Source organism: Pelobates fuscus, unplaced genomic scaffold (assembly GCF_036172605.1).
Source record: "Pelobates fuscus isolate aPelFus1 unplaced genomic scaffold, aPelFus1.pri scaffold_53, whole genome shotgun sequence".
NCBI lineage: Eukaryota > Metazoa > Chordata > Amphibia > Anura > Pelobatidae > Pelobates > Pelobates fuscus.
In genome coordinates, this window is record NW_026961871.1 from 63,470 (window position 1) to 135,558 (window position 72,089).

Sequence of the window (72,089 nt, forward strand, 5' to 3'; positions counted from 1 at the left end):
TTGGTGAACCCCTGTAGCCTCGGCCTAGATCTCCCGGCCCCGTGGAAAAACCTTGGGGCTGAATACCCGTTTTAGGTTGGCCTGCGCCTTATCTAAAGTTGTGAAGGTTTTTACATACGCTCCAATGTCCTTGACAAAGGAGTCCCCAAAAAGCATCCCTTTTGCTGTGGGCCCGGGTTCTCTACTTGCCAAAGTAATCAGCTTTGGCTCAATCTTTAGTAGAATAGATTTGCGGCGTTCCGCCGAAATGGCCGTGTTGGCATTACCCAACATGCAGATAATTCGCTGGACCCAGCCAATGGCTTCATCGAAGTCCATGGCGGTCTCTCCCGCTTTTGCGGACTCAAGCAATTCATATAGTTTTGTGGTTGGCCCCAGGGTGTCTAATATTTTGTCCTGGCAGCTGTGGAGCGAGAACTCCAGTCCCCTCTTCGGCTTCCAGCCCGATTTCGACAGGAATTGGGTAATATGGGGATCCACCATAGGGGTCTTGCATGCCAGGTCTGGCACTGACGGTCTAGGACACTCCGCTCGGAGTTTGTTCCTACTCTCGTTAGAGAGAGGAGTACGCATGCGTAGTGCCAAGTACTGCGCAATATGCGTCGGTGGATCCCATTCCGCCGATCGAGGGTGGCGGAGGTCGTCCGGGTCGAACAGGGGATATCCCTGTGGGTCCCGAATACCATCCTCCATCCCAGTCGGCTCCTCCAGAGGGCTAGACTCCTTCTCCGAGTCGGAACCCATCTCCTGATAAATATAATCTGGGTCATCCGACCCCAACTCCTCACTCTGGTCAGAATCTGACCCTTCGTATTGGGCCCGCGCCCGTTTCCAATTTCTGGCCGCTTGTGCCCGGCCAGTGGCTCTTGTGCGTGGCAACACGCCATCTGGGACCGCCATAGGCGGGTCAGTCAGGGCAGGTAGTGTTATGGGCAAATGCAAATATTACAAGTTTTAGAATGAAATGTATTTCTTAAACTGTGTACTTTGTCTTTAAGAGATATTGCAAATTGACAAGGTGTTAGAAATGGAACATATTGTTTTTCATAGATGTTTCTTTAAGCAATAACCTCAGTGCATAATATGTTTGCGCCATTTTGTCCCAGAGGAATTACAATAACAATAATGCATAAACAAGCTTCAAGGCTATCCTACGACTCTTTCAGTACACAATATACTGTGGTAACCCCAAGTTAATGGAACTTCCCCAAATCCGGGAATCTCCCACGACTGTGCACTTACGTCTTAGTATAAACAACAGATAAGCTATTCAGACTTTAAGATGCCATCTTGAACTAAGTCAGGAAAATTTCCATGACGTATACACCCTTTAGTTATGGCCTTGTATCTTTGCCAAATTAAGGGAGGTCCTAAATTGATTTAAAGTAGACAAGTTACTTTTTCATATATGAACGACACTTTTTCATAAAATGACGACACTTAAGGTATAAATAGGTGTACTTTTAAAATGTTAAGACACAGAGGAGAGACTTGGAGACAGACGCTGCTCCATCTTAAAATGACTGAGAGGCTAACATGATGACATGTTCAGAAGGGTATGTTAACCTATTAAAGGGACACTCCAGGCACCCAGACCACTTCGGCTCATTGGAGTGGTCTGGGTGCCAACTCCCACTACCCTTAACCCTGCAAGTGTAATTATTTCAGTTTTTTTTTAAACTGCAATAATTACCTTGCAGGGTTAAGTCCTCCCCTAGTGGCTGTCTAATAGACAGCCACTAGAGGACACTTCCTGCTTCATAGCACAGGTTTTCTGTGCTAGAGCGTCGCTGGACGTCCTCACGCTGTGTGAGGACCTCCAGCGTCGCTCTATTCCCCATAGGGAAGCATTGAAATTCATTTTCAATGCTTTCCTATGGGGTGCGCTAATGCGCATGCGCGGCATTGCCGCGCATGCGCATTAGGTCTCCTCGGCCGGCGGGCAGGATCAGTCTCGCCCACCGGCCGACGTATGCAGAAGGAGGAGCGGCGGGGGAGGAGGAAGCAGCGACGTGGGACCTGTCGCTGCCCCTGGTAAGTCACTGAAGGGGTTTTCACCCCTTCAGCAACTGGGGATTGGGGGGTGGGAGGGAGAGGGACCCTCCAGTGCCAGGAAAACGGATCGTTTTCCTGGCACTGGAGTTTCCCTTTAATGATATTTGCAAGCATTTAATTTCACCTTATAAACTCTGCTATAATGGATTTTATATGTCTATATTTATATTTTTATATAATAAATATCTAAAAGACAAAATCTATTGCTTCCAAGACAATCCTTATTTTATATTGTATTCTCAATTATTTATATATGTTAAATAGAGGATCTCTTACTAACTATATAAAATTATGGCTAAGATATCTGTATGGTTAGCCCTACTAAGTTCTATGCTTTAAGACATTATAGAGGTAAGTAAGGGAACCGCCAGCGGTTACAGTAGTACCTGCATCAGTGGGAGTGGAGAGGTATGTTTTGTCTTTGTTTTTGCCTTGCGGGCCGCAGGGACTGATGTATCAGTTTGGGCCGGTAGAGGTGGTTGTAATTCTGGGTGTTGTAGGAGTGCTTGTGCCAAGGAATGTGAAATCGAGGAGGACATTGTCCCCATGGCCGATGCCAGGGCTCGCTGGACCGAGCCGGCCATTGAAGACAGAGAGCCTGGAATTCCTGAGAGGGCAGTATACCCAGGTCAAGGCCAGGGGAAGTCAAAATAGCCTCGGTGTCAGGGCAACCAGGGCCCTCAGTTCTCTCCCCGTGATTCTGCATCCTATAGATTACATATAGCAGAATTCAAATATCTGGGTACTTTCACCAGTGTATGCAGACACTGATCAGGTGAGTTCCCACTTATGATAATGGCTTTAATCCTTATTTGGTGAGGTGCCTTTAATTAGCACCTACCTAAATTCTACCACACCGTTCTGCTTTGTACTGTGGTGGTTTGGAGTGACAGGAGAAAAAAGGGGGGGGGAGAACCCTCAACTGAATCAAACCTAGTAGGAAAGCGAGAGAGAGAGACCAAGACCAAGAGACCTAAATAACAATAGTAATATAAACACACTAATTGCAACTTGCGTTATGGAGACAGCAGGATTCGAGCTAGGAGCCGTTCAGCCTTCCCGCGCTTCAGAAGGAAGAAGCGCGCCAAAGATGAGTAGCTCCGCCCCCTCTGCAATGGCCGCGAGTGTATGGAGGAGTACTCGCGGTTTCAAACCGCCGGGCAGGGTAAACCCGGGGAGAGGACAATGTGGCTCGGCACCCGCGGAGTGTCTAAGCGGGTGCCGGCATGTTACAGTGGGGGAAAACTAGTGAGACCGCCAGGCGCACGGCCGGTGCGGTCTCACAGCCTGTCAGACCCCTCTCACTCCTGTGCAGACGGAGAGCACAGGGAGAGAGGGAAAAAGGCGTCTGACACAAGTGCAGTGTGGGAGACACTGCTTCACGGTGGTCCCGTAAAAGGGGTACAAACATTAATCGGCAAAACTATTTTCAGTGGAAAATCAAGCAATCATAAATAAAGACATTAATACAATCTGTGGAGTACAATAAAATCTACTTAGCTGGTCTGAGGAGCAGCAAAGAAAGAGGAAATTAGAGGATTGGTCAAGACACTTAATGTATAGAAACGTATATGATTGGCTGCCCTGTTGTTAGGCAGATTACCTATGTTATTTACAGCAGTAATGGGTAATGCCACGTCCATAAAACCTGGCCATAAGGCCACCCCTGATTACTTAAAATGACCTCCGGCCACAAATTCCGCTTGGTGTCCCTAAACGCCCCACAAAAATGCAGGATGGCGCTCTCCCAATTGCGCACCCTACAGGCCTCCGTAGCCTGCATACAGGAAACCCATTTTTCTATTTTTTTGAAAACCCGCCAAAATTATCATCCACATCTTATCCACAAACCTACCATGCCACAGCACCAAACAAGACGCGAGGTGTCAGCATCCTCTTTTCAAATGTGACTTAGAATACAAAAGCCCTGATGGCTAATACTAGTAGGATTGCTAAATGACGTCCAAGTGACCCCCAACACCAACCAATATGACTTTATTAGGAAAGCTTTACGACAAGTAGACCAGAAAAAAAAAGGGCAGACGCTTATATGTGGGGACTTTAATTGTGTACTGGATCCCGATCTAGATAGGACTGGAACACCTGGCTCCCACCTGCGATCCACACAATTGGGGACAAAGGTAGCAGCACTGATGAATTCACACGGCCTCCACGACACATGGCGGGCACTATACCCAGCAGGGCCGGCCTTAGGCATTTAGACGCCCTGTGCGAAAAATCTTCACAGCGCCCCCCCCCCCCCGTCATCCATGTATGCTGTAATGTTTGTGTTGTCTGTGTATGTGATAGTAGGTGTGATGACTGTGTGTGATATGTTTGCTATGTGTGATATTTGTAATGGGTGTATTAACAGTGTGTGATATGCGTGTATTGGTTGTATGTGACACACACAGAGTCAGACGGCCATACACACACACACAGGCAGACAGTCATACACACACACACACACACACACACAAAGGCAGACAGTCTCACACACACACACACAGACACACACAGGCAGACAGTCAGTCATACACACAGACACAGACAGTAATACACACAGACACACACAGAGGCAGTCAGTCATACAGACAGTAATACACACAGACACACACAGAGGCAGACAGTAATACACACAGACACACACACAGTCATACACACAGACACACACAGAGGCAGACAGTCATACACACAGACACACACAGGCAGACATAGGCGTGCGCAGCCTATTGCATTAGGGTGTGCACCCTAAAGCACAAACACGCGCCGCGTGTATATGTATGTGTGTATATATATATATATATAGAAGGCGTATGCCTGAAGTTGTGGGAGGGATTTTAAGCCTATTTAAACCCAGCAAACCCCTTACTCACCTGTCTTCGACGATTTCGGAAATTTCGGAAATTCCCGCCTTCATTTCCGCTTCACAGACCTCTGACGTCAATCTGCCGCGACGCTCGTACACAGCCCGCCAGTTTTTCGTGAGTATTTTCCATACGCATGGAAGCCTTTCGTCGGTTCATCCAAACCGTAAGTCCATTCAAGTAATCTTCCTTCTAAATTACGTTCCGTACGCATATTTCTTTCGACGGTATGCAATTGTCTGTACAGCCAGTTCGTCTCAATTCACTGTTCGGCAATGTTATTAATCAGTTCGCAAAGGGGAAATTCTTCTCGCACGCGTGTAACCTTGTAACTGGCAAATAATATATGGATATAAGTGCAATATGTTAGTGTATAATGGTGCCATCACATAATTGTCCTTTTGTTGAAAGAAAATATGAAATTGGCCAGTCATTTAAGGAGCTCGACTCCTTGTTCTTTTAACTCTGACTACACTTGGGCTTCTTCAATTTCGGTGTTACCTTTATCTGTCTTGTTTTCTGAGTACCTGCATATCGTTATTTAAATATACCCCACTCATTAGGGTTGCAATTTGAGGCAGCGTATTCAATTCATGACCAATCAATAAAGTACATTTTACACCTCCTCTACATTTACGTCAGCCGAATACATTCAATATTTACAAAATCCTTCGGAACATTCCGCAACCCTATACTTATCGCATTGTACATTGCTTGATATTATGTAGGTACTGTAAAAGTTCATCCCAATCCGATACAATACCATGTCATGGCACGCAGGCACATTACTAGATGTGTTATTTTGTTATATCTATACATCCATTCACATATATGCACTTCATATGAATATACAACAATGCACACGTGTGTATATCAAACATGGGGTTGGGAAGGTTCAGAAGCCAGTAGGGGAAGCAAAGCAACGTTTCATTCACTGTATTTTCCCTACATGCACTATGCGTTCAGGAGAGATTGGCAGTGGGGTTTGTGATGTGACATATAATTGCAGCGGTTACTTACAACCTTGTCAATACTTTTACAGGTTATCCTGTGTAACCGAGTGGATAGCGGGTTCTGCAAATTAATGTGACTTTCACTTGAACCAATCTCATGTTCTATAATACAGAGCAGAGAGTGGCATTCATGCCCAAGGCATGAAGGGGTTAATGTGCCCCCCTTTGCTTGCTGTATTCCAATATTAACAGTCATGTCTGCGTAGATGACATGGATCTGCACACCTGTTAGATTGCATACTCTCCAGCCTTAGAATACTATTAGACTCATTCTGTGCTACCTGCAAAGTGCAGACTGAGCCGCTAACACGCTGCATACAGATAATCTTTGTATACTGTGTCTTATCTACATTACACTGTCTGTATACTGGGTAGGAAGGTGTTCCCCCTCTTCTCCCCACAGCCCCCCTCTCCCATTGTCTGTGCACAGTTGCAGATTCATGGTAATCAAATTTTAATAGAGGATTTCAGTACACGGAGTAACTGCTTCCCTCGGCTGAGTTAGATCCTTCATACAATAAACGTAAACCCCACAGGGGGCTTGATTAACAAGCTGGTGGCATTACGGGAAGCCATACCGGCATCTGATTTGGAGTGCAGATCATATGTAGACTTGAGGGAACGCCGCACTGACTTTCTTTAACCTGCTCATCATTGTGGGGGTCATTGAAACAATGTATTTACACTGCAAACAAAGCATTGTCTGAACCAGTCCTAATTCATCTTCAGTCAGTGCAGCAATATGCGTTAGATAAAAGTACTCCTACGCAGTCAAGCACGTATGTTACTGGACAAGTGCATTTAAGTTCACGCTGCAGTTCTGGCGAACGAGCCTCAGCAGAGGCAAGTTCGTGTTTTTACCAGTACTATGAACGAGATCAGCATATATTAAAAAAAAAAAAAAAAAAAAAAAATATAATTAAAAAAAATAACTAAATAAATGAAAATAACATAAAAATAAAATATGTTTATTCGTGTTGCATTTCGAATCAAGGCCATGATCTGGCACCACGAACCCCGAGGGCCATGCATACAATCGCACACGCATTCTAGTTTATACGTCCCGACCATCCGGACCCCTACATGCTCACGGGGCACTCCAGTTTCGGCCAAACCGTACGATCCTATCTCATTGCCACCCACGTTTCGTTCAGTAGTATATCGTCTTTCACTGACTAACCTTCCATCTTAGTTAGCAACTGCTGGCTGTTAGGTTCCTAGGTGTCCACTAGTCGTTATTCCCCCTGGCTTCTTCGCCATAGGTTAGTGGTCCTGCGAGGCCGACACCCATCCTCATACTTGGAGGTACTACGCCCCTCGGGCCAAATCATAGCTAGTCGCCTCGCATTGTGGCATAGAGAGGGCCTCACCAGTCACTCCCATTCTGTCTTATGTTTAACTTTCACCGAGAGGCCGACACCCCGCCACAACGTTCAGTGGCCACGCTACCCCCTCGAGCCAACGCATAGATAGAGCCTCTCACGCCGCTTGGCAAATAGCAGGGCCTCACCTGTCACCAACCTAGAGTAATCGTTTCACCGCATTGCGGCACTAGCTAGTCAGCCAGCACGCAAACGCACATGCACACGCACACACTCTTGCACTCCTAGTAAGCTGGGGGGGTCGGCACGCTGCAGACCCGTCACGCATAATCACTATGTTTTCGATCCTATATCCGAATCAGGTATCCTAGCGCTTTTTCCCGCTTTAGCTTCGATGGTTAGTTAAATACTCTTACAGTAATACAAACAGTACGTCAGAACTATCATACTAGGCTAACCCTGTGCTTTCAATACATTATCACTTATGGGCTAAGGGTCTGCTAGATACTTGGATATAGCAGTACAAGGATACCTGTGTACATATTACCCTAACCTGTCACTCACTGGTGATCCTATCATACCACATACGCAAAGTCCCCAGGCCAAGCTAGTAGAGACCAAGACCAGCGGTTCCTCCAACAACTTGTTTCAAGCATTTCTTACATATATTCAGTTGAATGCGTATGTAGGGTCTCACGTTGCCTTTCACGTTGCATGTTGTACAGGTCAGGCCTCGTATTGGACAATCGTCAGGTCCTCATGCCGCGGACGTACATACAGTGACTGCTTCCAGACTCATGTAGTACAGATATACTTTTATTACTTTGCAACCCATTGAGGGCATTCGGTACATTGAGTTCTAAGTTAACATATATTGACTCATACTATCACTTAATTTATCACGTCCACGTCAGTTATACAAGCAATGCAGGATAAGCATTGGCAATCCAATTAATCTGGGTGAACAGGATTCCCACTTGTTTCATATCAAACATCGGGGCATCACTCTGCCTCCATGACGACCATACGAATACCGTTCAAATCCTTAAACTACTAATTGGGGACTTGTCTGCACGCTTGACATTCACAGGGTCCTCCATCCGCATTCAATTCGTTCGTCATGCATTTAACGTTGTACACGTTTCACTTTATTTAAGTTCAAGAAGTCCATCAGGAGTTACTTTCGGTCATGCTAGACGTTTCGGTTTAAGACGCAACACCTTAGGCATCCTACAATACAAACATTTACGATCCCAAGCCTGCCAGGTAACTGTTATAGGGTTCTTATTATACAAACACATGTCGTCTTTTGAGTTTAAACTACTTTCAAAGCTCCTCTTCGGGCTCCTCTTGTGCTAACATTTCCCTACGATGAGTCACGGCTTTGCATTCTAGTCTTCGGTTCGCACCTCAATAGTTAGTTTCATCAGGTGTCTGTTACAGTCCTTTTCGCTGTGGTTCAATGCAGTTAATCACACGTGTAAGGTCAGGTTAACGCTTGTCCACACGAGGTTAACACCCTGCTGCGCGTAGTTAGTACTAGCCCATGTGGCCCAAATCATAGGTAGGGCCTCTCTCAAACACAGGGCTAATGGCACGACCTCAATTCTTATGGGATAGTCCTTATCTTCGCCTATTAGTACCCATTAGCTAGCAGCTCTACTACACGAGAGGTTCAATGGGCATTTGAGTTTTGCATAATTTAAACATATTATGTTTCCTACCTCCTCACAGCATGCTACGAGAAATAGCTCCAGGTAACGTATTATCTTTTATATCGCTAACCCTCTCGTCTCAAGTCCCCTGCAGTATCCTCCGCCTTAGCCACTTCTGAATTCCTGAAGTCGGACCTTGCTCAAACGTAACGGTTATGATAATAGAACGCACAGCCCAGAATTCCTCTGCAGGCCATAAAAGGTCTACATCATGCCTGAAGTTAGAGTCTCCGCAGGTAAGATTTGTCTACTAATGCTAAGCATACGTACTCTACAGCCTACGTCATGTGTAAGTATTGTATGTGGTTCGAGGTAATAAGTGCGTTTCGATTTTAATGGTTTGCTTATACAATTGTTGCCACATCTCTCAAACAGTTCATGCGATACATTCGCTCCTGGTTAATTAGTTTTGGCCTCAATCCAAATTCCTTCTCGGGACTTACATTCCGTATTAGGGCCGCCACCGCAGCCTCAAATTTCAAGTTCCCAACTCATATTGTAGAAGAAGATGGGACGCCGGAAGTCCTCGGCATACAACCGGTACATTCTAAATCCAGAGTAGTAATCAGGCTCGCTTTCTATAATATGTCTAAATGATGTTGTTATGATAAATAAATGTTACATACTTTTTGGCCCTCTTTTTACAGGCCTAACCTCGCGTCGGTTTCGGCACACCTCAACCGACTTTTATATATAAAAACTACACACACTTAAATGTGCGCCCCTTCCATAATCCCGTACACAAATAGAAGGCGTATGCCTGAAGTTGTGGGAGGGATTTTAAGCCTATTTAAACCCAGCAAACCCCTTACTCACCTGTCTTCGACGATTTCGGAAATTCCCTCCCACCACACCCTCTTTATATATCATTATATCTGGGTGGGCCCTCTTTTTGCAGGCCTAACCTCGCGTCGGTTTCGGCACACCTCAACCGACTTTTATATATAAAAACTACACACACTTAAATGTGCGCCCCTTCCATAATCCCGTACACAAATATATATATATATATATATTTATTGATACACACACACACACTGCTGTGTGTGTGTGTGTGTGTGTGTGCGTGTAAGGGCGCTATGTGTGTGGGTGCTGTATGTGGGTGTGGGTGCTGTGTGTGTGCTGTATGTGTGCTGTGTGTGTGGGGGTGCTATATGTGTGTGTAGGTGCTGTGTGTGTGTGTGCTGTATGTGTGTAGGTGCTGTATGTGTGTGTGTGCGCTGTGTGAGGGTGCTGTATGTGTGTAGGTGCTGTGTGTGTGGGTGCTGTATGTGTGTGTTTGCGCTGTGTGAGGGTGCTGTATGTGTGTGGGTGCTGTATGTGTGTGGGTGCTGTATGTGTGTGTGGGTGCTGTATGTGTGTGTGGGTGCTGTATGTGTGTGTGCTGTATGTGTGTAGGTCCTGTGTGTGTGTGTGTGCTGTGTATGTGTGTGCTGTATGTGTGAAGGTGCTGTATGTATGTGTGAAGGTGCTGTATGTGTGTGTGTGCTGTGTGAGGGTGCTGTATGTGTGTAGGTGCTGTGTGTGTGGGTGTGTGTGCTGTATGTGTGTGGGTGATTGTGGGGGGTGGAGGTGGGGGTACATGACTCAATATCCCCCCTCCCTTCTTACCTTATGTAGGGAGGGGGGATTCTTGCTCCTGCTGCCTTCCCTGGTGGTCCAGTGGAGGTGAGGTGAGGTGACGTTTAGTTAATATCCCCCCCTCCCTTGTTACCTTATGTAGGGAGGGGGGACCATGCTACCGCCATCCCTGGTGGTCCAGTGGAGAGTGAACTCTACCCTGCGGGGCTAGAGTTCACTCTCGCGAGATTTGAGCGTTGCTGCGGCAACGCTCAAATCTCGCGAGAGGAACCCGGCGGAGCTGCTGGCAAGAGCTCCGCCGGTCCTCTCCTGCCTCCCTCCCTGCCTGTGGGTCGGTGGGGAGGAAGGCTGAGAGCAGAGCCGGCGCTCGGATAGCGCCGGCTCTGCATGAGCCGACAGCGGAGATCCTGAGATCTCCCCTGCGGTCTCAATACATAGGCGTGCTGCGGGGATTAGGGTGTGCCCAGGCACACCCCGTGCGCACGCCTATGCAGGCAGACAGTCATACACACAGACACACACAGGCAGACAGTCATACACAGACACACAGAGGCAGACAGTCATACACACACACACAGACACACAGAGGCAGACAGTCATACACACACACACACAGACAGTAATACACACACAGAGGCAGACAGTCATACACACACACATAGACACACAGAGGCAGACAGTCATACACACACACACACAGACAGTAATACACACACAGAGGCAGACAGTCATACACACACACACACAGACAGTAATACACACACAGAGGCAGACAGTCATACACACACACACAGACACACAGAGGCAGACAGTCATACACACACACACACAGACAGTAATACACACACAGAGGCAGACAGTCATACACACACACATAGACACACAGAGGCAGACAGTCATACACACACACACACAGACAGTAATACACACACAGAGGCAGACAGTCATACACACACACACACAGACAGTAATACACACACAGAGGCAGACAGTCATACACACACACATAGACACACAGAGGCAGACAGTCATACACACACACACACAGACAGTAATACACACACAGAGGCAGACAGTCATACACACACACACACAGACAGTAATACACACAGGCAGAGAGTCACACTCACCTGACAATCACAGTTACCTGTGGAGGCAGTGCAGCTCCTGGTGACTGGTGGGGAAGCAGGGACTCCTTCCTGCTTCCCCTGCAGCAGTTTTCCGGCGCTTTTAGCTCCGCCCCCGCCGCACGGTAAGCTCCGCCCCCGCTGCAAATTTAAAAAAAAAAAAAAATAAATGTTTTTTTTTTTTAAACCCGTCCCGCTGTGCGGCTGCACGGCGCCCCCTGCTCCATGGCGCCCTGTGCGGCCGCACAGCTCGCACACCCCTAAGGCCGGCCCTGTCTGCGCCCAACCTACAGGGAGTACGGACAGTCGGTCCTGCTCCCCAGTGGCAGAGTCTTCAACTGGGAGGGGAGAACTGCGTTCCCCCTCCCCAGCTGCAGCCTAGCCCACCAAGGAGAGATGATAAGCCCCACACCGGTGCAGATGGGACCGTAGTCTTCATGCCCAAACCACAGGGGATAGGGACGGTCGGTTCTGTCCCCCAGCAACAGGGCTGTTTAGCCAAAGGGGAGACAGTCGGTCTCCCCACACAGCAGCATGGTGCTTTGTCCAAAGGGAAGACGATAGGTCTCCCCCTCCAGCAGCACAGCTATGTATCCAAAAGGGAGACAGTCGGTCTCCCCCCACAGCAGCATGGTGCTTTGTCCAAAGACGATAGGTCTCCCCCTCCAGCAGCACAGCTATGTATCCAAAAGGGAGACAGTCGGTCTCTCCTCCAGCAACCAGGCTCCCACCAGGCTACTTCCGTGGTAGTGCTGGCTCTAAAAAACGTGAGTAGGACCACATACTTTTTATACTGCACTCTACCTCTTACTGCACAATTAGTTGTTATTTTTCATATGAACCACTAAGATACACCTATATAATTTTGAGGAATACATCTACTATCAAAAACTGTATCCTCCTCCACAAAGAACCCCTCGGTGTTGAATTTATCCACCATAAAGACATTCTTACCCTGGACTTCTGATTCTAAATGTATACTCTTTTTCTATTTGTTATTTATTTTTATCCCTTAGCTTGGTGTATTGCTGTATATTGATTCATTATTATCCCTTTTGTTTTTAGTGGCGCTACCTTCCTTCTATCTGTTTTTACTATTTAGGTTATAGGGCCTAGGAGGGAGCCCTATTATTTAGGTGTGCTGCCACCTCCATATCTATCTTCTACTGTGTGCTGTTTAGAGAGAGAGCACTGATCCTTCCTTTTGTATTTTGATTTCCTAATAAACCCCTTCTTTAAATTCTCCTTGATATATTCTATACACTAAATTCTCCCTGGGTGAAAGAGGATATACATTACCTCTAGGGGTCATGGTTCCGGATAACAGGTCTATAGGACAGTCATATGATCGATGAGGAGGAAGTGACTCGGCTCTACTCTTGTTGAATACCTCTTTGACACTCTGATAGGGTTCAGGTATCATAGTAGACAACGGAGCTGTAACAGGGACGTTAAGAAGGACAATATTACCCTTAGTAGCCATACAATTTTGATTACAATATTCGCTCCATGAATCAATCTCCCCGTTAGCCCAATCGATCGATGGGTTATGTAACCATAACCAAGAGAATCCTAGTACTACGGAGAACATGAGGGATGAAATATACAATAAAACAATGGATTCGTTATGAAATAAACTGACTTGCATCTGCAGGGGATCTGTTTCATGAGTAACCATGGGCTTACACAGTGGTCTACCATCTATGGCCTCAACGGCCAAGGGTGTGGCTCTTGACTGGATAGGAAAGGAGTGTTTGTTGGCAAAGGTTACATCAATAAAGCTCTTTACTGCCCCAGAGTCTAATAATGCCATAGCTTGTATGTCCCTTCCTTGCCAGGTCAAAGTGATGGGTACTAGAAGCCAATGTTGCATTACATGCATTCAGCAGCCTGCTCTCTCAGAGCCAGAAACGGATTTATAAAAAAATAAAAATAAAAACTAGGTTTTAAAAAGTCAACCACACATAATGGGTGAAATAATTGCTTCTTTAAAAGCTATATGCTGCCGCAATTATGTATATAAATACAGATTAGGGCACAGAGTAGAAATAAAAATACAGTTTCAAATCTCATATGTGGGGATTCAGTTCCACCACATATTGGTGTATCTTACACTAATTCCAGTGGTAGATAGTGAAAGAGGCTAACTTTAATAATAATAATAATAATAATAATAATAATAATAATAATAATAATAATAAGTTGTAAGAGCATTGTGAATATACATAATTCAAAATGTATTTGATATTGCAAAGCCTGCCATATTTTAAACAGACATTAAAATTTAAAAAAAATTAATAATGCATAAAGAATAATGCATTAAAAAAATGCAGTGTCAATTAAATTTATAATGATCTGATATAGTAAATCCCATTGCATATCATATATCTGCTATATGAAAAGTATAATTAAGGTAACTTTACTGTCCAAAGACCCCTCACATCTATTTTATAGAATCTATACTTTTCTGTGGTCACCTCCAAAGGGACCTCTGAAACTGGGGGGCTGAGAGGGGTGCTCATCCTAAAAGGAATCAGATTTCACACTTAAAAAATAAATAAAAAATAAAAAAAATTATGATAATAGAAGAGGTATTGTGGGAACATCCAGAACATGCATTTTTGTATATAATCTTAATTTGCAGATATTTTATACCTAAAATAAATAATAATAATAAAAATTATATATATATTTTTACCACAATATAAACAGCTTTGTTAAACAGATTTAAGTACAAGTACCTATGTCAAGAAATATACCGAATCCGTTTACAACAGGCAGGTTTAGCATAAATGAAAAGTAGGGGATTTATTATTGCCCGAGAAATCTCTGAACATATTCAGAATTTTTGAGAGCAGCAATTAAGACAGCAGATTGCAATGGACACCAATACAATATTGCTTTGCCGATTGAGGTCAGAGCTTTAAAGAATAAATAAATAAATGTTCTATAGCTCGCTAGACCACTGGCTTTTAATGAACAGTTTGCACAACACTTATAAATAGTTTGTTATACTGCACATTATAGCTGTGACAACATGATATACAGGGTAAAAATTCTATCTCACTGTTTAATAGACTTACCCAGTATTTAAGGACGACATGTTACTTGCAAAGTCATCGGGACTTTGAGGGAGGCTCTAACTATGTTTAATTAATTAATTAATTCATTAAAGAAAAGAAAAAAGGTTTTGTTTTTCCCCTGCAAGTGAATTTTCAGCGCAAGGTCATTTTGTGTTCACAGACTATTCGTTTAAAAAAAAAAAAGCTGTTCTTTATCTCACACTACGAACGGCCTTGTAATTCCTATGCACACTAAAAGTTGGCTTTTAAAATGTTATTGTTTTAACTTTAATATTTCATAGTTATACAGAGGATAAAGTAATTTAAAGAAAGTATATTGAAAGTATATTAATTGATAAGATTTCATTTATCTATTTTGGTCCACTGTAAACTGATCTCGAGTCTCAGTCTGGTGTTCAAACTGTTTTTTTTACGATACGTCGTGTGTTTATATCCACAACTGTAGCCCCATGTAGCCAAAGCGCAGCTTAAGCGGAACAGGGCCTTGACAGGGGTTAGGAGGCGGGCCCAGGAGGAACAGACAGGACAGGTGGGTTATGGGATATGTGGGTTTGGCTATTTAAGGGAGGAGCCATTTTGTAAGGTTCACTTCTAATTTCCTACCCGGTTCAGTTTGTGTGCATCTCGGTGCTCTCTATACTTTCTGGGTAGGGTTTCTCTTTTGTCTCCTCTGCAGGGCCATGGATATCGTGGAGAAGCTTCTGGAGGGGATCAGGACAGCGGCGCGGCAACAAGGAGCGGATTGGGTGCAGGCCCAGCTGGGCCCGGTCCTTGCTGCGGCGGCAGGACAGGAGGCCGGAGACTCACGCCCGGCGAGGGCCAGGAGGCCCCCGAGGCGTTTGAGCCCGGGAGGAGAACCGGAGGTCGGTGGCACGGGAGTGCAGGAGACAGCCAGTGGAAGTCGTAGCAGGCCCAGGAGCTGCCTGGTGAGGCTCTGCCTCCCAGTGTGCGGCCGGGGCTTCGGCGTGGTGAGTCGAGACGGGCGGCTGCCCTGGACATCGCTGCACCAACCCCTAACACGGATGGGGCCGTGCGCGGAGCAGGATCCAAGATGGCGGCCGGACGGCCTGGTGCGGGGCCTGGCGGGGCGGGGTCTCGGCCCAGGAGGGCACCCCCATCGGTCTTGGCGGTGGACTGCAGCACGCGGACTGGGACGGTCCACGACGGGCCCAACGTACAGCAGGCAAGTGCAGGGGCCCCTTCCGGGGGTCCCCTTGGCGTGGTGGGCAGGCGGGGAGTGAGGCCCGATTCCAGGGAGCGGGCGGACGGGGGGGCGGGTAGGCGAGCGGCCCAAGGGGAGCAGGGGTCGGGCGGAGGGCCCCTGGGGGGGGTGCGGGATGCTGCGAAGGGGTCCCGCGGAGTGCAGACTGGGCGGGCTTCCGTGGGGGAGGATGGGGGGTCCCTCGGTAGTTCTCTTGCGGGGCGGAAGGTAGTGCCTGCGGGTTCGATGGATGTTAGGAGGGTGGTAGAGGGTAAGGGGAAAGGAAAGGCTCCGAGGTCCGGTCGGTCGGGGATAACTGTCTCGGGGAGCGGGGTGTCACCATCCGCGTCCGTGGAGGGCCCCGGGGGAGGTGCCCCTGGTCCGGGTTCCGTAGGTGTAGTGGTAGGTCGGGCTGCAGCGGGGTTGGGGCGCGGGGCGGGAAGCGGGGAGGGTGGGTCTAGTTCGGAGTCGGGTAGTGCTAGCCCCTCGCGGGTTAGGGCCCCCAGGACACGCAGACGGAGGCCCCGGCGCAGGCGCGCAATGTCAGGGAGTTCGGCAGGGTCCGGGTCCCCCAGGTTGCCTCAACGGGGGTTGGCATCCAAAGGCGATGGTAGGAGTCGTAGTCCACGTGGCAGGGCTCTCAGGGCCTTTGGGGCGCGACGGCGGGAGGATACCCGGCGGGAGGCTTTGGCGGTTAGCAGGCGCTCCCCGGTTTGGGACGGGAAGGTGGTGGGGGAACAGTACGCCTTGCCCAGGACTTCTTCTCCTCTTTCCAGGTCCCGGAGTCGCTCCTCATCTGATTTTTCCAGGCACCGGGTGGGATCCCTGGTTGGCGGGACATCGGCGGATGGCGTTCATCCTGGACGAGCAGTGACGGACTGCGCAGCCCCGGGTGTCATCGGCCCCAGGGGCTTGGCCGGTGAGTCTATTGAATCGCTACAGTCCAGTGCACTAGTACAAACACTGCAGTCACTACTCCACTCACTGGGGGCGGGGGGTGGCACACAAGGTAGCGTAGGGCAGGTGTGGACGCAAGGGGGAGGCGAGGCGGGGCCCGGTCTAGGGACCCCGGCGGCAGTTGCGGGCGGGGAAGCTGTGTCGGCTTCCAGCGTGGGTGAGGCGGGAAGCGAACGGGCGGAGTTGACCGGGGGGGTGACGGAAGCAGCGAGGCAACATGCGTATGTGTCCTTCGCGGGCCCGCTGGGGGTGCACCTCAAGCAGGAGGTGAAAGATAAAATCTGGAAGGGGGAATTTTGCGAGATCTTCTCGCTTCTTCCCTTGGAGGACTTTCTTGACCTCAAGGAGGAGGACAAGAAGGACGAAAAGAAAGAGGAGGAGGAGAAACGGCGGAGGTATCGCAAGATACCGAAGTCTTTTGGTAACTGGCTAAGGGCATTCTGTATCCTGGCCAGCGTGATCGGGGAAAAATCGCCGGGCTCCTGCTCGTCCCTGTTTTGCTACTTGGACGGCATATGGGAGGCATACCGCACCTATGGCGGATTGGCATGGTGGCGGTATGATGAGCAGTTCCGGCAGCGGCTGGCGGCGAATCCGGGCATGCGGTGGGACCAGATGGACCTGCCTCTCTGGATGAAGCTCATGATGGCGCAGAAGGCGCAGCCCTTTCAGCACGCGGCTGGCGCTAAGGGTCAGTCCTCCTCGTCGGCCGCCTCGCAGAAGGGCTTATGCTGGCTCTTTAATGAGGGCCAGTGCAAGTGGGGCGCAGCCTGCCGCTTCAAGCACGAGTGCTCGGGCTGCGGTGGGGCTCATGGGCTCCAACGTTGTTTCAAGAAAGGGAAGTCCGGGGGGACGGGAGCCTCTGCCGCGGTTGGCGGCGGAGGATCTCCCACTACCCCGGGCTAACCCCAGTGAAATTAGACGCGATGGAGCCCTGGCTAAACCGCTACGGTAACAGGGCAGACGCGGAGCTGCTTAGGGCGGGGTTTGGGCAAGGGTTTGTCATTCCGTTTCGGGAGAGGGGTGGCACTGCGTGCCCTCATAATCTCAAGTCCGTGGTGGAGTTTCCAGAGGTGGTTCGGGAGAAGTTGGACAAGGAGGTGCCTTTTGTGGCCCCGCCACTGGAGGGCCTTCGGGTCTCTCCCCTCGGGGTGGTCCCCAAGAAAGAAACAGGGAAGTTTCGGCTCATTCACCATCTTTCCTATCCTAAAGGGGAGTCGGTGAACGACGACATTGACAGGGACCTATGCTCGGTCTCTTACGCATCATTTGACCAGGCGGTCGAGCTGGTGAAGAGAGCCGGGCGTGGTGCGTTGATGGCCAAGGTGGACATCGAGGCTGCTTTTAGGTTGCTTCCGGTGCACCCGGCGTGTCACCACCTGTTAGGGTGCTTCTTTGAGGGGGGCTACTTTGTGGATTTGTGCCTTCCCATGGGGTGTTCCATTTCGTGCTCTTACTTTGAGAAGTTTAGTTCATTTCTCGAGTGGGTGGTGCGGACGGAAGCGGGAGATAAAGCGGTGGTGCACTATCTGGATGATTTCCTGTGTGTGGGGCCGGCCGGATCTCCCGCGTGCCAGCACTTGTTAGGTACCATTCAATGGGTGGCGGGCTGCTTTGGGGTGCCGCTGGCGGCGGATAAAACTGAGGGCCCGACTGAGTGCCTTAGTTTCCTGGGTCTGGAGATAGATTCAGTGCGGGGGGAATGTCGGCTGCCGCTGGCAAAGCTGGAAGGTTTGCGCGGCGTGGTGGCAGAGGTGCGTCGGGCACGGAAAGTGACCCTGCGCCGACTGCAGTCATTGGTCGGCATGCTCAATTTCGCCTGTAGGGTGATACCCATGGGTAGGGTGTTTAGCCGCAGCTTATCGGCGGCTACCGCGGGGATTAGGTCCCCTCACCATTTCATCCGGGTATCCTCGTCCATGCGGGCGGACTTGGGGGTGTGGGATACCTTCCTCAGGGACTTTAACGGGACGGTGTTCTTTCGGCAAAGGGGCGTGTCGACAGCTGAGCTGGAGCTGTACACCGACGCGTCGGGTAGCGTGGGTTTTGGGGCCTACTTCAGCGGGAGCTGGTGTGCAGAAAAATGGCCGGAGGCATGGGGGCAGAGCCCCCTCATGCGTAACCTGGCGTTTCTGGAGCTGTTCCCACTGGTGGTGGCGTTGGCGCTGTGGGGGGACCGGTTGAGGGACAGGAAAGTGGTTTTCTTCTCGGACAACATGTCCGTGGTGCACGCGGTTAATAATCAGTCTGCAGCATCGAGGCCGGTGGTGACTCTGCTGCGGCGCTTTGTTTTGTTGTGCATGTCCCTGAATGTGGTTTTTCGCGCGCGCCATGTGCCTGGGTACTTGAACGAGGTGGCTGACGCTCTGTCTCGTTTTCAGTGGTCCCGGTTTCGAACGATGGCCCCGGAGGCCCAGGACAGGGGTCAGCCGTGCCCGATCGAGATGTGGCAGCTAGGAGCGTCCTGCTTGGCGGACTCGTGAAGGCTTCGCTGGCACCGGCCACATGGGCCGCATACAGTAAGGTCTGGAGTTCATGGGAACGTTCCTGGGGTGGACTGGGCCGAGGGGTACGAGGGGAGCCGCCTCTGGATGCCTTCTTGTGGTTTACCTTTCAATTACTGGCGGGGGGCGCCTCCCCGGCGGTGATTGACAGGAACATGGCTGCAATGGCGTTCTGGTTCAAGCTCCATGGGGGAGCGGACCTTACCAAGGCGTTTATCGTCCGGCAAGCACTCAAAGGGTACCGGAGGGCTCGGAGGGCCCCCGACGCTAGGCGCCCGGTGTCGGTGCATGTGCTGGAAGGGCTTGTTCAGGCGCTGCCCACCATTTGTTTCAATGCATTTGAGGTGTCGTTATTCCGTGTGGCATTTCTTTTGGCTTTCTTTGGGGCGTTCCGCGTCGGGGAGTTGGTGAGCAACACCCGGGCGGCCACGGGGGGCATACAGGTGTCTGGGGTACGGATACTGGATGGGAAGCTGGTAGTGCACTTGGCTAGGTCCAAGACGGATGTGGAAGGTAAGGGCCGGGACGTTACGCTGGGGGCCCTGCCGGGCTCGGCACTGTGCCCGGTAGCTGCGGTATCGGAGTATCTGGATCAGAGGCCCGCGGTTGGCGGGTCCCTGTTGGTCCACGCGGATGGCTCGTCGCTCTCTCGCTTCCAATTTCGGAAAGTTTTCAGCCTGGGTCTGGGTCGGATGGGATTGGATGCCGGCACATACGGTACCCACTCCTTTCGTATTGGGGCGGCCACGGAGGCCACACGTCTAGGTTTGGGGGATGAGGTAGTCAAGCGGATTGGGAGATGGGAATCTGTTAGGTTCCGCTCATATGTACGCTTGGGTTTGTTGGAACACTAAGGGGCATTGGGGCGGCCTGGGGGGTACGGGTGGTTTTATCCTGTGTTTTTTTTTTTTTCTTTCTTCCCCAGGCCGGGTCGCTTGGATCGTGGGGCATTCCTTCATTTTCTGGGCCGGACGGAGGGCTGCAGCTCGAGCTCAAGGCCAGCAGCTGGGCTTTCCGGAGGACCAGCTCGTAGTGCGCTGGTGGGGGTATCGGGGCTTCTGCTGGGGGGACGTCTGCAGGGCAATATTTGGTATGGTCGCAGGCGGGGCGCGGCCGGATATGCTAGTTTTACATGCAGGCGGTAATGACCTGGGCCTCACCCCGCAGCGGAGGCTGGTAAAATGGATGAAGCAGGATCTTAACCGGTTGGTTGATCTGCTTCCCGGGGTGATGCTGGTATGGTCTGAGATTGTTCCGAGGCAGCGGTGGCGTTACGCCCGGGACCCGGTAGCCATTGATAGATGCAGGGGTAAGGTGAACAGCCTGATGGCGAGTTTTGTCTGGAAACTGGGGGGAGTGGTGGTAAGGCACCAGGAACTGGAGGAGGGGTTGGATGGGTATTACCGCTCGGACGGTGTACACCTTTCGGCAGTGGGTTACGACCTGCTGAACTTGGGTCTGCAGGAAGGGATGCGGAGGGCGTTCCTTCTTCGGGGTGGCGGAGCTCAGACAGCTTAAGGGGTCAAGGTCTGAGCTTGTGGCGGGATAGGGAGCTGAGAGAGAGGACATAGGCTCCCTATGAGGAACGTGAGGAACATGGAAAAAATTGGAATTATGGTCAATGGTGGTTTCGAGTCCTGGAGGTGGCTCAGAACCTGGTGGGGCAGGGGTATCCGGGTATACCCCTGCCATGGTTACTTATGGTTGGCACTTGTTCGGTTCAAGTTGGCGAGGTTGGAAAATGTCGTTACATATTTGTATTTGTTATGTTGGGGGTCATTGCCCTCTATTAAAAAGAAGGATACGGATGAGAGGGGCGGAAGGTGGGGGCAATGACCCATGTTTATATGTTAACTTATTTAAAGCAATATTATCGTTATATATATTATAAATTATTTAATAAAGCTGTGGACAAATTTTCCCATATACCAGGTGTCAGTGTGTTATTGGGTTAGGTATGTGGGGGGTTTTTTGTCCAAGGTTCCGCCAGCCCATATGGCGACTATACACCGGTCATGTAGCCCCATGTAGCCAAAGCGCAGCTTAAGCGGAACAGGGCCTTGACAGGGGTTAGGAGGCGGGCCCAGGAGGAACAGACAGGACAGGTGGGTTATGGGATATGTGGGTTTGGCTATTTAAGGGAGGAGCCATTTTGTAAGGTTCACTTCTAATTTCCTACCCGGTTCAGTTTGTCCCGCCCACCCTCCCTATATATTTATGTTTAGATAAGGGTTTCCCGTTTTTTCACAGCGGCGGGATAGGGAGCTGAGAGAGAGGACATAGGCTCCCTATGAGGAACGTGAGGAACATGGAAAAAATTGGAATTATGGTCAATGGTGGTTTCGAGTCCTGGAGGTGGCTCAGAACCTGGTGGGGCAGGGGTATCCGGGTATACCCCTGCCATGGTTACTTATGGTTGGCACTTGTTCGGTTCAAGTTGGCGAGGTTGGAAAATGTCGTTACATATTTGTATTTGTTATGTTGGGGGTCATTGCCCTCTATTAAAAAGAAGGATACGGATGAGAGGGGCGGAAGGTGGGGGCAATGACCCATGTTTATATGTTAACTTATTTAAAGCAATATTATCGTTATATATATTATAAATTATTTAATAAAGCTGTGGACAAATTTTCCCATATACCAGGTGTCAGTGTGTTATTGGGTTAGGTATGTGGGGGGTTTTTTGTCCAAGGTTCCGCCAGCCCATATGGCGACTATACACCGGTCATGCATTTTGCTTTGTGGAAACAAATTGAAAGCCTGGCATTGTAATACGTGTACGGACATGCTTATAACAAAGCACGGTCCCTCTCCTCATATAGTTGGTCATTAACAGGCACTTTGATGCAATGTGTCAACCAACGCTTTTCTGTGGTCACTGGATCACATCGCATACCCTATCTCTCAGTCATGATGCAGAGTTTATGCTTGCAAGGATATCCAGAAATAATCCACCTGGTATCCGCATAATTACTCCTATTGTTTAGAGGGGTTAATTACATAATAACCATTGAAGGTAATATGTTGTTTTTTCTTCCTATAGAGGAAAGATAGACTTACCCAAAAGCTTTTTCATGGCTAGGACAAGCTCCTATAGAGAGAGAGGTAATGTACTACTAACTCCTGAAAAGGAATATTGATGGTCCAATATGGGAAATACTGTAATTCATGTGTTTAGCAATCATAAGCATTTGCTCATTGCCACATTACTGATGTACTGTTTATTGAAATATTAATATCTAACGTACTTTTTGAATTACTATATATTGGAAGTTTGCCAACATCTCATGGTTATGAATATGCTTTTGTATGTGTTGATGCATGTACCAGGTTTACTTGGATATATCCTGTGCGAAGTGCAACCTCTGATGCCACGTTTTCTAGTCTCACTTCCTTAGTATGCATTTGATAATCCCAGGACCATCCATTTGGATGGTGGTCCTGCAGTTACTGCAAAGGAAACCTAAAACTGGGCAACCCCATTTGGGTTACTTTGGGATTTCAGTGCCCCAACCACCCCCAAAGTAGTGGGGTTGTGGTCTGGGAAAATGCTGAGGTTAAATGATTATTAACCAAGTTACTAGTTGCTTGCCCCACACAGTGGTATCTATTTATTCCTATGGTACAGATGAGCATTCACAACATACCTGATGATACAAATGGTGAGACACCATATGAAATGTTAAGTTGTTCACTGACAATTATATTTCTGCACCAGGGAGACCTTAGAACCATTGGTTCTATAAGAGAAATTTAGGGAATTTTTTTTTCAGCCCACCTCACCTTGCACCACCAACTTTTTCTTACTGTTGGCCAGTTTGTCCTGGAGAGGGTGACTCCGAGGACCTTTACTACAGAGAACAATCAGAGCCAACAGAGAACAGTAAGTTTTGATATTTTACTAACAGGACATTCACAGAACCACTGACTGACACAGTGAATGCTGTTAAAGATGACAAGATAAAACAAATAGAGGACGACAGAAATGCCACCAGAACACAGCAACCAGAATCATAGCCACATAACAGACTGAATCATGATCTGACATCTGAACCTGCAAATGTGAAGGAGAAGGATGAACAGACAGGCGTGATACATTCACAGTTAACATGGAATGTATGAAAAATAAATCATCAACATCATTATCGGAAAGACTCTGGAGAAAACAGACTGAACCTGAATTATCTTATACAGTAAGAAAGAAATGCAAAGATGGAAGCAAAAGGATGCTAGAAAATTGGTTATGGTGTCTCCTTCTTACAATCTGCTGCATTATCATAACATCAACCCTAGCGGTCGTTTTAAAACTGCATTGGGATTATGTTAACAAGCAGGAAGCACCTGAACTGAATTGGACTGCACACTATACAAGTTCTGTGATTGTGAGGACTGCCTCCAAGAACAGCTCACAGTGCAATGATTGCTAATGTGACCTACACTGGTATTTCACAAGGAACCTATTGAGATCATTCCAAAAAACCGATTATACATGAGAGAGATGTGATTGGACTATTACACATCCTAATAATGGACTCAACGATCATGGCAAAGCATGCTGAAAACAGAAAAAGACGGGACAGGTGCTTGTGAAAGACTTTGAATGCACCTATGAAGGTGATGCAAGAAAAGACTTTGCCATATAGTTTATCATTGAATGACTACCGCAAACAGCCTTCTTATGCTGAAAAGAAGTGCTATGTTAATTCTGGACATTGCTATTATCCAGACAGAAGATGACCGGAAAAAGAAATAAAGGCTGATAACTGTCAACACCCAGCTGTTTCTCAAGATGGAACATGGTACTGAGAAAACCTGATTGACTATCAAAGCGCCTCACAGTACAAGACACAGATTGTTACCTACAACTCAGAAAACGTGGTTAATAGGAAGGAGCAGAAGAAGAGGAATATAGATTTCCTACTGGAGTGAAAAACCATGCTGGAACAATATTCTGTAACAATGAACTTTACAATGACATTTGGTGGCATATGAATTTGAATTCGGCAGAAACATATCAATTAACGAAAGAAACCTCGATGCAATTAATAAATAATAACAGGACCGGCCTACTAAGAGCAGATGCCCTGCCAAGAGAATGGAATATAAAAGGCCAGCAAAATCTTTCAGAAACCTGACATCACGGGACACTTGTACTAAAGCACGATTTGCAGCTTTTCTTAAACTCTACATATTATCTACATACCTGCAAAGCAAAGAACTCCTGTAAACATAAACACAGAGACATTGATACAACAAGGAATCTGTCATGGTTCTGTTGTAGATGTGATCTACCGATGTACTCCTTGCTCTTTTGGTATAACTATACCCATCAAAACGTTAAATGGCTCCATAGAATCAAACGACAAAGGATTCTTGCTATATTCTGGACTTCCAGGAATGTGGTGCATGGACAGAAAAATTATAATTACTAAAGCAATCATGCTATTTTTTTCCCTGTATCAGAAATGTGTCTGTGACGATGTGTAATATAATACAGATACTATAATTAATGGTATAAAATAAACACATAATGTGTTAATTACAAAGGTGGATAGACTTTGTGAATATCTGAAACGCAATTGAAGATTATTGCTAAAATGCCAAATGCAGCTGCAGTCTGGCCTACAAACAAATATATTAGACATAAAGTATAAGAGCATAACAGCTAATTGCCCAGATGCATAATTGAATCATGATAGTTAAAGAACATACGATTACATTAACAACTGCAATAATGAATACTGTTTAAACTTTAGAAGAAAATGTGAACTGTTTTTATTAAATCAGAAACTACTCGATATTCGTTTAAGTTTACAGAGTGGTATAATTAATATAATCTAATTAATATAAGTGAAGTACTTCAACAGTTAATATTTAACTGAAAGACAGGCAGAAACTTTACTTCACCTATCATAAAGTTTATTTATAATGATAAAGATATTCAGTCTGCCAGAGCCAAGGCCAGCCAATGGAAAGTCAGAGTATTATGGATTAACCCGTCCAGGTGAGATACATGATGATTTTGGAAATTGATCATTTAGGTCGCCTATTGCAAACTGGTGAAAAGATGTCAAAGATATAAATTCAACATCCATACCACTCTATGTATATATATTAAAATACACGTAATCAAATATTTTATCGGTTTTTCAAATACCAAGAAAATGTTATTCGGTTTGTGATGGGTAAAGGTACATAAAGCCACCTATACAAAGGTAGAGTTACAATATAAATACCTTCAATATTGTATCTGAGTGCTTTCTTAACTCACTTTTAGCAATAATAAACATTCAAATCATCTTAAGTTACACCCAACAGCCGCTGGTAAATATACTTAAACAATTAAGATTCTCATTGTTAAGCATCCAATGTCACGAACGTAACTTTCCACAATGGCTGTCAGATCTTGGTAAAAAAATGTTTTTAAGATAATTTGTGGGTGTTTCTGGTATTTTAAGCCACTAATAACTGTAGTTATTATATTTACTAATTGTAACTTAGGGAATAAATTGTCTTCTACCTAACAGGACAAAGAAGGATAATTAACGTCATATTTCCAATTAGCAACTATTCTAAATAGATTGAGAGATTTTGAATAAAGGAGTATTTTTAACATTTAAAGAGAATGTAATTTTACATACCATTGTGAACAAAGGCGGTAAATACTTTGCTGCTTCAAATTATCCTTATATCTCTAAATCATATACAAGGGTGTTTATCTTTAAAACAAAACACTAGAAAGATTAACTATGTTACTATTCCATCTATCATTATTATACAAACTATAACAAATGTAAAGATTTTTCCACAGATTTTACCTGTTAACTTTTTTAGCACAACAGCACCTGATGTCATTGAGATGTCTATCACTGAGATGTTACAAAGATTCCAATCCAGCAAAAAGAGGCGTTCTTGAGAATCCACTTCGATTATCAACATAACATTTACTATAATGGGATCCATGTCACTTAAGACAATGTCTTGGAAATGCTGTCAATTAATTTATTCCGTAAAAGAATATCGGAGAGTATCCAATCTATACACATCTTAACCCCTTGAGGACGCAGGACGGTTCAGGACCGTCATCGGCATTTTTGCGTTGCCGACCGACGACGGTCCTGAACCGTCCTAAATTTAAAATGTACTTACCCGATCGCCGTCGTTCCCCCGGCGGCGATCGGCGGTGCTCCCGGTGTGGGGAGACTGCCTGCAGCCCAGACAGTCTCCCCATGGCGGTTTAGGACCCCTGGGGCCATGTGATCGCCCAACAGGGCGACCACATGGTCACAATAGGTGTCCTAGACTCTGCCTGCAGGGGGACTGTCTGTGCTGACAGGCAGTCTCCCTGCCAGTGTAAAATCAAAAAAAAATTTAAAGTTATAGTTAATAAAAAAAATAAATATTATTATATATGTGTATATATATGATATATAGACATATATTATACCTATATAATATATGTCTATATATCATATATATAATGTCATGCTAAGTGTATTTTTATATTAATATGTACATATATTAATATAAAAATACTCTTATAATTAATTTGCACACGTATATATATAATATATATAATAACTATATATATTGTATATATATATTATTATAAAATACGAATAATAAATAATTTAAATTAAATTAAAAAAATTAAAAATAATAATAAAAAATTGAAAAAAAATTATATATCTATACGAAATTTTATTCTAACTGTATTTTGATATTAATATATATATATTTATATCAAAATACACTTAGAATGAAATTGTATATATATCTATGTATATTTAAATAAATAAAAAGAATGCAAACTATTCATATGTCGATATACAAAATTACATAAATAATTATATAAATATACACGTAGACTTCAAATATATAAATATGCATATATATTTAAATTCTACGTGCGTATTTAGGTAATATTTTTACATAATTAAGTTATTTTATTGATTGCAATTTAAGGGACCTGCCTGCCAACCCAGGCCGAAAGACCAGAGAATTTAATTTGCTATCACTGTATTTTACCCTGTAACGTTCTACGACACCCTAAAACATGTACATGGGGGGTACTGTTTTACTCGGGAGACTTCGCTGAACACAAATATTAGTGATTCAAAACAGTAAAACATATCACAGCGATGATATTGTCAGTGAAAGTGACTTTTTTTTGCATTTTTCACACACAAACAGCACTTTTACTGATGATATAATTGTTGTGATACATTTTCCAGTTTTGAAACACTAATATTTGTGTTCAGCAAAGTCTCCTGAGTAGAACAGGACCCCCCATGTACAGGTTTTATAGCGTTTTTGAAAGTTACAGGGTCAAATATATAGGTCAAATATTTTTACATTGAAAATGGCCAGGTTGGTTACGTTGCCTTTGAGAGCATATGGTAGCCCAGGAATGAGAATTACCCCCATGATGGCATACCATTTGCAAAAGAAGACAACCCAAGGTATTGCAAATGGGGTAAGTCCAGTCGTTTTTAGTAACCACTTAGTCACAAACACTGGCCAAAATTAGCGTTCAATTTAGTTTTTTACTTTTTTCACACACAAACAAATATGAACGCTAACTTTGGCCAGTGTTTGCGACTAAGTGGCTACTAAAAAAGTCTGGACATACCCCATATTGAATACCCTGGGTTGTCTACTTTTAAAAAAACATGTACATGTGGGGTGTTATTTAGCAATTTATGACAGATAACAGTGTTACAATGTCACTATTGATACATTTTAAAAATGTATGTTTTGAAACCGCAATATCCTACTTGTACTTATAGCCCTATAACATGCAAAAAAAAAGCAAAAAGCATGTAAACACTGGGTATTTTTGAACTCAGGACAACATTTTGAATCTATTTAGCAGTTTTTTTCATTCGCTTTTGTAGATGAGTAAAAGATTTTTCACATAAAATTCAAAAAACGTGTATTTTTTTCAATTTTTCATCATATTTTTTCATTTTTTTTAAATTAAATTAGATGAGATTAGATAAATAATGGTATGTAAAGAAAGCCCCTTTTGTCCTGAAAAAAACAATATATAATTTGTATGGGAACAGTAAATGAGAGAACGGAAAATTACAGCTAAACACAAACACCACAAAAGTGTCAAAAAGATGCCTGGTCGCAAATGTACAACATCGCAAAAAAAGTCCAGTCCTTAAGGGGTTAAACGGTGTAAAAATGTTTCATGGAAAAAAACAAAATAAAAAAAGCAAAGACAAAGTTAAATACCAACACCATCACCACAGTGATAACAGATTATGCCGATTCAATATCTGCAACCAATTCTAGCCAAATATTTGGAAAGCTGGACTCTACAATCTATACTCTACAACAAATACCCGGGTATTCTACAAACACAACCTCCAGCAATGTATCTAAGGAATGTAAACTTCTACAGGCCTTTACAGACTTTGGATTACAAATACAATTACTACTTTTAACTTTGGATTACAATTCGTATCCGGATCCATCCGAGAATATCTTACTCTGGAACTTGGTGTTCTTTTCAATTCTTTCCCAGACAAAAGCTTTGCTCATTTTAATCAACCACCTTTATAGGAAAAGATCACACTACGGATGTTTTACTGTTACAACAATGATCAAAGATGCTGGGAGCACAAAAAACCTAGGCTGTTGGAGAACTTTGGTTCACTAATTTAAGGAAGAAATGGACTACAATGTCCACAATTTAATGGAGAGGGTGTTATGGGCAAATGCAAATATTAAAAGTTTTAGAATGAAATGTTGTATTTCTTAAACTGTGTACTTTGTCTTTAAGAGATATTGCAAGTTGACAAGGTGTTAGAAATGGAACATGTTTTTCATAGATGTTTCTTTAAGCAATAATATGTTTGCGCCATTTTGTCCCAGACGAATAACAATAATGCATAAAAAAGTTTCAAGGCTATACTACGACTCTTTCAGTACACAATATACTGTGGTAACCCCAAGTTAATGGAACTTCCCCAAATCCGGGAATCTCCCACGACTGTGCACTTACGTCTTAGTATAAACAACAGATAAGCTATTCAGACTTTAAGATGCCACCACTTCACTGGGAGACAGAAAATGCTCCGTCCACAAGAAGGTCCTGGAGTATTACTGCTCTGAGGATGCTGCCTGTATCTGTGTGTACTGCTCAGTTGGAGAGCACAGGGGACACGCGATGGAGACTCTGAATGAGGCCTCTGAGAAGAAGAAGGAGAAACTGAGAAATATTCTGCAGAAACTGACCTTAAAGAGAGAGGAGGCTGAGAAAAGAGTCCAGAGCCTGCAGGAGCTCAGGAGAGAAGTGTCAGATAAAGCAGCTGGGGTAACAGAGGAAGTAACTGCCCTGATTAGGGGCATCAGGGAACAGCTGGAAGCTCTAGAGCAGCGAGTCCTGAGTGAGATCTCCAGGCAGGAAGAGCAGGTCTCACTCCGAGTCTCAGATCTAATCCGGCAGCTGGAAATAAAGAAGGAGGATCTGTCCAGGAAGATGGGTCACATTGAGGAGCTGTGTAACATGACGGACCCATTAACTGTCTTACAAGGACGGGAATCAGACAGCGCTGACTATTGTGATACTGAGGAGGGAGATAATGAGGACAGAGAGAGAGATGATAACAAGGTCCGTGCTGTAGGGGATCTGGATGTGGGTCTGATCTCAGTGACCTTACACTCAGGATTAGCTGGGATTGTAACCCAATCAATAAAGAGACAGAACCATGTACCGGCTAATATATTACTGGGGGTAAACACGGCTTCATACATGTTACTTGGGGTAAACACGGCTTCAGACATGTTACTGGGTGTAAACACAACTTCAGACATGTTACTGGGTGTAAACACGGCTTCAGACATGTTACTGGATGTAAACACGGCTTCGGACATGTTACTGGGGGTAAACACGGCTTCAGACATGTTACTGGGGGTAAACACGGCTTCAGACATGTTACTGGGTGTAAACACAACTTCAGACATGTTACTGGGTGTAAACACGGCTTCAGACATGTTACTGGGGGTAAACACGGCTTCAGACATGTTACTGGGTGTAAACACAACTTCAGACATGTTACTGGGTGTAAACACGGCTTCAGACATGTTACTGGGTGTAAACACGGCTTCAGACATGTTACTGGGGGTAAACACGGCTTCAGACATGTTACTGGGGGTAAACACGGCTTCAGACATGTTACTGGGTGTAAACACAACTTCAGACATGTTACTGGGGGTAAACACGGCTTCAGACATGTTACTGGGGGTAAACACGGCTTCAGACATGTTACTGGGGGTAAACACGGCTTCAGACATGTTACTGGGTGTAAACACGGCTTCAGACATGTTACTGGGGGTAAACACGGCTTCAGACATGTTACTGGGGGTAAACACGGCTTCAGACATGTTACTGGGTGTAAACACGGCTTCAGACATGTTACTGGGTGTAAACACGGCTTCAGACATGTTACTGGGGGTAAACACGGCTTCAGACATGTTACTGGATGTAAACACGGCTGCTAATAATGTAACTGTATCGGGTGATATGAAAACTGTATCCAGGTCACGTATAAAGCAGAGACGCCCAGAAACACCAGAGAGATTTCAGTATTCTCAGGTTTTAAGCTCCAGGAGTTTCTCCTCAGGGCGACATTACTGGGAAGTGGAGGGCAGTGAATCAGGGGGATGGAGGGTAGGGATGGCCTATCGCAGTATAGCCAGGAAAGGAGGTCAGTCATGGATTGGATATAATAACAAGTCCTGGGGTTTGCGGAGGTGGATTAATAATCAGTATTATGTGATACATGACAGTAAAGTAATCCAGTTACCTCCCCCCCCCCCCTTCCAGCCGGAGATTGCGCATATTCCTGGACTACGAGGCCGGGCGGCTGTCCTTTTATGATCTGTGTGACCCCATCAGACACTTACACACCTTCACTGCCACCTTCACTGAGCCGCTTCATGCTGTATTCGGGGTATATGGGGGCAATACCTGGCTGAGAATGTATTGAATGATTTATTAATCTAATTAAAGAGATTTAATCCCGGAGTGGGAATCACGAGACGGTAATACTGATCTGGGTGTGGGCGGAGCAAAACAGCAGGGTTAGCTCCGCCCACATGAACTGGTTGTGGGCGGAGCCTGTTACTAAGCAACAGCTGCTCTGTGTGTCACTGTGTGTGATTGTGGGTGAATGTTACTGTTAAGACACCTTTTTGTCTTAAGTAAGTCACCATTTAGTCCACCTTCCCCTCTCACCGTATCAAGTCCTTGTTCGTATACTGTATAATCCACGAACCATAACCAGGGGAAGTAGTGATCTCTCAAATAACGATATCCACCAAACGGCATATATTCCCAATAATAGTCCTTAAGCGTAAATAAGAATCCCCCCAATAACGAGACTGAAGCTCCGTGTTGAGGGTCAAAACAAGATCTGAGGACTGGAACATCCAGCCTGCTTTTTATTAGGAAAAGGCACACACAGGACACTCCCAGGGGGAGGATGAAAATAACCAATTATACACAGGGTAACACCCCCACCTCTCCTCCCCTCAGATAATCACATAACACAATTATACTGTACAATAATTTACCCCAGTTATGGATGTACCCCAAAACTAGGGGGTACACCTTTAAGTCCAGCACCGCTTGAAAGGTCTTGGTTAGGGGAACACTCTGTCCAAATCTCAGCCCATTCGGTTAAGGCGTTAGGGAGTTATGGATGATTGAAGTTTTGACCGACTGCACGGATCTTCTAGCCGAAAAGAGTTCCATAAGTTTTGGCCCTGCAGTCGGTCTCCGTTCGCCTGTTAAAATCATACGAAATCCTCATCATCCACAACTATCTCCGAGTTCGCTGGATTCCCCATAGCCGATTACAAGTAACTACCGAATGGCTCGTCGTTCGGTAGTTCCAACACGAACTTCTGGGTGTATGGAGGTCTCAGCGGTGTTCGCCTGTTTGGGTATCCGGTTTTAGTTCCACGCGTTCACAGGCAAACACCGCTGTTCGCACGCAAGATGGCCGCGAACACGTGCAAAAGTCCCAAAATGGCGGCCACCCATATGTTCGACATGGAGTTCGTGCGAAATGAGGTGAACGGCTGGAAAACAGGCTGGAACGGTAAAACATGCTTTATAACATCACAAATCAGTCCTTTAGACGGATGGCCTAAAATAGTCGAATCCACTAAAGTACCAGACAGACGGATGGTTCCGTCACAGTTACTGACATTAAAGCAGAATTACTCAATACAGACAGACATCTCTATAATTAAACTATAGTCACAGCGTGTATCCTGCATGTTAGAGATTGTGTTTTAATTCAAATCCGTGTGTGTGTGTGTGAGTTTGTGTTGTCTGATTGTGATGAGAGTTAGAGTTTTTTGTATCTGAAATGTCAGATACACTGGGCTGTCGTTCCTTTGTTTCCTTGTCTCAGGTCGCTGGCTCCATCCCTCCAATCACTTATCACTCTCTGTATACCTAATAATGTAAATCCCGGATTGCTGTCATGTTTAATATTAAAGTGTTGAGACACACTGTGTCCCTTAAATCCCGTGTTTATATAACGTATATGCTCTTCCACTCGAACGTGTGGTTGTCTCTTGGTACGTCCTACGTAACACAATCCACAGAGACATGTAAGTAGGTATACTGTAATGTCAGCTCTGGTACTGATAGCTGCTCTCGACTACAATTCCCATCATGTGTTTTATGCCTGTGTGTGAATGTGTGTGTCATTATGTGTACTGGCTGATTATTATTGAATATTAGCTGGCTGAGTGTGATGGGAGCTATAATGATTAATGTAATTTAAAAAACTGCCAAATCCGTAAAATCCCACTGTGTTCCTATTCAGTCAGCACTATATCTGTATAAAGACCGTTTTCATGTAGAAATTAATGAGATTAGTACACAATGTTCCCTCTAATATTTAGTGGTTGTTGTAGCAGAAATATTTTGTTGTGTAAATATTTTCCTGTTACGCAGTATGTGCTGAATGTTTGTACAAATGTAAACCTGTAATGGTGTCAAGATAATGTAGTCACGGCCTCTCTCATGGCTAATAAAACCGCATTGCTACATTTTAATACAATACAAATATGATTGCTTGCTATATGTTTATACCCACATCCATGCCACATTGCCCACATGGCATGTGTATTGTCACGATAAGGGCAGGTAGATCTAAAACCCCCCAACAATCCCCTCCCCAAATAATCACCACACTACTGATTTATGGATAAATGTGTCCACGGCTTTAATAAATAAGTAAATATATAATTAGGCTTAACATAACCAAAAGTCATTGCCCACCATCCCCAGCCATATTATATTTTGGAATGGCCGTGTCTGAAGTTGTCCCCCGATGTCCACGGAACCCTGGATACCACCCCGAGCTGCATCTCTCCTGCTTGAGGGGCAGTCCGCCTCTTGACATGCGCACAGTCGTTATTCGTCATGTTCCATAAACCATCCCCATTACCTATAATAAACACAGACACCGATTTCTGTTGGAAATATAAAGTCCACAGCTTTATTATATTATCATCAATAACTTATACAACATTTTAGGGTCATTGCCAAACAATAAGGATATTTTAATGCAATCTCCTTCCGTACCTAAATACCCCTGGCAATGACCCCAATATATTATACCAATATAACAGTGTATAACAGTACAGGAGCGGACTGACCACTAGGGCACATCGGTCATGGACTGAGGGCCCGAGACAGCCAGGGTCCCGGCCGCACAGCCATGCTCCAGCTGGAGAGATCCGAGATCAACTGGAACGGCAAAAAAATAAAATAAAAATCTATTTTATTAATAGGTTGTGGGGCGCCTGATGGAGCGCAGGGCCCCACAACCTACCGCTCTGCATATTACTCCCCCTACCCCCATCCTCACATGAGACATGGCAGCTTCACCAGCTCTCTGCCAGGTCTACTTCCTGTCCCACGCGGCGCTCTGTGTGATGGGAGAGGTGGGCCTGTACTCTCAGAGCCCTCTCAAAGAGATGTGAAGGAGCAACAGCCTGGGAGACCAGAGGGAGCAGAGAGAGGGGTAGGAAATAAGGGAAATATGTCAATAGTCACCCCTCCCCCACTGTGTCACCCCCACCCTCCCTCTGTCACTGTGTCACCCCCACCCTCCCTCTGTCACTAGTCACCCCCACCCTCCCTCTGTCACTAGTCACCCCCTCCCCCACTGTGTCATCCCCACCCTCCCAGTGTCACTAGTCACCCCCTCCCCCACTGTGTCACCCCCACCCTCCCTCTGTCACTAGTCACCCCCTCCCCCACTGTCATCCCCACCCTCCCTCTGTCACTGTGTCACCCCCTCCCTCTGTCACTGTGTCACCCCCTCTCTCTGTCACTAGTCACCCCCACCCTCCCTCTGTCACCTCCCCCTCCCTCTGTCACTAGTCACCCCCTCCCCCACTGTGTCACCCACTCCCTCCCTCTGTCACTAGTCACCCCCTCCCTCTGTCACTAGTCACCCCCCTCCCTCTGTCACCTCCACCCTCTGTCACTGTCACCCCCTCCCTCCCTCTGTCACTAGTCACCCTCTCCCTCTGTCACTAGTCACCCCCTCCCTCCCTCTGTCACTAGTCACCATATCCCTCTGTCACTGTTGTAACGGATCGACGGACACCCCGACTGGGTACCTCAGTTAAAGGATGTTCCTAGCGCTTCCTGAGGACTCCAACCACTCTGGCAGACACCACAATCACCGAACCTGAGAAGCATATAAATTCTCTCAAGCATATGAATGCTGTAAATAGGCAAAAACATACGAATAGGTTTACACTCCTAGCAGTCAAACTGGAACAGCATACAATAAATCCCCCCCCCCCCCCAATAACAAGACGACACTTCACTTTGAGGGTTAAGCAGGAACTCCACTGTAATGGCCACACACTGGCTTTTATGCAAGTCCCCATGCAAGGGGACATCCCTCAGGGTGTGACACAGTACAACCAATCATTTACAGGAGAACCGTAAAACACACCCAGCACAAACATACAATCACTCCCCTCTGCCTGTGATATAATTACTGAACACAATGGGTTAATGTAATCTATCACAGGCAGGAAAAATACACTTTTTATACATACACTGTATCTTTAAAAATATGCATCATATTCACATAAAACTTTAAATATAAACATAACCAAAATTCAGCCAATTCCATCCAGGGGTTAAAAAGTTAGCTGGAGGTCCCTTTATGACTGACTGCAAGCACATTTTCCTGCCCAAAACAGTTCCATAGATTTAGGCTGTGCGGTCGGTCTATTTCCCATGTTAAAGTCAGTTCAAACAGACGAACGACAACCATTCGAATTGTCGAACTGGCGAATGAACTGGCGAATGAACTGGCGAACGGTGTTCGAACTGTCGAATGCATTGAAGTCTGGAGAAGGTAAAACTTCAGCTGAATTAAAGATTGCCGCCGCCACGTGTTCGTCTGTCGAATGGCGGCCACCCAGCGTTCGGCAATTTACCTACAGCAGGCTCCCAGCCTGGAAGGTAAATTGCCTGCACACTTCCACTTCTGGGTGGTCCGCCTGTGTGGTACTTGGTTCAGTAAGCCCCATTTACTGAACCAAGTGGGAGAAAGCCAGGAACACAGTATATTAACAGTCTGGGGATACTGGGAACAAAGTCTTAAAGGGGCATTGTCCCAAATAAGTCTGGGGACAAAGTCTTAAGGGAGCATTGTCCCAAATAAGTCTGGGGACACTGGGGACAAAGTCTTAAAGGAGCATTGTCCCAAATAAGTCTGGGGATATTATACTGCCGCTGGGGACCTGGGCTGATTGCCCAGCATCCTTGTAGGGCCGGCAGAGAGACTTCGGTCCCATCTCCGCTTGCCATCTCTGTGTGTCCCCAGGACAAGTCTATGAGGTCGCCCACCTCCGGCTGCTGTTGGAGAGGGAGGCCGGTTGCCTCCCCTCCCCAGGACGCTGGTTGCTGTACGGGGGAGGGATCTACCATCACCTCCTCCTGATACTCAGGCCGCCGCTGGGGAGAGAGACCGGTTGCCTCTTCCCTTTGTACCGTGCACTGCCGCTGGGAAGGGAGGTCGCTGCTCTCCTCTCCCTGTAACTCACTCTGTCGCTGGAGACGGGGTGTCAATACCCCCAAACTCCACAGTTGGTACTCGAAGTCCTGTGCTTCTTGGTTCTCAGCACTCAACTGGCGCATCACGTGATGGACCACCTCATCTGAGGTGTTTGGGCCAAACCAGACCAGCCGCGCCTTTACTTCCTTCATGAAATCAGCACCCTCATAGCACTGTGACAGGCAGATTTGCAATTCACTGGCTGCTGTCCAGGGTCTTGCTAGCTCCATGTTGCTGTAGGTAGGGACACTGCGCAGAGGCTAGCTTTGCCCTCAATTATGAATCCGTAACTCCACACGTTTCCGGTGTCTCCGAGCTGCTGGTCCTCGCACTAGGACGCCATCCCGCCGCTTGCCACCAAATGTGACGGAACGCTGGCACTCCGACTGGGTACCTCCGCCAACCGATGCTCCTAGTGCTCGCTGAGGACTCCAAGCACTCCAACCGACATCATCAGCACTGCAGACCCCACTTCCAGGGATACAGCTGCGCCGGGGTCTCGCTGTCTCCACCCACCCTGGATCCACGACCAGAGGTTCATGCCCAGTGGGTGAAACACTCCTAAATCCAGAGAGCGTAGCAGGAACACATCCAGCTATTGCAAGAGCTTACTCTGGGGAGTAAGTGATTATAGCAATCCCCAGAGTGTAGGTATCCCTTCCCCCAAACATGAGCCAAGGCTTAAGAGAAGGTTCCAGATGATCTGATTTTTTTTTTTTTTTTTTTTTTTCAATTTGACAATTTTTATTTTGCAGTCATGTGGGGTACAGAAAAAAGATAAGGGTGGGAACAGTAAATCAAGGTTTACATATCATACAACATAGTCAACAGTGTATCTCCATTACTTTCAATCACATCTTATGAGCTTTTTCTTAGTTGCATGGGGTCGGGGGAGGGTGGGGAAGGATAAGGGATGGTTGCCAACAGTAACTTAGCGTTATACATATTATAAGGTCATTCAAACCATTTTTGAGCTATGCCCCTCTGTGTTCTAGCATTCGCCTCCCCGAGACAAAGTACCTTTCCCTCATGGGTTTTAATTAAGCCTCTGTTAAACCTGAGAAGTGGCCTGTGTTGTGGTTTTGGTTTGTGTGTGCTCCCAATATTCTTTCCACATCAAGTTAGCTTTTGCCATTGTCTGGTTCATTCCTTTTTGTTGTGCAAACATCGTTTCATATTGCCAATTAGTATGAATTTGGTTGAGAAGAGCGTGGTGGGTTGGTGGTGTAGGTGATTTCCAAAGCCTGGCTATCACTGTTGCTGCTGATATCAGTATGTGGTAGGTTACTGCCCATTGGGCCCTAGACATGTCCTCTGGAGGGATAAATAAGAGGTACGTCTCGACAGTGGGCTCCGTTTCTGAGTTTGTGGATTTCTGAATGAGTTGTGTAACCTTACGCCAAAAGGGCATCAATTTATCACATGACCACCATATGTGTAACATCGTCCCCACCTTGGCTTTGCACCTCCAGCACTGGTTAGTGGAGGTTTGAGGCCATATTTTGTGTATTCTATCAGGTACCAGGTACCAACGATACAGTATTTTCCTTTGGAGTTCTAAATGGCCAGTGCATGATGTGATGCCTCGGTGTGAAGAGTAGGCTCTTTCCCAGCTTTCCTCATTAATTATGTGATTCAGTTCTTTGTGCCAAGCCTGTTTATATGTGAGTTTTACTTTAGGTTGTGAATGTATTAGGGCTTTATAACACAAGGAAATCACTTTTTTGGGTGGTAGTGCGTTCGTGCATATTTTCTCAAAGCCAGAGAGTGTTTGGTGTTGCGTAAGGGCATGCGGCTGAGGGTTGGTGCCTGTTAGATAAGATTTAAGCTGTAAGTATGGAAATAGCATGCGGTGTGGGAGGTTATATGTTTTTTGTAATACCGGGAACTGCATGAGCTCCGCTTTATCATACAGCTGTGCAATATATTTAATACCATGCTCTAGCCACTTTTTGTGATCTAGTGTGGGTATCGTTCTCGACATTACTTCCATTGGTGTCGCTAGCGGAAAAGGGTGATAGGCTGTTACACTTTTATACACTGAGTCCCAGATTTCGAGTAGCAATTGGGATGTGGGTAGTAAGTGGTGCGTTGGGGGTCTACATTGTCGCGGAGTCCATAGGTATGAATATATTGTGGTGTGTTGAGCCCAATGAGATTCTATGTGGAGCCATTGCGGCTGGTCAGGGCGTGGCGACAGTTGCGAGATTGTATGAAGTATTGCTGCATTGTAATATTTTTGTATGTCAGGGAATCCCAGGCCTCCCTCGATTGTGTCCCTCTGCAAGATCTTTGTGGCTATTCTCAATTTCTTATTTTGCCACACAAATCTGAGGAGCAAATTTTGGGTCGTGCGGAAAAAACTGTTAGGCAGTGGTATTTGTAGTGTCCGGTAAAGATATTGTAGTTTTGGCAACAGTGTCATTTTGACCGCTGCTATGCGGCCCACCCACGAGATGAACTTGCCCTCCCAAGTCTTTAGAGTATCTTTGAAATGCGACAGGATGTGTAAATAGTTGAGTTTATACAAATCCATTGGGTTTTTTGCTATTTTCAGACCCAGGAAGGTTAGGAAGTCTGTGCGCCAGTCTAGTGTAAATTTTTCTTTTAGTATCTCCATTTGCTGTGTTTTAATATTAATCCCCATAGCTTGCGTTTTGGTCAAGTTGAGTTTATAGTAAGAGTATTTCCCATATTGTGCTATATGTTTCATGAGGTTAGGGAGTGAGATGTATGGCTCTGTCAGGGTCAGAAAGATATCGTCCGCAAATAGGCTTAGTTTGTATTCATCGTTTCCTAGCCGGACCCCTTTTATGGATATTTCTTCTCTAATTTTGGCTGCTAGCGGCTCTAGAGCCAGGACGTATAGCAGAGGCGACAAGGGGCACCCCTGTCTTGTACCATTAGTGATCCTGATGGTATCTGAGCAAAATCCTGCTGTCACTACTTTGGCCGTTGGACTGCTATATAGGGCTTTGATCACTTTGATAAATTGTTGCGGGAATGCGAATTTGTTTAACACCTCCTGCAGGAAGGACCAACTTAGGCGATCGAAGGCCTTCTCAGCATCAAGAGACACCAGGAGGCCCCCGATCCCCCCTCTTCTCATGCTGTGCACCAGGTCCATCACCTTGCGTGTGTTATCTGATCCCTGCCTACCAGCTACAAAGCCCACCTGATCTGTGTGTATCAGGTGGGGCAGTATGTTGCTTAACCTGTGTGCATGCACTTTGGCGTATAGTTTCGCATCGGTGTTGAGGAGCGATATCGGTCTGAAGTTGGGGCAGTGCGTTGGGGGTTTGCCTGGTTTTGGGAGTGTGATAATATGTGCCATTAGTAGTTCCTCCGGGAGTGTACCTGTTTGTGTAGCCCGATTAAACAGCAGTGTGAGGTAAGGTGATAAGATACGGTGGAATTTTTGGTAGTATATGTTAGAGAAGCCGTCTGGCCCTGGTGCCTTGTTTTTCGGTAACGCTTTAATGGCGGCTGTGACTTCTTGTGATGTCATGGGAGCTGTGAGTTCTCCTATCTGTGTGGGTGTCAGAGTGGGTAAGTGAGTGGTTTCTAGGTATGAGCGTATGTCTTCCTCCTTTTGTTTTAAGTGGGTATCGTCCTCTAAGTTGTAAAGTCCTCCATAGTAAGAGGCGAATGCGTTGCTTATATCCACAGGGGATAAGAGTTTTTTGTTGTTTTGATCTATTATGTATGGTATTCTGCTATTGGTTACTCGTTGCTTAAGTCTGGACGCTAGCAGCTTACTGGCCCTGTTGCCCTGTGTATATTGTTGTTGTTTGAGTTTATGAATATTGTAGCTTACTCTTTTTAGAGTGTGTTCTCTGATTTTATCCTGTATGTCCTTGATTTGGGCTTGTAGTGTGTCCGTCGGTGACGTTTTGTTTTTGGTGGTTAGGTCGGTCAGTTGAGTGTTCCATTGTATCCATTGTCTTTGTGAGCTGCGTTTGATTTGCGCCGCTCGTCGTATTAGCAAGCCCCTAGCGACTGATTTGTGTGCCTGCCATACTATATTTACGTCAGTCTGTTCTGTGTAGTTCGTGTCGAAATACTGAGTCAGTTCGTCCTCTAGTTGTCTGGTGAAAGTATGGTCATTTAACAAGGATTCATTGAGTCTCCACGGACTTCTATGCTTGTAGTCATATTGGTCTTTAACTGTGAGTGTTATAGCCGCATGATCTGACCAATTAATTGTATTGATGTTGCTATCGAGTATCTGGTCTAGGCATGTTCTGTGGATGTGGAATCTATCGATGCGGGTGTATGTTTTATGCGGGGCCGAGTAATATGTGTAATCTTTTGTTTGTGGGTTAAGTATTCTCCATGTATCATACAGTTGGTGGTCGTCTAGCAGTTTTTGGTATGTCTTACATGCCTGAGTCTGTTTCCTCTTCGCCTGTGAGCCCGGCTGTGCTGTGGTGTCTAGTTTGGGATCTAAAATGTGGTTAAAATCCCCACAAAGGATTAGCATCCCTTTCTGGAGTCGCGTGACCTTGGTTAACAGCTGATGTAGGAAATTTCTTTGACCCCCATTGGGTGCATATGCCGAGACAATGGTGTATAAGCTATTGTTTATAGTGCATACTAAGATAATGTATCTGCCCAGAGGGTCTATGAGGGAGTCATGGTATGTGTATGCTATTTTACTGCTGATTAGAATTGTTACTCCTTTGGATTTGTGTCCTGTGGTTGCGTGGTATTGATGGGGGAACTGATCTGGTCTTAGATTCGGGCTGATTTTAAAGTGTGTTTCTTGGAGGCACACAATTTCGGCCGCCTCTTGTTTCAACGCTCTGAAGAGGCAATGGCGTTTATAAGGCGTGTTTAGTCATTTTACATTATGGGAATATATTTTCATATTGGGATTTTATTGTGTGGGAGCTGTCCATTCCACAGAGTCTATTTTTACTTGTGTTGGGTGTCGTTGCGGTTGGGGGGCTGGTGTTCCTATACTTTTGATCTCTAGGCTTCATGTCATACCATGCTACTTTCGTTAGCGTGTAGCTATGTTCATGGGCATACCTGGAACATTTTACTGAGGCTATAGGGGTATTGGATATCAGTTTGAGGGTCACAGGGGGGTAACTGGGAAAAAACATAACGGTGGTCGTCACCACTAATACCCAAACGTGGGTTTGGTTACTATTCCACGTAACCTCGTGGGGGTGGGATTTCTGTCCCATCTTCAATGTGTCTGTATTCGACTAGGCCCTTATTAGTCAGGTGTCTCAAAAGATTATCTTTTAGCTGTCAGACATCGTCCGCGACTGGTATCTTCCAGGTCTAACGTCTCCTTCTGTCCTCCCTCTGTACACCTTGTGCTGCCTACTTGTACCATATTAACATACTTGTACTTTTACACATTGTAGCAGAATTCGGCTCTTCTAGCCGTTGCAAATATAACATACATCGTTCTAACAAAAACATTAAACATTTAACATTCCTATCGCGGCTTCCCAGGGGTTTTTGGGTGTTAGCTCGCGTTGTCCTAACCCGTGCTATGTTACATCTTGTGTTACTATCTATGATCTGATTTGCCGCTCCATTTAGCGTCTATACTTAGTCGGTGTCAGCCTGGTACCTTCAGAGGAGCCGTAGTGACTCCCAGCCTATAACCTGCATTATAAAATCATTGTGCACATGGGACCAATGTCAACCAATGTCAACCTTCGGGCCTGTTTGATATGGAAGCCCTTACCGCACTCCTGTTCCTACATTCATATACACAAACATTGTCTCTGCCCGGTACCTTAGCTCCCATAGCCTACGCAAGTTAGCTGCTCTTAGGCTGACTATCGTGTGAGGCTTGCGCCTCTAGTAGCAGGTTTGTGCTCATGCTAGTGACTATCTCGGAGCAAATCCTGGCAATTACAGGTCTTATTCACAGATTAACATAACTTTACTTATAATTTAACTGAACTCATAATTTCTGCCAACACAATCAACAATGCAACAGTACATTTGTGTGTGTGCGTATTATCAAACCCTTTCGACATAGTAGTCGCGGCGGTGATCAGTTGTGCCCAGGGTAGGCTCACTTGCGTTGCCTCTTCCACTCTGGCGATAGCCTCTGAGTTGTGGAGCTTTTTTCGGGATGTTGGGGTGTTGCTATCCCCCAGGAGCGGAGAATTTTCCTGCCCTCGTCCGGGGACATAATGGTAGTAATCGTTCCGTTTCTCTGGACCGTGAGGCGGACCGGGTGTCCCCACCGGTACGGTACTTGCTGAGCTCTGAGTGCTTCTGTAATGTCTTTAAATTCCCTGCGTTTTTGCAAAGTCATGGCAGATAGGTCTGAGTAAAGCTGAATGGATTTGTATTTGTCCGGCATGTCTCTGCGTCTCCTTGAGGCCTGCATTATTTCCTCTTTGATATGGTAGTAGTGCATTTTCGCTAGTACGTCTCTAGGTGCTTCGGCCGGTAGGAATTTGGGCTTTGCCACCCTATGTGCTCTGTCTATTAGCAGCATGGCGGCCGGTTTGAAATAAGTCTGTCAGGTATGCTGTCAAATCCGGGTGTTTCACATCCTCAGGGATACCCCTGAATCTTATGTTTTGTCTCCGTGATCTGTCTTCTAAGTCCATCACCTTCAATTGAAGCTGGTGCTGTTGATTTTCCAGGCTCTGCACGTGGTCCGCCATATCGTTGTGGGCCTCAGCATATTCGTCCATTTTGTTTTCCACTCTGGCAGTGCGGTCACCCAGATCTCGCATATCCTTTCTGATCTCTGCTAATTGTCTGTTTAGAGTGTCCAGGATCTTGTTGGACATAGCGTCCAGACACTTTTGCAGTACTTCTTGTGTGACCGGTAAGTTCCCTGCTGGATCAGTGTGTAGAGGCAGTGTATCATCACCGTCGTCGCCATCTTGGTCGCTCTCGTGTGCAGCGGCTTGTTTAGACAGCCGCGATTTGGTTCCGAAGAACGCGTTTTTGTCTCCTTTATCCTGGGGCTTTTGTTTAGTCTTCAGTTGGGACATCTTGTCTGAAGATTGCGGAGAAGTTCTGGTAGATTTCGCTGGTTAAAAACGCTTTTTTGGGCCGTTTGGAGCGGAGCGCTAGTTACATGCGACCGTCCGCGCCATGAGCTTGGCCACGCCCCCCAGATGATCTGATTTTAATGACCACACACTGGCTTTTATGCAAGTCCCCATGCAAGGGAACATCCCACAGGGTGGGACACAGTGCAACCAATCACAGACAATACAAACAAAACACTCCCACAGTGACATCACAATCCCTCCTCTCTATCCTGGAGATAATTGGGAAGTAATCAAATTACCTCCCAGAACAGAGGCAAGACTCCATTAACCACATGGTTACAAAAAGACATAAAATTACACAATGTTACAATGACTACATAAAACATATACATGCAACATATCCCCAGATAGCTTAGATCTGAGTGCACATTATTATTGAATGGCGCTCAGATCACATACATACAATCGCCATGGAGCCAAAGTCTTTTCCATAGTCTTTTGTTACACAAATAGGCTCCATGGCATAGCTATCTGGGATAGCACTACTACCATACTGAAAGTCCAGAACGGCCCAGCAGAAATACACAAATAAACCTTTCTACAGGGGAAAATACCGCTATCAGCACATGGGCCATAGTCGGAAGGCAGGAGGCTAGCCAGTAGTCCCCTCCAGGCACAAGTGGCGAAGGGCACTTCGTCACAGTGTGTATGCAGTGTGTGTAGTGTGTGCAGTGTGTGTAGAGTGTATGCAGTGTCTGTATAGTGTGTATAGTGTGTGTAGAGTGTATGCAGTGTGTGCAGTGTGTGTAGTGTGTATGCAGTGTGTAGTTTCCCATCCAGCAGCAGCAGGGTCCTCTGTTCTCGCGATCCGCGATAGTGTTGCTATGGCAACATTCTCGCGGATCGCGAGAACAGAGGACCCTGCTGCTGCTGGATGGGAAACTCGGGTAGGTAGTCTTATTAGCGGCCGGTCCCTTTACACAAGACACAGGGTGGCATTTCGCTGCCCCTGCGAAAGTTCACCCGGGCACCCCCCTAGTGAGTGGTACCCGGGGCGGACCGCCCCCCCTAAGTACGCCACTGCATCGATATACAGAGTGACATGGCTCCCTCTATATACCATGTAAACATGGCTCCCTCTATATACAGTGTAACATGGCTCCCTCTATATACAGAGTAACATGTCTCCTCAGCTGCGGGTGGGGGCCCTATAAAAGAATAATGGGGGGGGACCTACTGTCCTCCCCCCGGCCCCCACCCCTGCGCGGCGGGTGGGGGACCTACTGTCCTCCCCCCCGGCCCCCACCCCTGCGCAGTGGGTGGGGGCCCTAAAAAACAATAAGGGGGGGACCTACTGTCCCCCCCCAGCCCCCACCCCTGAGCGGCGGGTGGGGGCCCTAAATGAAAATACCCCCCTCCCCCATCAAAGGTGACTAGGGGTCCCCAAGCCCCTAGTCACACACCAAATAAAAAAGCCCCTACCTACCAGAAAGCCACAAAGGGAGGCACGGAGGCGTGATGACGTAGAGGAGGGCGGAGGTACGCACGCATCCTGAGGCGGGGAGGCTGAGATCGGAATGGAGGAGGAACGCGGCGTCCTACAAACTCACACGAGGCACTGACTGAAGCGGAGAAATTGCAAAGGACAGGACACAGAGAAGACGAAATTACACAGCTTATATGAAATGAAGATAAGCTAAGTACTTCCCTTTTACTATACAACTTTTTAAGCTGGGCTAGAGAGAACCGAGAGAGGAGAGAGTAAGAAGAAAAAAAAAGGGGGAGAAACAGCCATTGGAAAAATACTATAACCAAATTAAAATAAGACAAACGAAGTATTAAGTTATAAAGGGAAAAAGAGAATAAGGTAGTGAAAGGACTGAAAGGACTGATTTAAGGATAAAAAATAAAGAAAAAGAGAGAGTTAAAGGAATGCTAAGGAGGAGAGATAAGGGAAGTAAAGAAAAGTAAAGTTTAAAAATAGGAAAAAAAAAGCCATACCATAAAGGAAACTAATCCGACCTAATTGATTAAAATCAAACGACTTTTGGATCTGAATTGCCTCTGATTAGAGGGAAAGTACTGGGGACAGAAAGGCAGAAAAAAGGGAGAAAAAAAAGCAGAAAAAAAAGAAGATAGATAAACGGACCAAAGGCAGAAAGTGCTGGTGAATTGAAAAACAAAACAAAAGAAGGGAGAATTGTAAATATAATTAATATAAAAGAAGAATTAAACAACGAATGGAAATTAACAGTGGACCTGTGTTTAAAGGGAAAGTACTGTGAACATAAAAGCAGGTAAAAAGAAGACAAATTAAAGCACCAAAGTCAGAAAAACCTGGCAAATTGAACAGTAAAAAAAAACAAAAAAATAAAGTAAACTGTAAATACAACTGTAAATATAATTTAACATAAAAGAAGAAAAAGAAGAAAAGAGGGGGAGAGGAAGGAAAAAGGAAAAAAAAGAGAGAGAGAAAGACTTTGAATTCTGAAAAACTATAAATAAAGGAGAAGGAGAAGGAAAAAAAAAGGGGGGGGGGGGAAAGATCATGGCAACCAAGTCATCAGGAAAAGCTGCCATTAAGAAAGCAGCAAAGCAAGATCGACAAATAGAAAAAAAAAATCCCTCAAGTTTCTTTTCACCAGGACACAAATCTATTGTAGAAAAAAATGTAGACAGCTCAATAATATACTCTTCAAAAAGCGAAGAATCAATTCAAAGTCCATCCAGCCAAACAGAAAATGATATTACAGCAGATTTTCTAAAACAATGTTTAGAAGAGCAGCTGGTGGCAATAACCGCAGAATTCAATAAAAATACAGCTGAAACAAAAAAACAGTTTCAGGAAATAACGGAAAAGCTAAAGCAAAGTGAAGAAAACATCTCAGCTTTGGAATTTGAAAGCAGAGCATATAAAGAACAAAATGAGCAGCTGAACAATCAAATGAAACAAATAGAAGGAACATTAGGAGATCTAGAAGATCGCTCAAGAAGAAACAATCTGAGATTAAGAAATGTGTCAGAGGCAGTTACACAAGATAAAATACCTGAGTACCTCGATACCTTATGGGCAACATTTAATCTAGATCTGTCGACCCTAAATGCTAAAATGGAGAGATACCATCGCTTAAGCAAACCTAGATCGATCCCCCAGCAATTGCCAAGAGATATAATAATCAATTTTCAGTCCTTTCAATTTAAGGAAGCTGTATTACACGCAGCTCGAACAAAACAGATCAATACAGAAAAATTTGGAGACATCAAGATATTTCAAGATTTATCTTTCTATACGAGACAACAAAGAAAGAAATTTATGACGGCTACAAGCTCACTAAGAAGTTTAAACATAAAATACTCGTGGATCTACCCCAGCAAAATAAAGATCATTACAGAAGGAATACCAGAGACATTCACGACTCCATCTCAGATTGAAGAATGGTTAAGGAAGAAAAAGAAATAACTGTATAAAATGGATAAGGAAGAGAAAAGCGAGGGAGAAGAAGGGAAGAAGAAAAAGAAGAGGAAGCAAAGTCACTGAAGACTAAAAAGCATAAGAAGAAATAAATTGATCTAAAGAAAGTCAGAAAGTAACAAAGGACGCTGATACATCTAGGCTGAAATTATAGAGAATAGACTGTAAACAAAGGAGAAATCAAAATAGAGAAGAAAGCCTAAGTTAAAAGATAGTCACGTATAGAATAGTCAACTGTTTTTTTTTTTTTGTAAAAAAATAGAATTGATATTTTAGAAGACACACAGAATTTTTGTGGAGAAAAGGGTACACTTAGAAATACAAAATGCACACTTGTAATTAAAGAATGGAAAGTTAGAGGGAAGGAAAGAAAAGAGAAGAAGAATTTATTATATTAATGTGGGGAAGTAAAGTACATTTTTCTTTTCTCCCTTTTGCACAAAAGAGAAACACAAAATTAAAATAATTGAAGTGCAGCACAAGGTAAAAATAGTAAAAGTAGAAAATTATTGGTGTGAAAAAGTTAAACAAATATGAAACACAGAAGAAAATAGAAACACAGAAGTGTTAAGAAATAACTTATAGTTAAGAATGTAAATAGAAAGTATATATACACGAATACAGAAAAAAAAAGAAAAATGAAAGGAAGGATAACCACGTAAAAAGATTTTTTTTTAATTTTTTTTTGTGTGCGGTGTTTATTAAGGGTTTAAGGGGTAATAGAGACGAACTAAAAAGGGATTAAATGATCAAAGTAATTAAGGGAAGACACCAGAGAAAATAAGAGAATAGAATATACTTAAGACAATTGTCAGGGCTTAGCCTCTGTTTTGTTTCTGTTTCTGTTTTTTTTTGTTTTTTTCCTTTCTCCCAGATTTGGTTCCTCCATGTTCGAGCCTCCCCTGCCGTAACCTGTAAAGGTTAATAGTGGGCATTATGACCCGCCAAGGAAATTGTTTTTCGACTCTCTTTAGAGTCTTAGGAAAGAGTGGAAATATACTCCAAGTACTAAATATACTTGTAGTGGTTTCATTTATGTATTGTGATGTCTATTTTTTGTATTGTCCACGAGAGCTCACTAGTTTAATAAAAAAAAAAAAAACAAATTTACGAAAATGGTTAAAATAATAACATGAAATATTCAAGGATTAAATATCCCGCAAAAAAGACAAGCCTTTCAAGAGTATTTAAAAAAGGAACAGGTTCAAATTGCTATGATCCAAGAGACACACTGGCGTAAACAAGACGAAAAAAGATGGATCAGTAGATCCTTTCCCCAAAAATTTGTTCTTCTAGAGAGGAGGGAAAAAAGGAAGGGGTTGCAATATTCTTTGCAAAAGATTTAAAAATAAACATAAAATTTATGGAAACAGACTTAGAGGGGAGATTCATCATTCTAATAGCTACCATTAATGACGAACTCTTCACTCTAATTAATGTTTATCTGCCCAACAAAAATCCCATGTGTCTATTGAGAAAAGTATTAAATAAGGTTGAGAAAGTAGGAGTAGGATTAAAGATATACGCAGGGGACTTTAATTGCATACAAGATCCCTTGCTAGACAAGTTCTCTGAAAACCAAACCATTTGGGAGTTACAAGTTCTAAAAAACGCAAGGATTTTTAACAACTTGATGAAAAGAGAGGCCTTATTTGACATATGGAGACTTAAAAATCCTGCAGTGAAGGAATTCACGTTTTACTCCTGGCCTCATAATTCGCATTCGCGAATAGATTTTGTTTTTGGAGATTCTAAACTGATACAAAGAACAAAAAAAATAGAAATCATACCAGTAATATGGTCAGACCATGACAGTGTGTGTCTGGAACTAAATAGTAATAAAGTAAATTGCAGTAAGAATACAACCTGGAGGCTAGATGAATCAATATTATCAAATAAAGAATATAAATCCTATATAGATAAAATGACTACTTGCTATTTTGAAGAAAATAATAATGGACAAGTAGAAAACGATACTCTATGGTGTTCGTATAAAGCAGTAATAAGGGGACATTGTATAATGCTTAACAAATTAAAGAACAAAGAAAAAGGTGCAAATGTTCAAGATCTCTATATCGAACTGTATAATCTAAATAAGAAAAACAATACAAACCCAACAAAAGAAAATCAGATAAAAATAGAAAACATCAAATCTGAAATCCAGGAAAAAACCTATGAAAAAATTAGAATAAATATGCATAAACTTAAAATCAAATATTATCATAAATCTAACAGAGCTGATAAAATAATGTCGAATATGCTGAAAAAAAGAAATACACTTAATAGGGTTGATAAAATAATAACAGATGATACCATTTTCCTTTCCCCAGAACAGATAGGGAAAGCATTTAATGAGTATTATGCTAATCTATATAGTCATTCAGTAAATACCCCTTTAGAAATAATAAAATAATATATATCAGCAAAATTGAATAAAATAACAGAAATTCAAGTAGATAATTTAAACAAAGAAATTACAGAAGAAGAGATCAATACAATAATAGATAAACTAGAAAATCATAAAACGCCAGGTCCGGATGGATTTGGGAACAAATTCTATAAAATAATGAAACTCCAACTGACAGGTTACCTAAAAATTACTTTTAATACGGCAGTTAAAAAGGGCAGATTCCCAGAAGAAATGCTTAAAGCAAATATTCTACCCATACTGAAACCAGGGAAAGATCCAACTAAAGTTCAGAGCTACCGCCCAATATCATTAATAAATGTAGATATAAAGATATTTTCTGCAATTATAGCTAGTAGATTAAAAGAAGCTATGAAACAACTAATACATCCTGATCAAACAGGTTTTGTTTCAGACAGAATGCCAAGCAATAATATCAGACGTTTGATAGATGTACTAGATATATCACAACGTAGAGAAAGTCCCATGCTGATCCTGTCTTTAGATGCTGAGAAAGCCTTTGACAGGGTCAGCTGGGACTTTATGAAGATTACTCTAGAAGAACTAGGTATACAGGGATGGTTGCTTGATGCAATTTTAGCTTTATACAAAGACCCTACAGCGAGAACAATTGGCCCTGGCATATGCTCAGACTGGTTCAAATTGAACAACGGGACCAGACAAGGCTGCCCGTTGTCCCCTTTACTGTTTATAGTAACTATAGAGGTGTTAGCTAACAGAATTAGAAATAACGAAAATATTAAGGGATTCACAGCAAGCCAGAAAGAACTTAAAATATCTCTCTACGCAGATGACACTATTCTATTTTTAAGTAATACGTCAACATCAATATCAAATGCAATGACAGAAATTGAAATGTACAGTGCAGTATCAAATTATAAATTAAATAAAACAAAATCAACGGCTGTATATATCAATATGTCGAAGCAAGAAATAGATGCTTATCAAGAAACATATAATTTTATTAAAGCTAAAACGTTCCCATATCTAGGAATCAAAATTAGCAGAAAAGTAGAAAACATTATGAGAATAAACTTCATGGATCTTCTAAAAGAAACTAATAAGAATCTGAAAGAATGGAGAAAACTAGAAGTATCTTGGGGAGGAAGAATAAACATTTTGAAATCATATGTTTTGCCAAAATGGATCTATATGTTTAGAATGCTTCCATTGGAAATCCCGAGTGCATGGTTAACAATGATTAACAATTCCTTCTCTAATTTTGTATTGCGAGGGAAAAAACCCAGGATTAAAAATGAAATACTATCAAGAGGAATAAAGAAGGGAGGCTTGGGATATCCAAATATAAGAAAATATTATGAGGCTGGGATTATAATGCATGTCATGGCTGGACAGATAAAACAAAATAAAGAGGAAGTATGGTGGTGGACAGAAGTAGAATCTGGTCAAGTAAGAGATCCTCTAGACTTACTCTGGACAACAAAAAAATGCAACTTATCCAGATCATATATTCTAGGACAGATTATTCCAATATGGAAAAAAATCGATTTGGTAAATAAAATATTTGATTTCCAAAAGTTAGACATAATCGAAATAAATATGGAGAATATTTCCCTAAAATCTTGGAAGGAAAAAGGAATAAATACTTTAAAAGATCTGACTAAAGAGGGTAAAATCAAACCCTATAAAACGTTGATAGAAGAGTTTAAGTTCTCTGCTAAAGATGTATATACGTACCTTAGAGTAAAATATTTTTTGGAGAAAGTGGAGTTAGTAAAAGAGGGTAAAATGTACGACATTTTAAAATCAATTTTATACCAGAATAAAACAAAGCAGCTGTTCTCTAGATGTGTTAGAATGTTAGTCCCAATGAATGATTCAGTCCTAACAAGCGCTGTTAAAAAATGGAACATTGAATTAAAAATAAATATAGAATTAGACGAATGGATAGCTATCTTACAAAAAATCTATAAATATGTCCATTCCTTTATATTGATAGAAACACACTTCAAGTTGGCTTACCAATGGTATATGACTCCAATTAAAATAGCTAAATTTGATACATCCATGGACTCAAAGTGCTGGAAGTGTAGAGAGGAAAAAGGAAATTATATCCACATGTGGTGGTCATGCAAAAAAAGTGATAGTTGTAGGGCAGTGGGCTCAATTTATCACCCATACACTGTGTGGAGTAAAAATATTTCTAAAACCTGAAACAATGCTATTACACTACCAATGGCCAAACTTAAATAAAATAAATCAATTTTTAATTATTCATTGTTTAACAGCCTGTAAAATAATAATAGCAAGGAACTGGAAGGGAGATACCGTATTTAACATCAAATTAATAACAATTCAGTTGATTTACCAAATCAAAATGGAAAAGGATCACTGCAAGTTTCTGAATGATAATTTGAGCCTATGGGTAAATTGGGAAAAAAAATTACTACAAATGTAATATTTGAAACCATTGATACCATTTGAAAAAAAAAAAAAAAAAGAAGTAAAATTTGAAAGTATGTGGAGCTCTAGTGGGGGGGTGGGATGTGTTGTGTTTTGTCTAAGTCTTTATGTGTATGAATATGAATTTTTAAACATGTTTTTGTACAATGAAATTATGGTGATAAAATTAAAATAAAAAGAGAATGAAAAAAAAAAAAGCCCCTACCTACCCCTCTCACCCTAAAAAATTGTGAGGGGGAATAAAATTACTACCCTGTAAAGTAAAATTCAACTTACTATTCAACTTCTTCTTTTTTCTAAAATCTTCATTTTTCAGCCCCAAAAAAGGCCAAATAAAAAGCCATCATACCCGTCGAACTTAAAAATAAAATAAAAAACCCGAGCGCAAAAAACAATTAATCCATCTTCACCCATGGAGGGCTCCGCGCAGACTAGGGTTTTAACATATACCCTATTGTTACTTGAAAAGCCTGAGGAATGCCGTTGGGGTACCACATGCTCATTTGTTATACCTCCATGCACTACAAAAATAAAGAATTTAAAAAAAAAATAAAAAAAAATGTATGCAGCTTCCAAATGAATCTAAAATGCATGCTGTCCAGGAGGTGGGAGGGTCTGCTAGGGAGGGTGTGCTGCTGATTGGCTGGAATGTGTCTGCTGACCGTGAGTCACAGGGTCAAAGTTTACTCAATGATGACGAATAGGGGGCGGATCGAACCGCGCATGTGTTCGCCCACGGCGGCGAACGCGAACACGCTATGTTTGCCAGGAACTATTCGCCGGCGAACAGTTCGGTACATCACTACTGGCAAACAGCTCGTCCAGCCTGGCCTCGAGGTCAGATTTCTTTGTCTCGAGCACACGTGGCAGCGGCCATTTTGGTCGCCATCTTGCCAGTGGCAGTTTGCTGGTTGGGGGTATGATTAAGGCCACTGCCATCTTCTGCGGTCCGTGTATGCATGTGGTACTCACTGGCGTGGACCAGGATAACCCTCACCTGGTCCTAAGGGGGGGAAGAGGCCCAATGCTTCGGGTGCTGCAGTGTTGGGTGAGCCAGGAGAGCGGCCATCTCTTCTCCGCTCTGCATGGTGTAGGCCCCAAACCTCTGGTTTCCCAATGGGCATTTGAACAGGCGATGTGTCCCCCGGTACCCCTGCCTCCATATAGCAAGGTGAGGTGCGGTGGGGTTCTGAATTAGGCAATTTTCCCACTGTTTTCTGCCGAAAATCAGGTTTAGGCTCGGGAGCTCACAGAAAGCATGTCTGTTCAGCTTCCCGGTCAGGCCCCGCCCCCTATAGGACCATTTTTGACCAAAAATTTTGGCAGCCAAAATTTCTGCAACCGATAATAGCAACCAAGCAACTTGGTGGGAAGTAGCAGAACAGTTACTTTCACATGCCACAGTCTGAGGAGATGGGTTTTGAGGGACTTGATCTTCCAGAAATGTTTCCATGTGGCTTTGGCTGCAACACCTGTTAGCTCTGAGTCCTGAGTGAAACTTATGAATGCTGTTGTTTGGGTCACAAACCGAGTCTGGGGTTAGATAAATCAAACTATGGGTGAAGAGGCATGCATACATTAGGTGAGAAAATTGAACCAATCAATGGGAGAGATTAGATACGTGAAATTGATAAATGGGGAACATCAATTAACCAGACAATATGTGCAATAATTCTAACACTACCAAAAATAAACAAGCATTAAAGAAAGCAAGAGTTGTGCATGGAAGGTACAGAAGTTTTCAAATTTACCAGTAATAGCAAAGGGGAGGAAAGTAAAGAGGCTCTCTGTAGAGTTAACACAATCACAATACCAATGCATCATTTACACATTGCTACTGTCACAGGTATTATTTATTGTGTCAGCATAAAAACAATTCACAGTATTAGAAGTTTTATTCCCATGTTAATTCATAAAGATATTAAAAATTCTGTGTGCGTTAACTGATGTTTAACAAAATCTGGTTTACTGACAAAACTATTTCTCCATTCTGTACGTGTGAATTCTCTGATGTGTACTAAGCCACATTCAGAACATGAGCAAGGTTTCTCTCCTGTGTGAGTTCTCTGACGTATTACAATCGCTGATCGCCAGCGAAAACATTTCATCCAGAACATGAAAAAGGTTTCTCTCTTGTGTGAGTTCTCTGGTGTCTATTAAGATTTGAGTGAACACTAAAACATTTACCACATTCAGAACAAGAGAACGGTTTCTCTCCTGTGTGAGTTCTCTGGTGTGAAACAAGGTTTGAATGGCTGTTAAAACATTTCCCACATTCAGAACAAGAGAACGGTTTCTCTCCTGTGTGAGTTTTCTGGTGTGAAACAAGGTTTGAATGGCTGTTAAAACATTTTCCACATTCTGAACATGAGAAAGGTGACTCTCCTGTGTGGATTCTTTGATGTTTCACTAAAGTTGAGTTACAGCTAAAACATTTACCACATTCAGAACATGAGAAAGATTTGTCTCCTGTGTGAGTTCTCTGGTGTGAAATAAGGTTTGTATGCCTGGTAAACCATTTCCCGCATTCAGAACATAAGAAAGGTTTCTCTCCTGTGTGAGTTCTCTGGTGTGAAATAAGGTTTGTATGCCAGTTAAAACATTTCCCGCATTCAGAACATGAGAAAGGTTTCTCTCCTGTGTGAGTTTTCTGGTGAGAAGCAAGGTTTGAATGGCCGTTAAAACATTTCCCACATTCAGAACATGAGAAAGGTTTCTCTCCTGTGTGAGTTCTCTGGTGTGTAACAAGAGTTGAGTAATGGCTAAAACATTTCTCACATTCAGAACATGAGAAAGGTTTCTCTCCTGTGTGAGTTCTCTGGTGTGAAATAAGGTTTGTATGCCTGGTAAAACATTTCCCGCATTCAGAACATGAGAAAGGTTTCTCACCTGTGTGAGTTCTCTGGTGTGAAATAAGGTTTGTATGCCAGTTAAAACATTTCCCGCATTCAGAACATGAGAAAGGTTTCTCTCCTGTGTGAGTTTTCTGGTGAGAAGCAAGGTTAGAATGGCCGTTAAAACATTTCCCACATTCAGTACATGAGAACGGTTTCTCTCCTGTGTGAGTTCTCTCATGTCTTACAAGGTTTGAATGGCTGTTAAAACATTTCCCACATTCTGCACATGAGAAAGGTGTCTCTCCTGTGTGAATCCTTCGATGTTTCACTAAAGTTGAGTTACAGCTAAAACATTTACCACATTCAGAACATGAGAAAGATTTGTCTCCTGTGTGAGTTCTCTGGTGTTTAACTAGACTCGAGTTTAGACTAAAGCATTTCCCACATTCTGAACATGAGAAAGGTTTCTCTCCTATGTGAGCTCTCCAATGGTTAACTAGATCGGAGTTACCTATAAACCCTTTCCCACATTCAGAACATGAGAAAAGATTCTCTCCTGTGTGAGTTCTCTGATGAGTAACAAGAGTTGAGTAATGGCTAAAACATTTCTCACATTCAGAACATGAGAAAGGTTTCTCTCCTGTGTGAGTTCTCTGATGAGTAACAAGAGTTGAGTAATGGCTAAAACATTTTCCGCATTCAGAACATGAGAAAGGTTTATCTCCTGTGTGAGTTCTCTGATGTTTAACAAGGTTTGCATGCCTGGTAAAACATTTCCCGCATTCAGAACATGAGAAAGATTTTGTGTTTATGTTTACTATCTCCTTTGAAGACATATAGGATTCTGAAAGAATGCTTGAGCTTGGAGAGTTGGAATCCATGGTCTGTTTATTAAAAGATTTCTTCATAATCTTGTTTGTGTATTTCTTTTGTAGTCCTGTTCTTTAGAAAAATTTCTGCTGCTGGAAATATCTGAAACAAAATTTAATGGGAGTTACAGAAAATCTGTCTATAAAGGATTGTTTACCATACTTAGAAAAACTGACTTTATTTTCATGAAACATCAGAAATATGACTATGAAACATTATGGTGATTAAGTAAAAACAAAAAAGGAAAATCAATCACTGTTCAGTAGATATGCTGAGGTACCTTTTACCATAGTCCACACTATGATTGTAAAATAGTGTATTGTATACTTGTAATGATGCACTAATGAATTACCTTTACTTTATTTTATGATTTTCCACTTGCAGGGAGACTGCCTGTCAGCACAGACAGTCCCCCTGCAGGCAGATACACAGGCACCTATTGCGGTCATGTGATCGAGTGATCAAGTGGCCGCGGGATCCTGATCTGCCGCGGAGAGACTGTCTGGACAGACAGGCAGTCCCCCCAGACCGGAAGAAACGCTGATCGCCGCCGGTAAGTAACCGTAAGTACGGTTCAGGACCGTCATCGGTCCTCAAGGGGTTAACATTTAAAAAACAAATTATAATAATAATAATGCATATATTATTATTTTTTTTTTTTTTTTTTTTTAAAGAAACAAAAAAAATGCAGTGTCAATGTGATAATGCTCTTACATATAATATCACATATCTGCTATATGAAAAGTATAATAAAGGTGACATTACTGTCCAAAGCCCCCTCACATCTATTTTATAGAATCTATACTTTTATGTGGTCACCTTCAAAGGGACCTCTGAAACCGGGGGGCTGAGAGGGGCGCTCATCCCAAAAGGAATCCGATTCCAGACTTAAAGAAAAAAAAAATGATAGAAAATGAATCGTGGGAACACCCAGAACATGCATTTTTGTATATAATCTTAATTTACAGATAATATATGCCTTAAAGACATACATAGGATTTTTAAATAAATATACAGTATCTTTGAAAATAAATCAGTGTAAAAAATAAAATAAAATTTGCTTAACAGATTCAAGTACAAGTACTTATAGCATAAACTTTACAGAATCCGTTTACAACAAGCAGGTTTAGTATAAATGCAAAGTTTTTTTTCTATTGATTAATGCCCAAGCTCATATAGATAGAGATGATGTACGTCTAACTCCTGAAAAGGAATATTGGTGGCCCAATATGGGAAATACTGTGGGGTTTATGTGTTTAATAATCGTAAGCATTTGCTTATTGATAACTAGGCCACATTACTGATGTACTGTTTATTGAAATATCAATACATAAGGTACCTTTTGAATTACTATATATTGGACATTTGCCAACATCTCATGGTTATAAATAGGGAGAGAGAGAGAGAGAGAGTAGAGGAGAGAGGAGAGGATAGAGAGAGTAGAGGAGAGAGAGGAGAGGGAGAGAGAGGAGAGAAGAGAGCGAAGAGAGAGAGAGAAACTTGAAGGAAGGGTGCACTCTGAAGTCTTCCACAATTAAAGTAGTGTTTATTTAGACATTAAATTACACAAGTGCTCGATCAACGTTTCGACCCGTTCGAGTCTTTCTTAATATCAATGTGACATACAGCAAACTGTAAATATATAGAAAAGTGTAAGGTGTACTTACCAATAATGAGTTGACCTCTCCTGTTCAGTACGGACCCGGAAGCGATTGCAGCGAGTCACGTGACTTACCAAAGCATGGAGAATCGAGATAACCTAAAACAGAGGAGTATATTGAGGATCAAATATAAAGGACTGGACCTAGGAGTGGTATACAATGAACACTAGTTTCATAGGCGGTTCTCTAATTAGGCAGTTTAGGTGGTCGCCTGTGTCGGGTCCTCTGTCATTGACCGAGGACCCGACACTAGGAGGGGACCCGGCAGCTTGCTTAGTATGTCGCCGGGTGCGAGGCCCCTCGGTGCCGTCTGCTCAGGTGGAGGAGGGCGCCCGTGGCCGCTGGTCAGAGCTGCAGACCATGTATCTCCGCAGTGTACAGAGCTGCAGACCATGTATCTCGCGACATCTGACCAATCAGAGCATTGCCACAGGTTTCCATGGCAACGCTCTGACCAGGTCTTGCAAAATACATGGTCTGCAGCTCTGCACACCGGATATCACCACCAGAGAGCCCACTGGATTACCAGGGAGCCCACACTGGACCACCAGGGAATGACAGAAGGTATTTAGTCCACTGTCAGGATCGGGACAGGGATCCAACACGCAGAGTACAAACAGGTACTAGGTACGTATACCGGACCTTAGAATGGCCGGACTAACGTAAGGAGTAAGTAAAGAATGGTCTAGAGGCAAGCCGAGGTCGAGGGAACGAGAGAGCAGGTAAGCGAGAGACAAGCCGAGTCAAGGGGTAATAGAGGTAAGCAAGGTAGAACAGACAAGCCGGGTCAAAACCAAAGAGACAGATAAATAACAAGAGCACTCTAGTGACTAGACAAGCTAGAACCACGACAGGACAATGAACAAATGTAGAAAGCCCTACTTTATACCCTGGTTCCAGATAGGTAATCACGCCCCCGACGAGTCCTGATTCGTACTCGGGACTTGATTGACAGGTCGGAACGGGTCGTCGTCATGACGTCGGCTACTGAGCGCCGCGTCATAAAAGGAAGTGGATCCCTCGCGGCCGGCGTGTAAACGACCGAGGGAACCGCGAGGAACGAGTGATTCAACCCCTTTGAGAGGAAGAACGTCCAAGTGTCTCACCTCCGCAGAGGTAGAGACAGCAGGTACCCCGACAGTCCACCCTCCCTCACACCATCATCCACCTCCCACACATTATTAGCCCCCCTCCCTCATACCATCACCCACACCCCCTCCCTCACACCAACTAGCTAGGCTCGTGGCTGCCCAGGAGAACGCTCTCTCCTGCGGATGTCTGAGTGTGGCTATCCACCGGAGAGAGGGGTACGCACCAGCAGAGAATCCCTGGGGCTGTGAGTCAGTCTCACGGCCGCAGGGTTTCCGCTGGCCGCATGGAAGTCTGTGCCGACCAATGGGAGAGGGAGCGCCCATTAAACTGGGTTCATGCCATTCTCCTGTTTGTTCGGCACTAGTAAAGCGCGGATTGGAAGCCGTCGGGAGCAGGCAACCAATCAGAGAAGGAGCGCTTGTTTAAACTGGGTTTCGCGCCCTTTCCCTATTGGGAGTCGAAACCCCCCTACTCCCCGAGCACACCAATTGGTGCAGTAGAGTTTCGTGCCCTTCCTTTGGATTGGGCGTCGAAACTCCTTCCCCCCCGAACGCTGATTGGCGCGATTTGATTCACGCCCTTTCAGCTGATTGGCTGTTGCTTGGTTTAGGCGCAAAGTTTGAATTCGCCGGACTAGACCAAGCAACACCATAGAACTAATTTCAGGGATTTACAGAGCTTGAGCCCCAGACTTTCAACGCTGATGTCTCCGGCTCTGTACATCCGATCGCCCCGCTTCTTGGAGGGATCCCAGATGGGACCCGGGGCTATCTAGCCATGTAAAGTCTAACCCTGTAACCCTTCCCTTCCAGGGACGAGGAGCCCAAAGTGTAACTCCCTAAATGTAATGTGATGTAAAGTGTATCCCTGTGTACTGCTTGGTATCTCCTAAGGCGGGAGATGGCTATCTGTAACCCAGCCCCCTCCTGCCTATTGTGTAAAATGGAGACCCCCTGCGGAGGTCTGTGCATTAAAGAAGCCTGTATTCAATAAAGAGTGTGACTCAGCCTGGTGAGAGACAGGAGACAGTGTTTAATCCTCCAATTGTGTCGTATTGTTCTTGGAGGGAGGGAATATTTAACCCCTGTGTCTGCTGTTCCAGCTTACAGGGAGAGAAGATTTAACCCCTGTGTCTGCAGTTCCAGCTTACAGGGAGAGAAGATTTAACCCCTGTGTCTGCTGTTCCAGCTTACAGGGAGAGAAGATTTAACCCCTGTGTCTGCTGTTCCAGCTTACAGGGAGAGAAGATTTAACCCCTGTGTCTGCTGTTCCAGCTTACAGGGAGGGAAGATTTAACCCCTGTGTCTGCTGTTCCAGCTTACAGGGAGAGAAGATTTAACCCCTGTGTCTGCTGTTCCAGCTTACAGGGAGAGAAGATTTTAACCCCTGTGTCTGCTGTTCCAGCTTACAGGGAGAGAAGATTTAACCCCTGTGTCTGCAGTTCCAGCTTACAGGGAGAGAAGATTTAACCCCTGTGTCTGCAGTTCCAGCTTACAGGGAGAGAAGATTTAACCCCTGTGTCTGCTGTTCCAGCTTACAGGGAGAGAAGATTTAACCCCTGTGTCTGCTGTTCCAGCTTACAGGGAGAGAAGATTTAACCCCTGTGTCTGCTGTTCCAGCTTACAGGGAGAGAAGATTTAACCCCTGTGTCTGCTGTTCCAGCTTACAGGGAGAGAAGATTTAACCCCTGTGTCTGCTGTTCCAGCTTACAGGGAGAGAAGATTTAACCCCTGTGTCTGCTGTTCCAGCTTACAGGGAGAGAAGATTTAACCCTTGTGTCTGCTATTCCAGCTTACAAGGAGAGAAGATTTAACCCCTGTGTCTGCTGTTCCAGCTTACAGGGAGAGAAGATTTAACCCCTGTGTCTGCTGTTCCAGCTTACAAGGAGAGAAGATTTAACCCCTGTGTCTGCTGTTCCAGCTTACAAGGAGAGAAGATTTAACCCCTGTGTCTGCTGTTCCAGCTTACAGGGAGAGAAGATTTAACCCCTGTGTCTGCTATTCCAGCTTACAAGGAGAGAAGATTTAACCCCTGTGTCTGCTGTTCCAGCTTACAGGGAGAGAAGATTTAACCCCTGTGTCTGCTGTTCCAGCTTACAGGGAGAGAAGATTTAACCCCTGTGTCTGCTGTTCCAGCTTACAAGGAGAGAAGATTTAACCCCTGTGTCTGCTGTTCCAGCTTACAAGGAGAGAAGATTTAACCCCTGTGTCTGCTGTTCCAGCTTACAGGGAGAGAAGATTTAACCCCTGTGTCTGCTGTTCCAGCTTACAAGGAGAGAAGATTTAACCCCTGTGTCTGCTGTTCCAGCTTACAGGGAGAGAAGATTTAACCCCTGTGTCTGCTGTTCCAGCTTACAGGGAGAGAAGATTTAACCCCTGTGTCTGCTGTTTCAGCTTACAGGGAGAGAAGATTTAACCCCTGTGTCTGCTGTTCCAGCTTACAGGGAGAGAAGATTTAACCCCTGTGTAGCGGAGAGCTGATATCCCACAGCTATTCTCCACTGACGATCCCAGGAAGGCTCAGGAACAAGGCAATAGTAGATCCATAGGCAGAGTTTCCAGCAGGCAAAGTAACACAGCGATATCCCCACAGCAATCCCAATAACTGGACGACACACAGTTTCAGGAACAGAACTGCTGGCTGGTACATCCAGCCTGCCTTTTATTACAACTGTACACAGACAAGCCACACCCAGGGGGAGGCATAAAACAACCAATGGTATCTTGGGTACAACCCACACATCCCCTCCCCTTAGTGTGACACATAATCCCATTATTGTACAGTTTCAAACATAACTTTTACACCATATTCATAACTTCTATAATATTCATCACATTCGCATAAAAATACATATTCACAATCAATCCATTCAGGGGAATAACATATAAAAAAAATGGCATGAATCAGACCAGGGGTTCAAAAGTTAGTAAAAGTATATTTTGTTCCCCCTGGCTGATTGTATTTTAATCTGGCTCAAACAGTAAAAGTAAAACCATCCCCACAATGCATCCTGGCTTCCTCCCTTCTGCCCTGGAGATAATTGGAGAAGGAATCCAATTATCTCAAAAGACAGAGCCAAACTCCATTACCCACATGGCAGACAAAAAGACAGTAAAAGACATCAAATTACATACTGATACATTTAGTACATAAAACACACATTTCTACATATCCCCAGATAGCTTTGATCTGACTGCACATTATTAGATGAATGGCACTCAGATCACACGAATAAGCCTTTCTGCAGGGAAAATAAACAGTTTAACCTGCAGGGCCATAGTCCAAAGGCAAGAGGCGGGCAAGCAGCCCCCTCCAAGGACACGTGGCGAGGTCGGTTTCGCCACACTTCTCCCCTTTGCCCCCCAGACTAACAGGGTAGATGAGGGCAATCCATAATACAGGGAGGACCGCCACAATAGGGTTCCGCTACACTGCTCCCCCTTGCCCACAAGCCGGCATACACAGTCTGATCCAACACGGATCGGCTTGGGGATGTCCGGGGCTCACGGATCATTTTTCTAGGTCAGTTTGTCTGGACAACCCGTCAGCATTTCCATTCTGCTTACCCGGTCGGTACTGGATATTAAAGTCAAAGGGCTGCAGCGCCAAACTCCAGCGCAGCAGCTTGGCATTGTCCCCAGCCACCCGGTTCAGCCATACTAACGGGTTGTGATCCGTGAGCAAGGAAAAGGGCTGTCCGTACAGATAGGGCTGCAGTTTCTTTAGGGCCCACACCACAGCCAGGCATTCTTTTTCGATGGCGGCGTAGCTTACTTCTCTAGGTAACAGCTTACGACTGATGTAAGCCACGGGATGTTCTCCGCCATCGGCCCCGACTTGGCTCACTACTGCTCCCAATCCAAACATAGAAGCGTCTGTGTGAACAAGAAATTGTTTAGTTGGATTGGGAGCTGCCAAGACAGGGGCATTTATCAGTGCATTTTTCAGTTGTTGGAATGCCTGCTCACACTCCGGGGTCCAGTTTACTTGGCGGGGAAGGTTCTTACGGGTCAGGTCTGTGAGGGGTTTGGCCAGGGCGCTATAATTGGGGACAAACTTCCTGTAATACCCCGCGGTCCCTAGAAATGCTAACACCTGGGTCTTAGTCCTAGGGGTGGGCCACTGAGGTACGGCCTCTACTTTGGCAGGTTCGGACTTCTGTTTACCGCACCCTACTCTATGTCCCAGGTACTGCACCTCAGCCATTCCGATACTACACTTAGCCGGCTTCAGGGTCAAACCAGCTTCCCTTATCCTGTCTAGTACAGCTCCTATATGAGCCAAGTGTTCTTGCCACGTATTGCTAAAAATAGCAATATCGTCCAGGTAGGCACAGGTATAGTCCTGGAATCCATCCAGAAGTCGATCTACCATCCTCTGGAAGGTAGCTGGGGCGTTTTTCATCCCAAATGGCATGACCTTAAACTGATACAAGCCAAATGGGGTGACAAAGGCCGACTTCGGGATGGCGTCTGGGGCCAGGGGGATTTACCAATATCCTTTACACAAGTCAATAGTGGTGAGGTATTGGCCCCTGGCCATTCTGTCTAGTAACTCGTCTATCCGGGGCATAGGATAGGCGTCTGACACGGTTTTCTCATTTAATCTCCTATAGTCCACGCAGAAGCGAGTCGTACCGTCTCACTTCGGCACGAGGACTACCGGAGAGGCCCATGGGCTATCTGAGGGCTCTATCACCCCCAGTTGGAGCATCTCCTCGATCTCCTTGCGCATGTTTTCTCTCACCGCTTCTGGGATGCGGTAGGGGGTCTGGCGCATGGGTAGTTGCCCTGGGGTCTCGACCCGGTGAGTTGCCAGAGGACTGTACCCAGGTACATTAGATAAAGTTTCTTGCTTCTCTCGTAACAGCACTCCTGTGGACTCAGCCCGTCTCCCAGTACAACTTCTCCTAAATCTCCAGACAGCTTCCCATCTTCCAGCAGATCTGGAAGGGGAAGGCTGTCACACTCGTCGGAGGTGGGTGCACAAATCGCTGTCACCTCCTCTGAACGTTCCCGGTAGGGCTTTAGCATGTTCACATGGAGCATGCGTCGCCCTCCAGTTCCTGTGCAGGGGCCAATTATGTAAGTGGTGTCACATCTCTGTTCCACGACTCTATAAGGGCCTTGCCATGCGGCCTGCAGCTTATCATGTCGGACAGGTTTTAAAATTAAAACTTTCTGTCCCACCTGGAAGCTACGGTCCCTGGCGCCCCGATCATACCATGTACGCTGACGTGTCTGGGCCGCCTGGAGGTTCTCTCCTACTGTCTTAGTTAGGGCCTCCAGTCGGTCTCGAAGTGCCAACACAATGGGGATTGATGCGGCTACCGTCTGCACTCCGGTCTTCCTCCCAATGTCCCCGGATGAGATCTAGGGGTCCTCTTACCCTCCTCCCAAATAATAACTCAAATGGGGAAAATCCCGTTGATTCCTGAGGCACTTCCCTGTAAGCAAAGAGGAGGTGCGGCAGGAATCGCTCCCAGTCCTTATGGGTCTCAGCAAAGGTTCGGAGCATTTGCTTTAAGGTGCCATTGAACCTTTCACGGAGCCCGTTGGTCTGGGGGTGGTATGGGGCACTAATAATGGACTTAACATTGCACAGCCTCCAGAGTTGTTGGGTGATCTCAGCAGTAAACTGAGTACCCTGATCCGAGATGATCTCCCTAGGTAACCCTACCCGGGAGAAGATCTGCATCAGGGCCTCGGCCACTGTCTCAGCGTGGATATTTGTCAGGGCCACTGCCTAGGGCAGGGGTAGGCAACCTTCGGCTCTACAGATGTTGTGGACTACATCTCCCTTGATGCTTTGCCAGCAATATGGCTGTAAAAGCATTATGGGAGATGTAGTCCAAAACATCTGTAGAGCCGAAGGTTGCCTACCCCTGGCCTAGGGGTATCGGGTAGCGTAGTCTACCACCGTGAGGATGTACCTCTTGCCGGAAGGGCTAGGTTTCTGGAGGGGGCCTATGATATCCACCGCTATTCGGTGGAAGGGTTCCTCAATTATCGGTAGCGGATGCAGTTTTGCTTTCCGCCGGTCTCCCCTCTTCCCCACCCTCTGGCACGTGTCACAGGTATTACAATACTTCCGTACTTCCTGGCTAACTCCCGGCCAAAAGAAATTTGGCGTCAGTCGGTATCTGGTCCGACTAACCCCTAAATGCCCGGATAGCGGAATGTCGTGTGCTATCCGCAGCAATTCGGCTCGGTACTTCTGTGGTACCACTAATTGCCTTAACACAATCGGGTCTGACCCCTCTACTTTCTTGTCGGACTCCCGGTATAACAGCTGTGCCTCCCATACAAATCTTTCCCCCTCTGCCCCAGGGTGATCAGAGGTGACTTTATCTCTATATACTTGCAAGGTAGGGTCAGTTATCACCTCTGCTGCAAATTCGTTAGGGGGGGACCAGGGGACACAGTCTAGGGAAGGGGAAGGTTCTCTTACCTGGACCTCCGGCAGTGTGTTGTAGTCCTGGGTGCGGGCCTGTTGTCGGGTGACCACTGGGTGTGCTTCCTCAGTGATGGTGGGTTGTGGCTCAAAAGCAGATGTGAGCTTTCCCAAATCATTTCCCAGTACCACCTCTGCGGGTAACTGGGGCATCAACCCCACCTCCACCCTCCCTGCCCCCGCTCCCCAATGCAAATGGACGTTGGCAGTGTCCAGCCGGTAGACGGCTCCCCCAGCAACTCTGACGGCTATAGTCCGGTTAGTCTTGGCCTTGTCAGCGACCAAGTGGCTTTTGACCAGGGTTATAGTGGCACCAGAGTCTCGGAGCCCCTGTACTGCTTTTCCCTCCACGTATACCGTCTGTCTGTGGTGCTGGCGGTTATCGGCATGGGCTTGTAGTGGGTTAGCTTCGTGTAGTACCTCCCACTGTTCTATGGTGGTGACAGGAACCGCGGAGCCATAAGCAACTGGTGGCTCCTCCTGGTAGTGATGGGCAGTGGCTCTCGGGGGTGGTGGGGGCCCTGGTCGGATCCATGAGGATCGGTCTCGGAGTTGTGGGCACTCTCTTTTGTAACGCCCCCACTTCTGGCAGTGATGACAGGGCCCAGAGCTAGGTTGGCGGAAACGTGGTTGCACAGCCGGTGGTGGTGGTGGTAGCTGTCGGGGTGGTACAGGGGGGTAGTTTGTTCCCCCAAAGGTTTTCATTGTGACTTTTGGGGCTAACGGTTTCTGTGACCTGCGTGCATCTAGGTACTCATCCGCCTTCCTAGCCGCCTCTGTGAGGGATACAGGGTTGCGGTCTCTTACCCACTCCTGTACATCCGTTGTTACCCCATCATAGAATTGTTCCATGAGCAACATTTGTATCACATCTTCCATGGATCGTGCCTTGCTGGCTTGCACCCAGCCAAGGGCCGCCCGCTGCAACCTACAAGCCCACTCGGCATGTGAGTCTTTATCTGCCTTTTTCAACTCTCGAAACCGCCTTCGGTATGCCTCTGGTGTTATGGCATACCGGGCCAATATAATCTCTTTTACTCGGCTGTAGTTCCGGATCTCCTCATCTAGTACAGTTCTATAAGCTTCTGCTGCCCTCCCAGACAACCGCCCAGCCAAAATAGGTACCCAATCCTCAGTATTGATTTTATGCAAGGCACACAGTCTTTCAAAATCTTGGAGGAAAGCATCTATGTCTTCCTCCGCCTCCACATAGTTTTTAAACGCTTGGTAAGGAATTTTTATCTTACCCTCTGTATTGTTGGTATTTGCTGTGTCCCGTACTGTGGATGGTTGTGGCCTTTGGCGCCACATAAATTCTTGCACCTCGGTCATAGTCCTGGAAATAATGTCAAGCGTTTCTTTTCCTCCATAAAAGGCCAGTCTACATTTCACTTGTCTTTGAAATTCTTCTTGTTCTGACCCATCCGATGTGTTTTGCTGTTCAGGGATTGCCCTGTCCTCGGTTTGGTATTCTGCCATGACTTCTGCAATGAGAGTTGCTTTCTTTTTGTTGCTTGCTGCAATCCCTCTTGCTTCCAGTAAGTCCTTTAGCGTGGATCTTTTAAGCTTAGCATAGTCACTCTCCATCCGTATTCCATTAATCCTTGTTCCCTTGTGAGACTGGATCCCACCGCTGCCACCAATGTAGCGGAGAGCTGATATCCCACAGCTATTCTCCACTGACGATCCCAGGAAGGCTCAGGAACAAGGCAATAGTAAATCCATAGGCAGAGTTTCCAGCAGGCAAAGTAACACAGCGATATCCCCACAGCAATCCCAATAACTGGACGACACACAGTTTCAGGAACAGAACTGCTGGCTGGTACATCCAGCCTGCCTTTTATTACAACTGTACACAGACAAGCCACACCCAGGGGGAGGCATAAAACAACCAATGGTATCTTGGGTACAACCCACACATCCCCTCCCCTTAGTGTGACACATAATCCCATTATTGTACAGTTTCAAACATAACTTTTACACCATATTCATAACTTCTATAATATTCACCACATTCGCATAAAAATACATATTCACAATCAATCCATTCAGGGGAATAACATATAAAAAAAATGGCATGAATCAGACCTGGGGTTCAAAAGTTAGTAAAAGTATCTTTTGTTCCCCCTGGCTGATTGTATTTTTATCTGGCTCAAACAGTAAAAGTAAAACCATCCCCACAATGCATCCTGGCTTCCTCCCTTCTGCCCTGGAGTTAATTGGAGAAGGAATCCAATTATCTCAAAAGACAGAGCCAAACTCCATTACCCACATGGCAGACAAAAAGACAGTAAAAGACATCAAATTACATACTGATACATTTAGTACATAAAACACACATTTCTACATATCCCCAGATAGCTTTGATCTGACTGCACATTATTAGATGAATGGCACTCAGATCACACGAATAAGCCGTTCTGCAGGGAAAATAAACAGTTTAACCTTCAGGGCCATAGTCCAAAGGCAAGAGGCGGGCAAGCAGCCCCCTCCAAGGACACGTGGCGAGGTCGGTTTCGCCACACTTCTCCCCTTTGCCCCCCAGACTAACAGGGTAGATGAGGGCAATCCATAATACAGGGAGGACAGCCACAATAGGGTTCCGCTACACCCTGTGTCTGCTGTTCCAGCTTACAGGGAGAGAAGATTTAACCCCTGTGTCTGCTGTTCCAGCTTACAGGGAGGGAAGATTTAACCCCTGTGTCTGCTGTTCCAGCTTACAGGGAGAGAGGATTTAACCCCTGTGTCTGCTGTTCCAGCTTACAGGGAGAGAAGATTTAACCCCTGTGTCTGCTGTTCCAGCTTACAGGGAGAGAAGATTTAACCCCTGTGTCTGCTGTTCCAGCTTACAGGGAGAGAAGATTTAACCCCTGTGTCTGCTGTTCCAGCTTACAAGGAGAGAATATTTAACCCCTGTGTCTGCTATTCCAGCTTACAAGGAGAGAAGATTTAACCCCTGTGTCTGCTGTTCCAGCTTACAGGGAGAGAAGATTTAACCCCTGTGTCTGCTGTTCCAGCTTACAGGGAGAGAAGATTTAACCCCTGTGTCTGCTGTTCCAGCTTACAGGGAGAGAAGATTTAACCCCTGTGTCTGCTATTCCAGCTTACAGGGAGAGAAGATTTAACCCCTGTGTCTGCTGTTCCAGCTTACAGGGAGAGAAGATTTAACCCCTGTGTCTGCTGTTCCAGCTTACAGGGAGAGAAGATTTAACCCCTGTGTCTGCTGTTCCAGCTTACAGGGAGAGAAGATTTAACCCCTGTGTCTGCTATTCCAGCTTACAGGGAGAGAAGATTTAACCCCTGTGTCTGCTATTCCAGCTTACAGGGAGAGAAGATTTAACCCCTGTGTCTGCTGTTCCAGCTTACAGGGAGAGAAGATTTAACCCCTGTGTCTGCTGTTCCAGCTTACAGGGAGAGAATATTTAACCCCTGTGTCTGCTGTTCCAGCTTACAGGGAGAGAAGATTTAACCCCTGTGTCTGCTGTTCCAGCTTACAGGGAGAGAAGATTTAACCCCTGTGTCTGCTGTTCCAGCTTACAGGGAGGGAAGATTTAACCCCTGTGTCTGCTGTTCCAGCTTACAGGGAGAGAAGATTTAACCCCTGTGTCTGCTGTTCCAGCTTACAGGGAGAGAAGATTTAACCCCTGTGTCTGCTGTTCCAGCTTACAGGGAGAGAAGATTTAACCCCTGTGTCTGCTGTTCCAGCTTACAGGGAGAGAAGATTTAACCCCTGTGTCTGCTGTTCCAGCTTACAGGGAGAGAAGATTTAACCCCTGTGTCTGCTGTTCCAGCTTACAGGGAGAGAAGATTTAACCCCTGTGTCTGCAGTTCCAGCTTACAGGGAGAGAAGATTTAACCCCTGTGTCTGCAGTTCCAGCTTACAGGGAGAGAAGATTTAACCCCTGTGTCTGCTGTTCCAGCTTACAGGGAGAGAAGATTTAACCCATGTGTCTGCTGTTCCAGCTTACAGGGAGAGAAGATTTAACCCATGTGTCTGCTGTTCCAGCTTACAGGGAGAGAAGATTTAACCCCTGTGTCTGCTGTTCCAGCTTACAGGGAGAGAAGATTTAAGCCCTGTGTCTGCAGTTCCAGCTTACAGGGAGAGAAGATTTAACCCCTGTGTCTGCTGTTCCAGCTTACAGGGAGAGAAGATTTAACCCCTGTGTCTGCTGTTCCAGCTTACAGGGAGAGAAGATTTAACCCCTGTGTCTGCTGTTCCAGCTTACAGGGAGAGAAGATTTAACCCCTGTGTCTGCTGTTCCAGCTTACAGGGAGAGAAGATTTAACCCCTGTGTCTGCTGTTCCAGCTTACAGGGAGAGAAGATTTAACCCCTGTGTCTGCTGTTCCAGCTTACAGGGAGAGAAGATTTAACCCCTGTGTCTGCTGTTCCAGCTTACAAGGAGAGAAGATTTAACCCCTGTGTCTGCTGTTCCAGCTTACAGGGAGAGAAGATTTAACCCCTGTGTCTGCTGTTCCAGCTTACAGGGAGAGAAGATTTAACCCCTGTGTCTGCTGTTCCAGCTTACAGGGAGAGAAGATTTAACCCCTGTGTCTGCTGTTCCAGCTTACAAGGAGAGAAGATTTAACCCCTGTGTCTGCTGTTCCAGCTTACAGGGAGAGAAGATTTAACCCCTGTGTCTGCTGTTTCAGCTTACAGGGAGAGAAGATTTAACCCCTGTGTCTGCTGTTCCAGCTTGCAGAGGATGAAAATAGGGGAAAAGTCCTGGTAAGGACTAAGAGCTTCCAGGGCTGAGTGTTGTCTCTGCATGGGAAGTCGTCCCGCTTCAGACTCCTAATCCTGTTAATCTCCAACCCTCCAAACTCACCCGCCCTCACTCTGCCACACTCACCCTGTGAAATTAACCCCCCTAATTCTGTCACACTCACTGTAACGGAGCTCCGTGTACTCCGACCGAGTACCCTCCGTTGATGGATGCTCCTAGCGCTCTCAGAGGACTCCAAGCACTGCAGACGACACCACAACCACCGCAGGCTCCACAACCGCCGTAGCTTAACTGGAGCCGCGCCGTCTTCCTTCCACCCTGGATCGGCTTCTGTCCTCCAGGACCGTGTGGGGAAGACCTCTCCTCCAGGAGAGCGTATCCGGAACAAGCTCTTAAAAGAGCCAAGTGATTAAGCTCAGGGGAATATGCAGAGCATAGCAATCCCCAGTGTGATACAGCAATTCCCTCCAATAACGAGACAAGGCTACGTTTTGAAGGGTCAAGAAGAACTGAGGACTGGAACACCCAGCCTGCTTTTTATTACAAAAAGGTACACACAGGACACTCCCAGGGGGAGGATGAAATTAACCAATCATATGCATGGTAACACCCCCACGTCTCCTCCCCTCAGATAAACATATAACATAATTATAGCATACAGTAAAAATACAGTTTTCACACATACACTGTAACTTTAAAACTATACATTCAATCTCCATAAAAATTACATATTTGTAATCAGCATACATCAAACATAAACACTTCCAAAAATCAGCCAAGTGGATCAAAAGTTAGCTGGAGGTCCGCAAGCACAATTTCCTGCCCAAAACAGTTCCATAGATTTGGGCTGTGCGGCCGGTCAATTTCATGCCGAAAAACGGGACTTAGAACGGGACTTATGCCTCGTTTCCACTGAGCGGATCGGTTCGGGTTGGTACAGTTTGGAAGGTTTAGAGTGGACCAGCCCATTCTGGTGAGCGTTTCCACTGCAAGTCAGACCTTCAGGGCCATGCAGGGTTTAGAAAAAAATGCTCTTCCTGTCCACCAATCAATGGATTGTATAGTAGTTCCACCCTAACCGAACCGTTCCATTTTCTATGGCCTACATCTGAAGCAGGACCCTGAATGGTGCGGTACGGTTCGCTTGTATGGACTACTTTCATAATGGAAACACCCAAAATAGCGAACCGTACCGAACTGAACCGAACCGAACCGCTCACTGGAAACGAGGCATAAGTCTCTGGAGCTGAAAAACGAAGTGTAGGAGAAGGTAAGGGTCAGCGGTGTTCGGTAAAATGTGTAGCCGATTTCAGTTCCATGAATTTGGCTACACATACCGCTGACCTCGTTCGAATGAACAAAGATGGCCGCCGCCACGTGTTCGTTTGTCGAATGGCGGCCACTTTGAATACTTCGGCACTTCGGCTGCATCCGAAGTGCCCATTTAAAGCTGCAGCACTGTTCCAAATTATTTAAAGGGACAGTCTTATAAAATCCAATCTGCTAAAAGAGTCTTTAACAGGTAATACCTTCCAGGGGCCATAGTCTTAAAGGGTATTGTTACCCAAAGTCCCAATATGGCCCCAGACAGTTCTTAAAGGGCCAGCAGCAGCCCAATATAGGTTAATAAGTTTTCAGGGGCACAATCTTCCAGGGGCCATAGTCATGAGGCAGGAGGCTGGCAAATAGGCTTCTCCACAATCCAGGGAAGCAGGGCAATTTTCCATTTAAAGAACCAGTTACAAATAGCGATTTGTAACACTCACATTCTCTCACTCTGCCACACTTATCCTGTCACATTAATGGCTCTAATTCTGTCAACTCTGCCACACTCACCCTGTCATATTAACCTCCCCGTAATCCTGTCACACTCGTCCCTCCTACCATGGCACAATTCCACTGACACGCTTACCTCCACTCTCCCGGTCACACTCCTTCATCAAACCATGTCATACTCCCTCTCCCTCATACTCCATCACAACCCCCCACCCTGTCCCATTTACCCCCTTCGCCTGTCACGCTCTCCCTGCCACTGGTACCCCTTTACTCACCTTGTTACAGACATTCAGCACGCACACAGGCAGACCCAAATACACACAACACACTTCAAGCAAACATGCTCACGGAGAAATACAGTCACACACACAAGGATAGTCTTTGTCAGACAAACATTCTCCGTCACATACACAGGTAGACAGTGCATCAATGTACATATATGTGTGCATGTACTGCAACTCCATGTCCATGTTCTCCCCTCTCCATGTTCCCCCCTCTCTCTCTCCATGTCCCCCCCCCTCTCTCCATGTCCCCCCCCCTCTCTCCATGTCCCCCCCCTCTCTCCATGTCCCCCCCCTCTCTCCATGTCCCCCCCTCTCTCTCTCTCCATGTCCCCCCCTCTCTCTCTCTCCATGTCCCCCCCTCTCTCTCTCCATATGTCCCCCCCTCTCTCTCTCCATATGTCCCCCCTCTCTCTCTCCATATGTCCCCCCTCTCTCTCTCTCTCCATGTTCCCCCCTCTCTCTCTCTCTCCATGTTCCCCCCTCTCTCTCTCTCTCCATGTTCCCCCCTCTCTCTCTCTCCATGTTCCCCC

The 72,089-nt window shown here is 45.3% G+C and overlaps 2 protein-coding genes across 2 annotated transcripts; one reads left to right on the forward strand and one right to left on the reverse strand.

Moving 5' to 3' along the window:
- The first annotated feature begins 9,183 nt into the window (after nucleotides 1-9,183).
- Nucleotides 9,184-31,458, forward strand: LOC134584682 (E3 ubiquitin-protein ligase TRIM39-like). The gene is given in 4 exon segments (XM_063440535.1): nucleotides 9,184-9,208; nucleotides 29,481-30,146; nucleotides 30,888-31,234; nucleotides 31,236-31,458. Coding segments are annotated over 4 exon segments (1,230 nt in total). The 3' UTR covers nucleotides 31,428-31,458.
- Nucleotides 31,459-53,965: 22,507 nt separating this feature from the next.
- LOC134584683 (oocyte zinc finger protein XlCOF7.1-like) lies at nucleotides 53,966-57,529 on the reverse strand. Its single transcript, XM_063440536.1, has 2 exons — nucleotides 57,236-57,529; nucleotides 53,966-55,670 (listed from the first exon to the last, which is right to left on the reverse strand). Exon 2 carries the CDS (start codon nucleotides 55,604-55,606, stop codon nucleotides 53,966-53,968), a length of 1,641 nt encoding a protein of 546 aa, XP_063296606.1. The 5' UTR covers nucleotides 55,607-55,670; nucleotides 57,236-57,529.
- Nucleotides 57,530-72,089: the final 14,560 nt, after the last annotated feature.

Excerpts from the sequence above, each read along its gene's own strand:
- LOC134584683 (XM_063440536.1), bottom strand. The coding sequence starts at position 55,606 with ATGAAGAAATCTTTTAATAAACAGACCATGGATTCCAACTCTCCAAGC.